Source organism: Pseudoliparis swirei, chromosome 6, assembly GCF_029220125.1.
Source record: "Pseudoliparis swirei isolate HS2019 ecotype Mariana Trench chromosome 6, NWPU_hadal_v1, whole genome shotgun sequence".
Lineage (NCBI taxonomy): Eukaryota > Metazoa > Chordata > Actinopteri > Perciformes > Liparidae > Pseudoliparis > Pseudoliparis swirei.
In genome coordinates, this window is record NC_079393.1 from 22,735,196 (window position 1) to 22,807,284 (window position 72,089).

General features: G+C 44.1%; 1 protein-coding gene and 2 long non-coding RNA genes across 4 annotated transcripts; 1 reads left to right on the top strand and 2 right to left on the bottom strand.

Annotated features, from left to right (window-relative positions):
* The first annotated feature begins 242 nt into the window (after positions 1–242).
* On the top strand, positions 243–1,655 carry LOC130195523 (uncharacterized). The gene is made up of 4 exons (XR_008832077.1): positions 243–302; positions 503–588; positions 735–839; positions 1,418–1,655. It is a non-coding gene; the product is annotated as an uncharacterized LOC130195523 (long non-coding RNA).
* A 5,758-nt stretch (positions 1,656–7,413) lies between these two features.
* n4bp1 (nedd4 binding protein 1) lies at positions 7,414–20,224 on the bottom strand. Its single transcript, XM_056417074.1, has 12 exons — positions 19,546–20,224; positions 17,072–17,299; positions 16,749–16,922; positions 15,533–16,011; positions 14,606–14,981; positions 14,000–14,335; positions 13,119–13,348; positions 10,755–10,885; positions 10,505–10,601; positions 9,940–10,047; positions 9,413–9,514; positions 7,414–9,300 (listed from the first exon to the last, which is right to left on the bottom strand). Exons 1-12 carry the CDS (start codon positions 19,855–19,857, stop codon positions 8,934–8,936), a joined length of 2,940 nt encoding a protein of 979 aa, XP_056273049.1. The 5' UTR covers positions 19,858–20,224; the 3' UTR covers positions 7,414–8,933.
* A 2,258-nt stretch (positions 20,225–22,482) lies between these two features.
* Positions 22,483–25,377, bottom strand: LOC130195522 (uncharacterized). 2 transcript variants are annotated; one of them, XR_008832076.1, is made up of 3 exons: positions 24,132–25,377; positions 23,867–24,022; positions 22,483–23,726 (listed from the first exon to the last, which is right to left on the bottom strand). It is a non-coding gene; the product is annotated as an uncharacterized LOC130195522 (long non-coding RNA). The 2 variants fall into 2 exon arrangements; XR_008832075.1 differs by having other exon boundaries at positions 23,867–25,377.
* Positions 25,378–72,089: the final 46,712 nt, after the last annotated feature.

Sequence of the window (72,089 nt, forward strand, 5' to 3'; positions counted from 1 at the left end):
TGGTTTTCAGACGGAAAACGAAAAAACCACGTGATTTCCGTATTCCGTATATTTGGAATGAAACGAAAAAACAAAATAACATTACGTACACGGACCCGCTTTGAGGCTCGATGGTGTTTTGAGCCCTCACCGCAGCAGCTGCCTGGAAGGTGCCGGAAGGTGGTCCCGCCCCCAAAACTCTGATCCAATCAATGCGCTACCCACTTGGAGCGCATATTCAAACCCACTTGGAGCGCATTTTCTGCCCGAGCGCATATTCAAACCCACTTGATTCAAACCCACTTGGTTCAACATTTTCAAAGGTACGTAGCTAATATATTTATATTTTTTTGGGCCGGCTAATGTTGTGGTAATGTTATTTCAAAAAAAACTCCTGTAAAAGACTTCCCTTTCTTGTTGAAAACATACTTCAATTGTTATTTACACTCTGCAAAGCCAAATCACTATCGCCTTACATATTATTATGATTTCATCGAGCTTACTGTCCTGTTTCCATTCCCAGGTGTGTTATGGTTGAAAGAAATCAAGGCAATCAAGACTGTCTTTCCACATGCATCTGTGTTGCTTTGCTGGTTTCATGTACTTCAGGTATGTCTAATAAACCAAATAAGTTCACAGGGCCAATACTGTTATAAAACCATGAAAAATGCACTTTATAAAAGGCTGATAGGACTTTTAAAAAGATCTGGCCATTCATCAGTACTTCCTCAAATGTTAATGTTGTTGTCATGTAGGCAATCCACCGTTGGGTTGTTAAACAAGATGGAGGCCATGTCCAAGATCCAGCTGTGAGAAACATCATCGTTCAAGGAATATTTTCTCTAAAGCAATGTCGCACAGTTGAGTGCTCTTTTCTGTCTTTTAACACCTTTTCGAAAAACGTTTGACACAGCTGTCATTGCAAATTTCCAAATTCCATTTGGATTACTATCTTGAACAAATGGAAAGCTTCTATTCACAACCCAAAGATATTTTCAACATACAGTTATATATGAATGTTCAAAGTCTGTCTGGAAATCTCCCCCTCCATAATTCTTCAATCCACAACAACTCATTATGCATATAAAATGCCCTTTGCTATTTACAGGCGTGGGTCAAAGAGGCAAACGACATATAGAGTAAATGTGAAAATATCCATGATTTGATGAAAAAGGGTTGTTAAAAAAATTGGGATGTTACTGGGCTGTGTCATTAGTCTGAAATCCCATTGGTCCGACATGCCATTAGTCCGACCATACACGAGACCAGTAACTACACTACACCATTTCCAGACCCTAGCCACTCTAATCACAGGTCTAGTGTATGGTTGGACTAATGGAATGTCAGATTAATGAGGAGCTCTCAACTATATTCTTTCCAATTGCAGAATTGCAATGGCATTTCACTTGACTTTTTACTTAATTTCACTTAGTTGTAGGAGAGAGTATTCCATGAAACTGCTAAGAGAGTCCTTGAACAAATCAAGACAGCAACAGGGGCGACCAGAGTGTCAAAATACCTCAGAGAGACCTGGCTGCAGTGTGGGGCTATGTGGGCCAACTTTGGCCGAATGTTTTTCCACCACCAAAGTGAGACCAACAATGTTGTGGAGAGGTGAGGAAACTTCACTTTTGAAAAGTTATAGATTCATGAGTGAAATTATTACTTATGGATATATGTTTTTTTCTGACACATTTAATTGCATAATTTTAATTTCAAAGCTTTTTCAACGGATTGAAATACAATTTCCTTGGAGGATATTGCAACAAAAGATTGGATGACCTACTACTAATCCTCCATAACCATGTGGTGAAGTACTACAGGAAAGTCTGTGTATTTTCATATTTAGGAATTTATACGCAATATGATTCATGGTTAATCCTAAATGTTAATCTTTAAATTTAATTTAAATTATGCTGACAATGATTACCCTTGCCCTTGTGTTTTGTTCAGCCAACTTGATGAGCTCGTTAATGCTGGTCGAGCCCCCACAAAAGGATCCCAAGAAAGTGTCATATCAGCTGAAAGGATGAGGTCTCATGGGCTCGACCAAAACATCCAGTATTTGTCTGAGGCCCGCTTCAGTGTACCCTCAGAAAGCAAGCCTGATGTGTTTTATGAAGTTGACTTACTGTACAGTGTTTGCCAGTGTCCAGTCAATGGACAAGGTCAGAAATGTAAACACATAGTGGTAGCTCAGATGGTGTCTGATGGTCTGATTGACACAGCTGCACTCAGAGAAGACACAGCAAATATGCTATGTGCAACCAACAGTTTTGTGAGTGATGAGACAACAGTGATGGTGCAAAATGGAGAAAATGTGGGTATTGTGAATCTTGCAAAACAGCAGTGTTCTTGCTTGGCAAGCAGTTATGGGGAAGTATGTGTGTGTCTGTTGGTGACCAACAAAATTAGTGAATCAACACTGTCAACCACTGCCTCACAGCCAACCACAACTGTGGACCAGGAAAATATAGAAACAGAGAGTGAGCCACCAGTTCACCAGGCAAAATACTGCATAAAGGACATGATTTATGATTTGAGGAATTGGTGTGAGTCAGAGGAGTATCAGCCATCACTTGACCTTTATACAGCAGTGAAACATACACACCAGCTCGCCTTTGGCCGCTTCAAAACGGTCTTCAACAAAAGAAAGACTGATCGACTGCACAAATACAGGAAACACATTGAACTTAGCAAAAGACGAATTGCAAACTATTCAAAGACAGACCACAACAAGCGGCAGATACAAACTGTCCATCACGACGGGGCATTTAAGCGCAGGCGAAGACAGCGAACCCGTAACTAGTCTTTCCCCAGTTTTCCAACCTGTCCCACACTCCCCCAATAAAATATTTAGATAATATTTATAGTGTATTAAATTCTGCCATCCTTAGTGCTTAGTAAACTAAGCTGTTTGCGTGTGAAATTTTGTTTTTACCATTTTCACATTATTCTGTACCAACTTGGTTACTGTGTGTACTTGGCCTTTATTTTCAATAAAGAATACGTCACACCCCATCAGTCATGTCTCTCCTCCATCATGTGTGTGTCCTCTGACGATAATTTTTTTTTGAATAATTAATGTAAGTTGGGGTTTCATTAACTTGTAACACTCTACTGTCTACTGGAATAAACCCTTATATGAAGCTGTAGAAATTAGTGTTGACATATTGTGTTACCATGACTATTTGCCTTAATCCACATGCCTAGCATGTCGGATCTGTAATTTACACCATGCGATTTCAGGCCCAGCTAGCTAAATTATCAGACTAGTTAAATCAAGATGCCAAGTTCAATACACTTCCAATTCACGACACATACACAGTGATGTAGAACATGAAGATATTTAATTAATGAACACAACAAACAACAAATTGCTAATTGTTAATATTTTCAATGTGTGTGTCAACACACTTTTTAAAAATATCCACCACCACCTCTACCATTCCTGGCCCCAAGGTGTGCGTGAGGAGGTCAAATTGATCATTTGACCTCACCTGGTTGGCGAGGTGCTGGAGCTGTTGTCTGGAGGAAAAGATAAAAACATAAATTCAGGATAAATAATGTCTATTAACCCTTGTGTTGCCTTCGGGTCATTTTGACCCGATTCAATGTTTCACCCTCCTGTTACCTTTATATTTACTAACATATTTTACCCTTTGGGTTCAATTTGACGCCAGCAATTAAAACCTCCAGAAAATTATTAGAATTAATATTGTTTTCCAAGTTTAAGTGTGAGGCACTTTATGTTTGTTTGTTGACTACCGAAAGAACACCGACATTAAACATTGAATGGGGTCAAATTAATCCTAAGGCGGGGGGAGGGTGTAATATTGATTCGGGTCAAAATGACCCGAAGGCAACACAAGGGTTAAACCTGTCAGAGCCCAGATATAGGATGTGGAATATTGCAAATTACTTGAACTCCGTGGCTCTCCCTGTGGCCACAGTGGGGTCTGATGCCGGCAGCATGGCCACGTCTTTAAATTCGATGCTCCTGGCAGCCAGAGCACCGACGGAGGAGCACAGGTCCTTGGCTTCGCCTTAACAAAAATGGGAAAGACATATCATGACACAAACACAGTATTAAATTCAGATTTGATGCACATACCAATGTGACAATGAAACACTTATTGACACTAGGGTGTAATAGTTTGGAGCTGGCTTTCTGAAGTTCTTTCTTGATATAAATTTATGTAAAAAGTGCCGTTACAAGAATAGTGAGTAGAATTGAACTGTACCCTCTGACAGCTTTGAGCATAGTGAGGTGACTTTGGTCACTGTGCCCGGAGTCACCCCGACCTCCTGCAGCTGCTCCCTGAGGTCCCTCTTCAAATTGTTGTTGGTTCTCAGGAGTGCAGTGAGGGTGTTTATTGACATGCTCTCAGGTGGAGCAGTCCTCCTCCTGATCTCCTCCACCGTTATCTGGTATCTTTGTAAAAATAACTTCTGAGAGTCACACTCAAAGAAGGTTTCAATGTTTCAACAATATTATTCGTAACAATATTAGGATTTCATCTTCTTTACATACAGTACAGTATTGTACACATGTAATGTCTGTACATAGCCCTTCTGTCTTTACTGCCATCCCAACAGATGTTCCTATAACCCAAAACTGTGATGGGCTCTGGGGAAACCAGTCACATGGTGAAAAGGGACATTTTTGAGATTAGAGTGAAAATACTAGTAGGTCGAAACTCAGTCTTTTGGTGAAATTGGGTTTTGATTCAATTATTATTCTATAACATGTTGTCTATCATCCCTAAACATATCTACTTGTTTTTCATTAATTGAATGTGTTAAAATGTGCTTTGTTCAACCAGCCAGTCTATTTAGAACCCCTCTTTTTAAAGTTGTTTTTGTCAAAATTCTATTCCATGAAATCTAACTGATCAGCTGACTTTGGGCAATCATAACATTTGAAACAGACAAATAATGAAAAAATATTTGAAACAAGCTTGAAGTCAGCTTCCAAAAGGTCAAATTTCACCATGTGACTGATTTTCCCAGATCCCATCACAAATGGTCTCAGCACTGTTACTACCACATTACCACTAAAAATATAAACCTGTCTTGAAGAAACCTATGCCTAGCTGTGCACTTCACCTTTTGATCGATCCCAAAATCTAATCAACTGGTCCCCGGATAATAAACAATCATCCCACCAAATTTCATGCGATTCGGTTCAATACTTTTTGAGTTCTGCGAAAGATTTTTGACCTGTTCATGACCTTTGACCTTGACCCGATCGATCCCAAAATCTAATCAACTGGTCCCCGGATAATGAACAATCATCCCACCAAATTTCATGCGATTCGGTTCAATACTTTTTGAGTTTTGCGAATAACACGCATACAAATAAATAAATAAATAAATACACGGCGATCAAAACATAACCTTCCGGCATTTTCAATGCGAAGGTAATAAATAACACAATGAAATGTCATAGTCAGACGAGAAACTTCAAAAGTGAGTTTCTATATTGGGAACATTGTGACTGATTGCTTTCAGTTGATAATCTGATCAGAGAGGCAGTTAATATTATGTCAAGAAAACACACAAACACGGTTAACATTCCGGTGAGACGGTGACTAAAGACAACCGGGGAGCACCGACACACTCGGCCGCTAGCGCAGCGGTTGAGAGGTACCGCCGAGCTCCTCTCGGCATAACAACACGAACACGCGCTCCGCGTCGCAGCGGGCTGCTGGCTCGACGACGCCGTGCACGTGAACGTTGTCACGGGACCTCACCTTCGCCCTTGACACGTCGTCTCTGTTCCCTCGGAGCTGCAGCCATATCTGCCGCGACGTGTTGCCGCCGTGCGGCGGTCCCGTGTGGTCCAGCAGACCGATAATGGTGAACGTTACTTTGAAAACCTGCTCCATTCGAGGCCTCGCGCATTTCAGCTCGGTTTCCTTCTCCTCCAGCACCGTAAACTCGTCCACGGTGGGGTCCTCCAGCTGCTGCCTCCCGGCGGCAGCAGGGAGCCTGCTGGCCGGCTGCTCATTCCGAGGAGGGGCAGCGTTGTTGACATTCCGTCTCTCTGTCTGACCGTCGCTCCCGACACCGACGTCTCAATATTCAGACCTCTCGGCGTCTTTTGATGTGTAGTCCAGAGCAATGAGGCGACGTTTAAAGTGTAACTGATTAGTGTTTTCTGTCAGAGCCTGAATCATGTCTTTGGACACAAACATCTGGAAGTACTCCAGTGGTGTGTGGAGGAAAACAACACCACTGGTCACATCCGGACCAGAGAATTCAGTATTAGGACTGATGAAATCCTTTTTCAGCCAGCGAGACCGGTCCCGGGGCATAGTCAGTTTAGTTGGTTGGCTTGTGTTGGTTCGCTCAATGTCCTTATTGTCATCATCCTCAGTTGGACAATCAGTGGGTCTCTTATTCTCTTTTTCCACTTCCTCATCACTCGAATCACTGGTGTCTGATTCCATCTCAACATCGCTCTCTCCATTTTGGACAGCCTCAATGACATCCTGGATACTGAAGAAAGCTCTCCTTGCTGGTGGCATTCTGAAATGGAAACAATCGTGAGAGAATGTTCAAGTATAACTAATTCCAATGCAAATTAATCCTATTCAGGCAATACACTCCACTGATGGCACACACTACTGTCTGGCTAGCCTAATGTGCTCTCTACTTACATTTACAAAAGGAAAATACACCCCCCCCCAGAACTCTTACATCCCGATATTCCAGAACATTTACACCTCTCCCTGAACATGCATTATAAATGCAACTCCCACATTCCAAAACATTTACACCTCTTTCTGGCTTGTGTACACAAGGAGATATTTGGGCAAACCAACAAAGTCCAGATAAAAAAAACAGTTGACTATATCTCACTGCAAACATAGAAATAACATAGGGTTTGGGTTACCCTAACCCATTTAGAATTATTCAAATCTGGTCTAAACTTAAAATTATAACAAATAACCCTTTTGTAAAGTGTGAATCATCAAATACATTATATTTCTGTAAGTATTTATCCTGTATCTGAACATCCGAGAAGTGGAATGTCTCCATGTAGTGTGCAAGGTGCACATGCTATTTTACCTACCATGTTCACCCAACGTTGTAAAATTACAACAATGACATAAGCTGAAAATCTAATGTGATGCATTAATTCCACAATAACTTAGTATTTACATGAACTACATATTCTAACAATCACCCAAAAAAATATAGTCCTCTAGTGGGGCAATATGGTACTACAAGCTCCTTAAGATGTGATGGTGCATCACCAATCAAGGCTTTGTAGTTCAGGAGAAGAATTTTAAATGTGATTCTTCATATGCATCTTCTTAACTTTTGGTCGTCACAGTCTTGTCACCTGGGAAAAAAGAATTAAAGGAACAATAATTTTGAACATGATCGCCAAGTAAACGAACACCAAAATACGATCACAAAAAATTGTTTTATGGGAACTGCCGTATTTATTTCTTTTGCCCCCCACATACACAAGACCATATGTGCAACGTAGCCAAAAATGCATGTATTTACAAAAGAGAACAGAGATTGATATACACAACAACTATAATACAAAAAGAGAACTCCTTCAGTTATCCTCACAACATGGCAAGTACAAACAGAACTTACTTTGAGACGCCTTGTAAAAGATTTGTGCAGATTCTTCTCCTTACAAGGAGATGAAATGTGTTTATATTACAAAACTCAGATGCGGCGGCCTGTATGCTCTGGGTGCATGAGGGAAAAGAAGAAAACAAAACCACAAGACCCGACGATTTATCGATGAAACCTCATTTCACGACAGTTACTTGCCTTCAGTGCATTCAATTAAGCTATTTAAACACTAATTACAAATGCAACATGGTAAATATGTCATCTTTGCAAGATTTTATTCTGGCGAGCACACGTACGTGTGCAGTTTCAAATTAAAAGTGGATTTAGCTGAACGGATGAATCCAAAGTCTCGTGGTGTGGTCCAACGCCCCCGAACTGAACTTCTGCGGAACAATGACACTTCTATCGGAAAACCTCCTGGACGACTCATCCTGGACACAAGGACGGTACGACGGCGTTCATGAGTTAGCCGTTATCCTTTTTGACATTTGTTCAAGAATGGGCTTCCGTTGGGTAATCTTTTGAGGCGTGGAGGCCAGAGTGAGGGCTAAGGCATAGAGATGGGCGGCTTTAGTACGAGTAGTTATACATCGTGTATAACAGAGGACCTGTCTGTCAGAACTGCCCATCTATAAAGCTTAAAACAACGCAGAGACGTTCTTCCATAATGTGGAAAGTTGGGTCCAACATCCAACTCTGACTTTCGGGGAATTTTTTGTCCAACATTAACTGTCTCTAGTGGTGATTTGTGTGACGCCACAGCTGGTAATCTCCTCTCATCGTCATGCTTCCGAGGAAAACACTTCCAAAAAAAGAAAAGAAACAGCGGCGCTGTTGACTGAAAGCTGTGAGATCACTGCTACAGAACACGGGTAGAAACTAATACGTTGAAAACCTGACTGTCCCAATTTGTGTACATAAGAAGCTCAGAGCCGGTTCATTGAGAATGGTTGGAGTCTGGCGGTAAACGAGGTTCTGGAGAGGAAACCCGTCAAGTACTGAGCTTGACCCGGTGTCACCAGTTCACGGTCGTTGGTCCCAGTGCTGGTTCCACAGCCAAGGAACCTCCGGACTGTTGCGGAGGATGGGCAATGACTCATCGGAACGAAGAAGACTTGGTGCTTGACAAACTGGGCTGTCGGCTTTTATTTTGGTTGCGTCGTCTCCGTAAATCAAATGCAGAGCGAGAAGAACATCGGCCAGTAGCAGCATATTTGAAAAATCAGTCTTGAGGGGATTGATTTTTGGGGGAAATAAATTATGTTTGTGCCGACACGTATGGATTCTTGCATATGTGCTGCAATGTACTGCGTGTGTGTGTGTGTGTGTGTGTGTGTGTGTGCCGATCGTTATCCCAGCAGCAGCCCCGACAGGGCGTTCAGGTCTCTCATGTACGGGTTGTCGCTGAGGATGTGGTCGATCCGCTGCTTCTGGTCGGGGAAGATGTCGTACAGCTTTCTCTTCAGCTCCGAGGTCTCGCCCGGGGCCCGCTGTGGTGGGGGCGAGGGGGAAGGGGAGCGGCGGGGCGGGTGCCATTCGGGGGGACCGGAGTGGGACCAGTGCACACTGGGGTGGGGGAACAGGGAGGGAGGGGGCCAAGGCGTGGGGGCCAGGAGCCGAGGGGCGGACTGGAGGGCCTGGGCGTAAACTGGCTGCTGCTGGGAGGAGAGCCGGAGGTCTGGGGGTCTCAGTGGGGGAGGGGTGACCGGGGCCCTCCTGACGGGGAGAAATGACAACGATTCAACATCTATGTGGTCATCAAAGGATTGACATGACATTGGGATCACAAAATAAAGGATCAATATCACAAAACACAGACGAAACCCACCTGTCGTCTCGGCGCAGGAAGATGTCCAGGTGAGGTCCCTTCTTCCCCAGAGGGTCATCGGGGATCATGAAGTGGTCCTCCACGAAAGTAAACTGAAGCAACCTATCAGTGGCGAAGAAATAAATACGAGTGTTTGGCAAAAGGTTCACGGAGATGATTCTTTTTGTCTGCACCAACAACACATGTGGCCTCGGAGCTCAGGGCATGAAGGCCTCCGTGTGGGGAGGGATCGCCCCTCAAAGAACAACCAAATATCAACTGATGAAGAACGTCTGTGTGCCGCTCACATTTACCACTCTGCAGTTTGAGGGCAGTTCCCCCAGCAACGGTCTACGTACAGCATTTATCTCTCCTACTACTACTGACATGAAACACCCCCCGGCCCCCCGCTCATTTGCCCTTTCGTTTGCTCTTCCTTGTTGAATGTTTGTCAGTTCCACCCGGCGGGCCTCAGTGGACTTTCCCGCCTCTCGTCGGGTAATTGTGACGTAGAAGTGAATGAATGCCCGGGCGTCACACACAATTACCTCCGTTGAATTATCTTGCGCCAGGTGTCCGAGGTGTCCACAAAGTCCCTCAGGTTGTCGTTGGTTACGATGACCCCATCTGTTTTTTCTGCGAGGTGGAGCAGGAACCTAACAGAGAGAGAGCGAGAGAGAGTGTGTGTATGTGTGTGTGTGCAGATTAGACACTCTGGACTTCCCCCTTCGCTCAAAGGGTCAGCAGCTCGTTCAGAGAGGGGGAATCCACCGGGAGAGGATTGCCGTGTCACGCTCCGTCTTCAGTTCATCTTTACAAACCCCAAACACAATATTGCCGATCATATCTGCGAGAACCTATATATTTGATGATCAATTTTAAAAGGTCCAGAGAGATCTGGCTTTCACAACCAGGCTTCAATTATAGAGCAATGGGTGGGGGGGAGTAAGGAGCTCCCTGTCGGACACCTTCAGAGGTTATCATGGAACCGAGAGGGTTTGGGATCTCTCCGCTGGCTGCGTGTCGCTGTTGGGATGTAAAGAACTCTCTCCTCTCACAAGCCGGATCTGATCAAAAGGCTGAAGGAAAGTGTGTGTGTGTGTGTGTGTGTACCTGTCGTCATGTGAACAGATCCTCTGGCCACACACCTCTCTGGAGGGGGTGAAGGAGAGCAGTCTCAGGTCCTCCAGCTGGTTGAGAAAATGTTGCTCTGTAATAAGATAACAATAATTCTATTAATATTACATGATGAAAAAAAAATGAAGGTCCATTTCACTTTTTAAAAACACCAGTCAGCACTCAAAACCTGCTAATCGCCGCTTCATCAGAACAAATGTGGAACGCCCCGTATGAACACGTGTACCTGTTGTGAACCGGTCTCTTTTCTGGCGCCACTGGGGGACAAAGACTGTGATCTCCCGGTGACCGCGCCTCCAAAAGGTCTCCACAGCCAGCGCTATGCCTCGACAGGAGAAGAACTGATGAAGGCCGTGACTGGAGAGAAGAAGAGGAGGAGGAGGAGGAGGAGGAGAGCACAGTGAGATGGACGGGACATGGGGACGCTGACACCATCATGCCGATTGGGAACCTCTGAACATAGGTCACTGTAATACAATGTTGGCTAAAAGGAGGAGCGGCATGGTATTGGCAGTATGCGTTGAGGTGTCGGACGTGTATCAGTCATGGTCCATCCCTACATGCCACTTCAAGTCAATGTTGTCCCGATGCAGACGTGTTGGGGCAAAGAAAGATGGAATCGGATCCTGTCTTATTGTTGCGACTAAGTCAATGAAATTAACAATCGTTAAAATGTTGATAGTCAAACTGGTTTCAATGCTGCAACAGAAATAATGACAAACCTGGCACGTTGTTTGCGTGACGCGCAAAACTAAACAGCAGCCAAACCCACACACACACACACACACACACACGCACACACGTACACACACACGCATGTCAACGGCAACAATCTGGGTCAGCTGACGGTGTCAGGTGCAGTGTGTGTGTGTGTGTGTGTGTGTGTGTGTGTACGTATGTCTGGTCTGTACGCACACGTCAAACAGTTGCAATGCCACAATGGGTTGCTAGGACAGAAAACCACAGAAAACAAAAACGAGATGAGAAACTCCCCGAGAGTCGCCAGCCTCGCCGAGCAGGAAGCCGGCTGCTGCGAAACACGAGTGACGTCTTCTGAAATGATTGGTTTTCAAATCTTCAGATATAGAGTTTTATATTCATGTATTATTTTTGACTGCGTATCAAATCTGAAATAACGGTTGCAGTCCTTGAAGATTGTCACGGAAAAGCAGAAAACCAAGGCCGCCTTAAAAACCTGTTTTCTCCACTGGAGTTTCTCGTGGGATCTCGTGCTGCCGGAGTATTTGGCAAACTGACGTTTTCAGACGAATAATAAATGACCAAAATGTTTCCGAGAGGTCAAACTGGTAAATGGAGCTTCTGTTCACCTTTTTTTCTCTCTTTTCTCTACATGTGCTTCTCTGTCAGGTGTGTCACTCCTGGCAACTTCCCTTTCGCTCTGGGCTACCGACTTGATCATCAATCTGGCCTCGCTCGAGCTGCGGTGAAGCCGAGACGCACTGCACACCGTCTGCGTGGCGGCTCGTGACATTCAGCAGGTCGCCAGCTAAATGACGTCAGTCGAGACCCCACAGAGCCAAAACACACACACAGCACACGAAGCAGTTGTGGCTTTTCGTTTCCAAAACAAATGACAAGAAAACTGAACACAACAAATAACTAGATTCATAAGATTGCACAAAATACTTCCAATATTTGGTGATCTTGGGTGCCGTGTGGTTTCACAGGCTACAAGACATACAACTGTGTCTCTGACTTCGCATTATCTAATAAAAACAATAATAGAAGTTGTTTTTATCTTTGGACTGGAGGGAAGAAGGAGGGAGACGGAACATGAAAATAAGAGAGAAGTCAAGACAAAGTCAACCGGGGTTGAAGACTGTGATGACACATCGGCCACGAAAAGAAAGTAAAGAAAAAGAAGACAGGCTGCACTCAATCCTTCCCGTGTTGCAGTTTCTGGACAATAAAGAAAGAGTTTAACTAGAAATGACCTTTCCTCCCAAAAACACCTCATAGTCCTAAACTCAGCACACATCAAATCATGGTGTTACACTTTTTCACTTTGCCCGGGCTCTCTCTCTCATAGAGATAGAGTGTGTGTGTGTATGTGTGTGTGACCGTAAATGATAAAGGCTTCATGCATGTTCATTCTGAGCTTCAAGATTGTCAAACTAGTTCATATCCATGTCACACAGTGACGTGCAAATACACAAGAACATAACAACTAATAAACTCGGAAGCCGTGTCCGCACCGACCGCTGCTGTATTTATGACCGAGTGAACTCGCCCCACGATGGGCTCACACCCCCCCATGCCTCGACCCCAAAGGCCTGCCGTGCACTGCAGAACACACAACCTCAAACGATGAACAACAAGCATCAACTAGAGGAAAACGCCTGAAAGTGGTTTATAAAGACACATCATGCTAAACACAGGCAGTGTGTGTGTAGTTGTAGTTCCTGCATCGTAGAATCTGCATCAAAAGATGGTTGGGATTCTTTTTTTACTGCCACGGGAAGGTTTCTCGTCGGTATGCAACTTAATACGCTAATAAATACATCACTCATTGCCAGAGCAAAGACGCCAGCACAGCTCATGTGTGTGTGTGTGTGTGGTGCAGACTCACGCCATGGCCACGTTGCTGCCGTCGATGATGATGTGCCTGAGCTCCTGGCGTCCCGGGTCATTGGGCAACTTCAGCGTGTAGGGGGTCCGCAGCGACTGATGGAAACGAGCGAAACCAGTGACCGGGGGAGCCGGGGGGTCGTTGGCAGGAGGAGTCCTGGCTGCGACGCCATGGAACCCCGGGTGGCCAAAGGTCTGATAGGGCGAGGGCCGGGGGATGGGCTCAGCGGACTGAGGGGGCGAATGGAAAAAGATTACTTGTAAAATAACAAAATGAAAGACATGAAGTCGGAACAATTATTCTTTCTATTATTGCGCAAGTCCCCATTTCTAGAAAACATCTGTTACACAACCAGGGATTTCTATCATAACAATTTACACAACTGTGTTTCTGCTGAGCTCAAAAACTAAGTTAGAGGATTGACTCCAACAACCGGCTTCAGGGGGAATGTTCCAGATCTCATTCCTAGCTCTGTAATGAATGCGTGTGGGAAGGAGCGTCATCAAATATACACGGCGACAACAAGTAGACCTTCTCTATTAAGTGTGTATCCAGGTTGGTCAAACCCATTTCAATGGAGTTTAAAAAAAAATCTGTTTTTAGGAGAAATCCATTGATCAATACTTTGAATTGTTTCTGACACAGAAGTCGCATTTAAATCTAAAATGTATTATATAAATCTTATTTCATTATTCACTCAGAAGTAGAACGGGTTCTACATCGAGCCGACACCCAGAAATGATTCATCAGCAGGAATGTAAGCCGAAGAATCGAGAAGTTATCAAACACCATTGTATTTCTCCACGGCGAAGGTCAAACCACCAAGAGAAGGAAGGAAAAGCACGTCACGGCGCTGTGACGACCTTGAAGGCGATACGTACGCTGGGGGTCGACGTCAAGGAGCTGGTGGTGGCCGCCAGCCACTGCGGCGTGCTGCGCAGCGCCGTCACGGTCTCAACTTTCACCGCTCCCCCCAAAGTCTGAGTGCCACCCCTTGACAGGAAGTCCCTCTGTGGGACGCCGCTCCCTCCCCGCGCCAAGTAGTCCGTTATGGATCCGGACCGGGGGTCCAGGGGTGGTACCGTCATCATCCGGGATGTCCGAGTGTCCGCCGTTCTGCCGTTGCTGAGGACGGCGTCTTCGTCGTCGTCGATGGTAATAATGTCGTAGTTTCCCGCTCCTCCTTGAGCACTGGAGCTCCTCTTGATAGTGACGGCCTGAAATGAGATTGGATAGGATTTGGGGGTTTTATCGCTCATTTGGGAGCCAAATGAAGGGTGCATTGTATTATCAAACACGTGAGAGCAGGAACTGAGGTGAAGACCTTTGTGTTAAAGCTGCTGATATGTATCATGCAAATAAGCTAAACTAAACTTTTTACTTAGTCAGGGACTTAAAATAGAGATGGAGCGGAAAAAAGGTTTCATTTTTTGTAGAGAGAGAGAGAGAGAGAGAGAGAGAGAGAGAGAGACAGGGGTGTGTGTTACCTGCTGAGTGCTGGTCTCACTGCCGCTGCACTGCCTCCGGTGGCCCGGACCGTTACTACTGCCTCCATGCTGGTTGGGCTTAATGTTCTCTTTAGACCTGCCCTGGTCGACCAACGCTCTGCTCAGCTCTCTGAATCGAGAGACCATAGCGGAGGAGGAGGAGGTGGAGGATGATGTTGATGAAGAGGAAGAGGAGGAGGAGGAGGGAGTGTCCGTAGAGCGCACAGCGTTCAATCGTCTTTCATTTCCCCCGTTTGACTCCTCTTCACAGCGTTTGGTCTCATTAACAATTTTCTCCAGAATGAGGAAGGTGTCTTCTGTCTGTCCCGTTTCCTTGACGACGCGCTCCACCACTTCCTGCTGGTAACCCATGGTTCTGGAGAAAATTAAGGATGGGTTCAGATGTTTTGAATATACACTTGCATGCCCATAGGCACACTGAAAGAGTTCATGGTCTGTGGTCTTCTTGTGCGTCATGGCTACCTTCCCAACACAACCCCAGATGGGGGCCAGTTCTACAGTAATGGTCGACCCGGGAGTGGAGTTGCCGTGTTTATTCATATCGGAACTGCTAAAGAAATTCAACCAACGATAATATGAAGCGACAGGCGGTACTTTCCAAAGCTGCAGCCTTGCTTTTGTCACCGTCCTACGACTGCAGCTCAGCAAAGGAAATAGAGTTGCTCTGCCCAACTCGGTTTGCTGACCAGTATGGACAGGAGGAACAATTACAGCAACCGTTCAGTCTTTCCATGAACATATGGGATTATGAGCACAGATTTATTATATGATAAGTTATCTAGAATCCTGGATAGACCACAACGTGTCAATGTAAACACAAAGCCAAACTCCCCATGCTATGCCTGACCACAGAGATATCAGGGTGACCCTTAATGGGCGCCATGTAATCAGGATGAATTCCTTTACCTGAAGAAGTTGACCAAGCAGCGGAGGTTGGTTTCTGGGCTTACTGCCTCCCCGTCATCCAGGACTCCGTCACTGGAGTCCAACATGATCGCGCCGTCTACAGTGTTTGCTTTTCCCGAGGAAGAGGAGAAGGAGAGGGAGGATGAAGACGAGGGGGTTTTGGGTCTGCAGCTGCTGCTGCTGCCTCCCCGGCCCACCCTGGTCCTCTCTCGCGCTCTCTCCGGCGACTCGTCCCTCCGCTCGAGGGAGTACTGTCTCTTTGTGTCGCGGGTCTCGCTCCCGGACGAGCGCCGCTTGTGCGATGGCCGAATGCCGTTGAGCAGCAGGACGGCGTCGGGACCCGAGTCCGTCGCCCCGCCTGCCGCGGCGCTCCCCTTCTCCTCAAAGCTGGTGCCCAGGATGCGGTTGGAGAGCTCCGTCACGGGGGTGCTGCTCTGCGAGCGGTCCTGGTCGACCTCTGCCGTGCTGGGATGCAGCGTCTGGTTGAGCGGAATCGGGGAGAGGAAACACGACGTCGCATCAGCGTGGTTAGGGAGGACAGGTCAAAGGTCATGATCCATATCCTACAGCGCTTTCAACTCAAAGAAGCACCAGAGTGCTCGGCTTGATCAAACATGTCTGTGGCAGGCCTGATCCTTGAAAATGTTTGAGATGCACATCAGGAGCAATAGAACAACGGTACCCTGCAGCCACAACACTTTCTCTGCAGTGGTGGACACGAGAATTACCGCCTTGCAGTCATGTTCGTCCAAAATATCTTCACTTCGTAAAAAACCTGTTTAGGAAAGTCAGAGAGTTTTGACCACTAAATTATAATCAGTTCCACCTTGAGACCAAGTGAGTGTTTTTTGCTTTTTGCACATTTCTGGATATTTACTTTGACGTTTACATTATCTAACTTGGTCGCAAACCCAATTTACATGCAACCGTCAAAGAATACCAGGATATTCTACTCTATCCGGTTACATTTTGCAGCATGTGGGCAAAAGTGTCAAAATTCAAGCTGGAATATTATAGGGAAGTATGTCTCAGTTGAATGAATACTGCACGCAACAGTACATACGTGCGTATTAGTATGTCATAAAAGTGTTTTTTTTTTTTTTTAAAGTAAGCAACTTGTAAACCAGCTACAGTTTTCTTACAAGTCAAATGGGAATTTCCACTAGACACAGTGATAATGGCTGCAGTGTAAAAAAATAAAAAGGAATACACTAACCAGGGAGGATGTGTTTGTTGTCGTGGGGCTGTGAGCCAGTCCCAGTAACTCTTCCTTCAGGGCACTGGGCAGCAGGAGGAGCTCCATCGTGTACTTGTCGTCCCTTTCCTCCACAAAGGACTTGAACGCTCGCTTCACTGTGGGCTCTCGGTCACTAGGCAGACTTCGCTTTGCCTGGGTACATCACAAACACAGACTTTATAAACTGGACCATGAAAGTTAATGTAAAGCCTTCTGCAACTACTGGATGAATGGCACATGAACAGAACGATAACTGGACCTCACTACTGCATAGTGAAACCACAGATAATTCGCGCCCCTACCTGGAACAGCGCTACAAACTGCTGAACTCTGCTCTGGGCCATCACTACGGATTCAGCCCGGCCCAACAACCGCAGGCGGCCCGGCTCAGGCACCAGCACTTCGGCACTCGTGTCGCGTACGAGTCTGTCCAGGAAGAGGCCCCGGGCACCGGCAAAGATACAGTGCATGTCCGCTGGGTACCGCTCTTCTTTCTGCAGCTCTGGGTCACAGAGTCCTCGAACATATTCCTGCATGACAAGGAGAGGAGAATACTGTGATGTCACATGACCACAGCTGCTTGTTGCAGCGCCCAAACAAAGCAGGAAAGAAAAGCACATCCTCACTAATAAAGATGAAACCTTGTTGAAACAGAAAACAGAAGCCAGACATGTTTAGTGACACGTGCGCCTAAAAAATATAGAGCTCTTTCGGTTCAAAGCACACAACTCAACTCACTGTAGAGCAACGCACTGACACAAAACACTCGTCAATGATCTCCTGGCTACGGGAAATGTTCGGCTGCAGGTGGGAGCGGTTACTTCCTCACAGATACTGTGTCACATTTATTAGGCATTAATGTGTTAACCAATAAATACATGAATGTAAAATGATTCACCGATGACGTAGTGTGACACAAAAAACGGACGTCAGACTTGAAAGAGAACCAGATAACACATTCTGGTCTGCCATGTTAGTAGTATAGACGGGAAACAGAGTATTTTAGCTTTATTTGGAGATATGCTTTAAGGAGTCAACATTCAAGTTCACACTCAAACCATTGAACCAAAGTGTGTTTATGTGAGGCTATATACTACAAAGCAAATATTGATGTATTCAAGTATCAGCTATTGATTCATTTTCCAGACTCAAGCAGAACGCTTTTTACCGTCAGTGCCGCTAAAGAGAGCCATGACATAAGATGCAGAAGTGTGACACACGGGGATAAATAAATGCCCCAGATGCCGACAGCTATTTTGCATATGCAAGTGCGCTGTATGATCTCTAAATGCGTTGCAGGCCCGGGTGCCTTTAAAAGTGATGTAATCTTGTTGTGAAGTTCACTTTCGTGACAGTTTGTGTGATTCAGTAACACTGAGCCCAAAAAACCTTTTTAAGAACGCTGCCACATCTGATAAAGTGTATCATACACAAAAGGAAGACATACATGAATTGTGTGGATACATGACTACTGTCCTCACAGGCTCATATGCAGCCGTCCTCGATGTCAACTCTACAATAAAACAGCAACAACACTTCCCGTGCGGACATCCCCGGGACCCAACATCCTATATGTTTGTCGTCGGAAAGTATTAATTTTTAAAAGCCCTCACAATAAAGGGAATTCCAACTGAGAAAGGAAACCATGTTGTAATGTCTGCGCACATCTCCCCACACATGGCTAACACACCGTGTGTGACACACCACAGAGTCTGACCTCTTTTCATACGAACACAACTCAACATGTAAACATGTTGTTAAACAGAAAGGACCCCCGCGCTGTAGTCCTTCCTTGTGAACTGATGGCAACTAACACACAACCAAATAACTAACACACAATGTGGATGAACCAAATACAGGGTTCATACACATTGGATTACCAGGACCTTCACATGAATTTAGACCAAATGTCCATGACTAAACATTGTGAAATCTGTGTGTATACATGAATAGATTTGATTTAAAACATAATCATTCTAGAATTTTTTATTCTTTTAATCAAACTGCGTGAATGAACATATGGATATAACAAATCTTAATGACTTTTCCAAAACTTGTGGGATTCCATTTTAGGACTTTTCCCCGGTTTCCCATGACCGTACGAACCCTGCAAATAACTAACAAACAATCAAATAACTAACACAATCAAATAACTAACACACAATCAAAGAACTAACACACAATCAAATAACTAACACAATGAAATGTCATAGTCAGACGAGAAACTTCAAAAGTGAGTTTCTATATTGGGAACATTGTGACTGATTGCTTTCAGTTGATATCTGATCAGAGGCAGTTAATATTATGTCAAGAAAACACACAAACACGGTTAACATTCCGGTGAGACGGTGACTAAAGACTGTTCTCCCTTTTTTAATATTTTGTTCTTCTTTTCATCGTCCCAGTCGTGTTGCTGCAGACATCACCGTATTTTTTATTTTGTGTATTTTATTTCTGTAACAATTTCGTATAGTTTACGACAGAGAGAAAGATGGCCGGAGGCGGGAATAAATGCAACAAGTTATCGCAATAAAATGTGACATCGGAGGGAAATGCGCAAAGTAAAGAGGCATAAAGTAACGTTAAACTACATTAGAGAACAGCGCCAAACGAGTCTGCTCCTACCGGGGAGCACCGACACACTTGGCCGCTAGCGCAGCGGTTGAGAGGTACCGCCGAGCTCCTCTCGGCATAACAACACGAACACGCGCTCCGCGTCGCAGCGGGCTGCTGGCTCGACGACGCCGTGCACGTGAACGTTGTCACGGGACCTCACCTTCGCCCTTGACACGTCGTCTCTGTTCCCTCGGAGCTGCAGCCATATCTGCCGCGACGTGTTGCCGCCGTGCGGCGGTCCCGTGTGGTCCAGCAGACCGATAATGGTGAACGTTACATTGAAAACCTGCTCCATTCGAGGCCTCGCGCATTTCAGCTCGGTTTCCTTCTCCTCCAGCACCGTAAACTCGTCCACGGTGGGGTCCTCCAGCTGCTGCCTCCCGGCGGCAGCAGGGAGCCTGCTGGCCGGCTGCTCGGCGCACGTTAGCTCGGCGACTCGCCTCATTCCGAGGAGGGGCAGCGTTGTTGACATTCCGTCTCTGTGTCTGACCGTCGCTCCCGACACCGACGTCTCAATATTCAGACCTCTCGGCGCCGTTGGGGGCCTTTGGCGTTTTCATGGCGTCTTTTGATGTGTAGTCTAGAGCAATGAGGCGACGTTTAAAGTGTCAAACGACATGGACACAGAGGGAGAGCTAGCTTAATAACTCAGAAGCCCCGAATGACGTATCCGGAAAGTCCCAGGGATGACGTCATCAAAACACGACAGTTGTGCTCCTGACGGCACGCCGGAGATGATTATCTGCAACTGTGAAAGTACGCGGATATTTTAGTGAGGAAAGTCATGCATTTTAATTTTGCAGAATGTAAAAGTACATACGCTTAGTATTGGCATTTACTAAAAGTAATTAATATGAACGTGGAGAGTAAATGAAGTTCCCAGGTGAAAAATAAATATGCTAAGTATTTAATTTTAGTATACTTGAGTATACTTGAAGCCCGCCAAATAATACTTTAAAGTGAATTGTTTTGGAACAACTTATTTTGTATATTATTATTATTATTATTATTATTATATTACTTAATATATTTAAGTTGTGTTAAATAGTATTTAAGTACTATTTGAAGTATATTAAGTAATTGTGTTGTGCTAAATTAACTCCTTAAAGTATAATTAGTACAATGTACACTACCGTTCAAAAGTTTGGGATCACTTAGAAATGTCCTTATTTTTCAAAGAAAAGCATTGCTTTTTTCAATGAAGATAACATTAAATCAATCAGAAATACACTCTATACATTGTTAATGTGGTAAATGACTATTCTAGGTGGAAACGTCTGGTTTCTAATGAAATATCTCCATAGGTGTATAGAGGCCCATTTCCATCAACTATCACTCCAGTGTTATAATGGTACATTGTGTTTGCTAATCGCCTTAGAAGACTAATATCTGATTCGAAAACCCTTGTGCAATTATGTTAGCACAGCTGAAAACTGTTTTGCTGATGAGAGAAGCTATAAAACTGACCTTCCTTTGAGATAGTTGATTATCTGGAGCATCACATTTGTGGATCCATAAGACTCTCAAAATGGCCAGAAAAAAAAGAACTTTCATGTGAAATTCTCCAGTCTATTCTTGTTCTTAGAAATGAAGGCTATTCCATGCGAGAAATTGCAAAGAAACTGAAAATTTCCTACAGCGGTGTGTACTACTCCCTTCAGAGAACAGCACAAACGGGCTCTAACCAGAGCAGAAAGAGAAGTGGGAGGCCCCGGTGCACAACTCAGCAAGAAGACAAGTACATTAGAGTCTCTAGTTTGAGAAATAGACGCCTCACAGGTCCTCAACTGGCAGCTTCTTTAAATGGTACCCGAAAACGCCAGTGTCAACGCCGACAGTGAAGAGGCGACTCGGGATGCTGGCCTTCTAGGCAGAGTGGCAAAGAAAAGCCATATCTGAGACTGGCCAATAAAAGAAAAGATTGGTATGGGCAAAAGAACACAGGCATTGGACAGAGGAAGATTGGAAAAGGTGTTATGGACAGATGAATCCAAGTTTGAGGTGTTTGGATCACACAGAAGAACATTTGTGAGACGAGAACAGGTGAAAAGATGCTGGAAGAGTGCCTGACACCATCTGTCAAGCATGGTGGAGGTAATGTGATGGTCTGGGGCTGCTTTGGTGCTGGTAAAGTGGGAGATTTGTGCCAGGTAAAAGGGATTTTAAATAAGGAAGGCTATCACTCCATTTTGCAACGCCATGCCATACCCTGTGGGCAGCGCTTGATTGGAGCCAATTTCCTCCTCCAACAGGACAATGACCCAAAGCACACCTCCACATTGTGCAAGAACTATTTAGGTAAGAAGCAGGCAGCTGGTCTGCTGTCTGTAATGGAGTGGCCAGCACAGTCACCAGATCTCAACCCCATTGAGCTGTTGTGGGAGCAGCTTGACCGTATGGTCCGCAAGAAGTGCCCATCAAGCCAATCCAACTTGTGGCAGGTGCTTCTAGGCCGTAAGGTGAACACTGTTTTCGTTTCAACCCGCTCCACAGTCGCGCATCTACACAATCGTTAGCTCATAAAAAAGAACGAGTCGTGCTTAGCTACCAAAAAAAAGTTTGTCGCTGAATTTGCCGTCGATTCTCGATGCGACTATGTTTTATGCCGAACTAGTTTCTTCAGAGCGTAATATGATCTTGGCCACGAGTGGTGGAACGGTTCGACACGTGATCGGTCTACACCAATGAGGTAGCTGCTTTTTGTCAACAGAATGGCAAGATGGCGGCTCCCGTGGTTGGATTCAACGTTACCGATAAAGAGAAAAACACCCTTAAAAGTGGGTTAAATTGATTCTAAATAGTGCCGTATACATAGCCGCGTCCAATAAGAAACATGAGGCAAATATACGATCATGTTATGCTTATGTTAAGTCATTTAGATCAAGTTTGACATACCTGGGAATACACCTTACTGACGATCTAACATGGACTGTGAACACCCAGCACACACTGAAAAGACTGTACTTCCTACCTCAGTAGGAAGTACAGTCTTTGGCAGTAAAAGTAGGACGTACAGTCTTTTGGCAGTAATTGTACTTATACCAATGACCATTTGTTCGTTCGTTCATTCATTCTTCCACAAATGAAAACACTGATGAACAATAGAAACAATCTTTATGAAAAATATGACATATATAAAACTGTACAAAACTACAAAAGAAATAACATATTAAGGACGCTCAGTCCTCACTGTCAGTGTCAGGACAGTTGTCTTCCAGTTGCTCGGTGTCTTTGGTGTTGGCACAATTACAGCAACAACATAAGTCTGTGCAACACAATCCTGCAGAAAAACAGGAACATCTTCCTGTCTCACAGGCACCTTTGCAGCCGCAGTGTATGACATGCAAAACACTGTCAGGGGCCGGATTTCTGGTCATCCAGGTGATGTGCAAGGTCCCATCCTCTATTTGCCAACCATATCCAGCAGGTGATGGAGCACTTATTTTTTGTTTGCGACAGGACCTCATTATTGCAGCCTGGTAGTTTGCCCTTTTGCAGTGCTGTTGGAGGGCATCAGTCGTTGGGGGAATGCATATTTCTGGCAAGGCTGATGATGCCATACAGAAAGCCTTGTACCTAGCTTCATTTACATTATCGGCAGCTGGCTGATCATATAACAACGTATATAGTGTCCTTGCATCCTCTTGTGTTGTTTGGCACTCTGTTGTCCCTTTTTCAGTCTCGCTGTCTGTCTGGCTCAACTCACTAGACTGTGTGGTTTCTGCACCTGATGGGTAAGGTAGCATGTCCACGAGTGTACCGGTTGACAGGGTCTCTGCAAAAACCAGCTCGCAGATGTTGCGCTTGGTGGGGGTGTGAAACACCAGCTGGGGGAAATCACGAGCCAGCCTCTTCTTCAACATATCCTGTCTGCAACACAACAAAACAGTGACAATTAAGTCACAGGAGTATCATGAAAAGCAGAGAGTGGTGCAGGTGGTACAAGACATTACAGGCTAGAACCTATCTGCCATACAGCACATTTAACACCAAAGATGCCCAAGAAAGGCACACAACATCACGCACGCACACACACACTTCTCCTTGTTGCCAACTGGTACATGTTTGTGCAAACAGCAAGAATTAAAAACAGTTTCTCAGGCCTGTCACACACATGTTGTGTAAAGCTGGACTTGCACATGACAAATAATAAGACGTGAGAGAAAAATGCATTGCAGTTCCCTGTAGTTTGAAGCATCAAGACCTTCATTTGCTTTCACCAGTTCAATGAAGGCCTTCCTCAGCTGGCCCATTCTCAGCACCTCTTGGTTGACAAGCAGCCTTTGGCGAATGATCCTTTCACAGAATATCTTATCGCTGACATCAAACGTGGGCTCATTCCTAGAACACATATGAATGAGAAGGAAATAAATGAATATGTGTTGTGATTGTGTGCACATACAACAGAATGCGGATTGAATGTTTACTTATGCAATGTTAAGTTAGTAGCTCCTTGAAATGCAATATAATAAATAACTTACTGGTCTTTCTCTGGTTTTTCAGGCCTCATCAAAAACCTGGTGGACTGATTATAACAGCCTTTGTGGTACTGCACCTCCAGAGCCACACAGTCTTTGTCTTTTATATGCAAAAGAATACTTTGGTCCTCCTTCAACTCGCAGCTTTCTGCAATTGGCCTTAACAAAACAAAAAGGATAGCTCAATGAGTTTGTTGACATATCTCACACATAATTGTACCTTTCAGTCACTCAACCACAGTGTGTGTGTGTGTGTGTGTGTGTTTACCTGCTGTTAATGTTTCAGCCTTTGACAGAGGATCCCTTTGTCGTTTGCCTGCTCGGTTGACGAACTTCTCCTTTTTTTGGCAAATTATGCACAGGGCAGGAAGAACGGGGCCAGAGCCTGCGATCGGCAGCCCTGACCTGGATCGCAGTTTCTTTGTTGGACTCGTGCCGCTAGAAGTCGATGGAATGGCCTCGTGGTCTTCCGTCGCTTCTTGTCTCTTACGTGCGAGACGTCTTTCCACCCTTGCCATGGATTTTTTGTCCGTAAATCTACAGTAGCACGTGTGATGGAAGCCAGCATCCTCGGGAATATTGTCAAACTCCACATCAACACAGTGTTTGAAGTTCTCAGCCACGTCCCGAGACTCACCGTCCAACCCGAGCCACGTTTGTAGGCTTGTCCTGTATGTATTCCATCGTGTAGTGGTGAAATAATGTACCTCCTCGTGCTTGACTGAAGTAATATGCATAAAACAATGTTTGTTTATTTATTTATTAATATATTCCGGTGTATTTTCTTCGTCTTCCGAACTGCTCGAGGACGCCATCTTGCCATTCTGTTGACAAAAAGCAGCTACCTCATTGGTGTAGCATGATCACGTGTCGAACCGTGCCACCACTCGTGACCAAGATCATATTACGCTCTGAAGAAACTAGTTCGGCATAAAACATAGTCGCATCGAGAATCGACGGCAAATTCAGCGACGAGCTTTTTTTTGGTAGCTAAGCACGACTCTTTCTTTTTTATGAACTAAATATTGTGTAGATGCGCGACTGTGGAGCGGGATTCATTTTCCAAAGGACTTTTCGATGTTCACCTTGCGGCCTATTCAGGAAGCGTGGGGTGACATTTCAACAGATTACCTCAACAAATTAACAGCTAGAATGCCAAAGGTCTGCAATGCTGTAATTGCTGCAAAAGGAGCATTCTTTGACGAACGCAAAGTTTGAAGAAAAAAATGAATACTTCAAATACAAATCATTATTTCTAACCTTGTCAATGTCTTGACTATATTTTCTATACATTTTGCAACTCATTTGATAAATAATAGTGAGTTTTCATGGAAAACACGAAATTGTCTGGGTGATCCCAAACTTTTGAACGGTAGTGTAAGTCCTGTCTATGTGCTCATATGAATGCCAATAGTTAACTGAAATTACATCTTCATTGTATTTTAAGTATATTTTGAAATGTATTCTTAATATATTTATATTGTGTTAATAATATACCAAAAGTATACTTTGTTTATATTTATAATGTGATTATAATATTAAAAAAGACAAAAGTATACTTTAGTATATTATAATCACATTATACATATTTTAATTATGTGCTATTAATGAACCAAAAGCATAATTTTGGTATGTTATTAGCACAATGTAGTTGTGTAAAACAGATATACTCTTTTCCCCCCAAATTGTGAGTAGAAGTTTAAAGTAGCATAAAATGGAGATGCGTAAAGTAGATTACCTCACAATTAAATACAGTACTTGAGTAAATGTAGCCTACTTAGTTACCTTCCATCACCGTTATCTTCATTATCTGTTAATGTGTTGTGGAAACAAACCATCAAAACAAGACACGTATACAGTCACATATTCCTAATTTTATTATTTGCAACTATTCATTATGAAATTTAAATATCAGCAACAGTGTGTGTATGCATCTAAAGTGTATTTGGTGGCGTTGATGCTTGTGGAAACAGTGTTCACCAAAATCAGCACACAATTACATTTCCATGTGTTTGCTCAAAGTACTGGTTGTACTGGTTGTACTGGTCCTAATGGGAACATGACGGCGACAAGGTACAAGTCATATTGTGCGGAGAGCGGTGGAGCTCATAGGCGCCCATGGAGTTTTGCAGCATTTGCAGGTTTCTCAATCTCTTACAGTATTTCACAACAAAACTCAGTAGTTCCATCATATGGCACTGTGTGGATCCTATTTGGCTAACCATGTGGAGAACCAGACAGCAAACGATGGTGCACAAAGAAAGATCATTTGTGCTTTTTGCAGTATTTTGTCAGTCAAATGTAGCTATTTTTACTGAGGCACAATGTAGTACTTCTCAATGTAATTTTAATAATCAGAAATATAAATAGTGACATTTTGAATATTTTATAAGTCTGCGATTAACTTGACATAAAGAATCACAAGCCAAAGGCAATGCATTAATTACTAGAAGGAAAAGTTGGGACTTTTCACCTTTGGAAAGTGATACCCGTGTTAAATGATGGTTTAGAATACGACAAAATCAAGACTGACATACACACACAAGATACAAAAATGAAATCAGTTCAAGGAACTCATTCACGTGCAAACATGCCGGCAGCAAACACATTGTAAAACCATTTATGAGATTAGAACTGAAACTTGAAACCAAGTGAGACATTATAATTATATTTGAACTGCGGTGCTGCCACAAACAGTTACTAATTCCAATCTGTACCAATCTCAAAATGATTATGTTGCATTTTAGCACTTCTAAAACCTCAGACACCATTTCGGTGCCCGTGAGATGCATATGTGTTGGAGTCATTGAGAGGACCAAGTCGTAAAACACCCAACCAACAGAATCTTCTTTCTTTGGTTATAATGGACCGAATCCCCCTTTACATTGAGACCGAAAAACATTAAGATGGGTTGCGTTGATTTGTTTTATAGCTGCGCAGGCCCCGTGGCCCTGGTCATACACAACCAAATGTGTGCTTGTTAATGGTCTATTCATTCCAGCTCTCCGTCTCGTGATCGAAACCCAAGAGAAGTGTCCATGCTGGCCTTTGTCTGAGGATAAATTCACATTTATTTGCAAGCCTTCCAACACCCTCTCTTGTGAATTGTCACAATACATACCTCCGCAGCTGCCTACCAATATCTAGCACCTTCAAACTTACCATACCTTCTTCACAGTCTAAACAGCGTGATAGTCAGGGCAGTAGAGTAGACCAGTGGTCCCCAACCTTTTTTGAGCCACGGACCGGTTCCGTGTCAGAAATTATTTTCACGGACCGGCAAAATAAATGACGTAATAAATATGACGTCATACAATTATACAAAGGGCATAAAGTGCCAAAACAACAACTCATCATTACGCCGAATTAGTGTGAGCCGTGCGCTTGTTTACCTGCAACGAGCCGCTAATGGAGACGGCGACACAGACGTGTGTTTGGTACGCTGCTCCTAACCGAGTTCTGGTCGCTGTCATTAGAACAGGCAGAGTTGTTGTGTGAAATGTCCCTTAAGGCCACCGTCATTTGCATCTCGAACACATTTTTTTTTTAGCTCGGACGGGCTCGATTCACCGGGTGGGTTTGTTTACAAATGGTTTGCAGGTCTATTCTTTTGCAGTCGGGTCTTTTGTGGTTGGAGTACCGCTCAAACTCTTTTAAAAGCCTCTTCCACCCGGTCAACGTCTGAAACATGTAGAATATTCCGCTGTTCACTCGCCCTGCAGCAGCGACTTTATCAGCCAACTTGAAAACAGTTGTCATTTCCCTGAAGTGACAGAATTCATTGAGCAGGTTGAATATGTTTTAAGATTCTTTGTCACTGAAATGTGCTGCCAGCAGAGGGTTCGACGCGTGAGACTCGCCTGCAGCGATAAACCCGAACTTTAAGACTCCTGAACGCGGCTCAGACGTACACACGGGTGTATCCGGTCCTTTTTCAAAATAAGATATTTTTTCCGACTGATTAAAAAAATAAAAAATAAACTTTATTTATTCACCCCTGGAGTAGACCACCTCATCCTCATCTGGGTTCATTCACACTGCTTCTCACAAACCCCCTCACTCCTCTTTTCAGCACACTGCGTCATTCTCTCCTTCTGACGTCTGACGTTGTTATTGGTTTCATGATGGCAAATCAATTAGTAATCAATTATGTGACTTAAAGAAATCCCTCACTCCTCTTTTCAGCACACTGCGTCATTCTCTCCTTCTGATGTTGTTATTGGTTTCATGATGGCAAATCAATTAGTAATCAATTATGTGACTTAAGAAAGAACATCATCATATATTAATATATGTATGTATATATATTCATTTATATATATTTATATATATACATATATATATATATATATATATATATATATTAGGGCTGTCAATCGATTAAAAAAAAGTAACTAATTAATTGCACATTTTGAAATTCATTAATCGCGATTAAAAGTTGTTTTTTCTTCTAAAGACTACATCTTCTAAATGAACGAGTAATCACTTCAGACAGCGTGTATTTTAGACACTTGTTTAATTGTATTTGTTTTTAAAGACTAAACTTCACACAGAGCTGTGTTTTCAAAGAGGCTCCTACCTATAAAGTGCCAGCGAGGTATTTAATATCGTGGATGATAAATTGTTTCTTCAGTGAAACATCAAATTAGTAAGAAAAGGTGTATTGAGACACCATTGGTCCCGTCATCTTTAACACTGATCAACAGCAGAACCAGTGGCCTTGGTAAACTGACAAATATGTCACGTTAACCCTCTGGTGTCTGGGCTCATTTTCTCGATTTTACAAAACAATGTAAATTCACCTTTTAAAGTCTTTTGCATGTGACACATCCCAGTGTTTCCCCCACCATTCTATCAGGGTGAGGCCCCGCCCCCCTGTAATGTTCTCTATCGCGTCAGATTACAGCAGAAGTAATGTAAGGTTCGTTCCTTAAAGACGTCTTTGTTCTTTTATTAAACTAAACGTCTGTTGTTGGTCGTCTCTACAGCAGCATGTCATTCTGTCTCCACGTGTCGGTCACTCTTCTCTCTCCGTCTCGCTCGCCGCAGAGCTCCATGCCAGCGTGTCTGCGCGCGCATCGAGCGGAGCAACAAAAAAGAAAGTCCCCTGCAATTCCGCCCCGCGTCACCGACACGTCGCCCTCTGCTTCTCTGTGAATATCGAGGATCAGACCGGAGGAAGGAGGCGCACTGCCGCGGCTTGACACTCAGAGGAGTGCAACAACTTCAACGCACACCGGAAGTAAACAAAGTTGCGTTAATTGCATTAAAATATTTTTGTGCGTTAATTGCGGCCAAATTAATCGCATAGATTAACGCGTTAACGCTGACAGCCCTAATATGTATATATACATATATATATATATGTATATATATATCTTTCTTTTTTTAATGATTGAAAAACTTGATGAATCTGTAAAAAGGTTTACAAGAAAAATATAAATGTCCGTAAATACATAATACACACCATTACAACCAACTTCAAAATAGCATCTCAATCAAAAGATGAACCTCACGTTGTGTGTACAAAATGTCAAATAACAAGTTCACAATATTATTTTTCAAATCTCTCCGGTCTTATTGATAAACCAAATTCATTTCCGAGTCGGTCTCCAGTGGACCTCAACACCTTTAAAGCTCATATCCATCCAACCATCCATCCATCTATTATCTCAGGGGCTCTCACACCTTTTGAGGCCAGGGACACCTTACAGCTCATTGGGCCCCTCATAATGATAACACAGATTAGGCATCAGCTACCACTTGAACTCTTATACACTGGAGCTTGTGTTCCAAAACCTTTCATCCTAAATCATTTGTACCTGTTATATAGTAATAAAAAAGAAACCCATTTGGATGAGAATCCTGTTTCATTCAAATTGCATTTGGACTCAACTTGAAAGCATTTATACTTTTCAAGTAATTCATATCAAAAGCTTTAAAAAAATGAACCAACACTAGACCGGCATAGTCCTAATAAATACAGACATGTGAGGTGTAAAGTTCCTCAACTGAACAATGATGAACGTGATTCTTATTATTAAACTCAATGGCAGAAAGCTCTCAACAGTGTTACAGGACACGTAGTAAATAAGTCCATTACTTCTGAAACATTTTACTGGAATATTTGCATTAGAGCGAGTGAAGTGACTAATTTATGACAGATTAACGTGATGTTTCACAGTCAAAAGCTCACATGGGCGGGAGTAATGCACACAGTGTGCATGTTTTATTGGTACAAATAGTGTCCGCCCGAAGATGAGCACATGAATTAATGACACAGCACACGCTTATGATTCATAACAAATGATGTCCTGCACCCCCCTGGCAGAGTGCCCAGATCCCACTCTGAGAATCACTGCATTGTCTGTGACTGCTTGTCCTATTGAGGGTTGAAAGGGGGCCGATCCCAGCTGCCACTGGGCGAAGGGTTAACAGGCTCGCCAGACCATCTCAGGGCTGGACACATGGAAACCATTCACGCTCACGCCGACAAGCAATTTAGAGTCAACAATGAATCCAAACTGCGTGTCTTTGGACAACCCAAAGCCGGCCAGCAGGTTCGAAGCTTCTGGTCCCACCGGACTGTGATGACATCATCCATGACCTGATCCTGACTGGAAAGAACAGGTGGGAGGGCAAGTGAAGCCATGGAGTTGCCAGTGACTGTCGTCCCACGTGTTGTATTCAGTCAGGTATACGCAATATCACAAAAGGCTGAGAAATAAATACATCATACTTTTCCTTGATAAAAACACACATCCTCCACTCAGTACAGCCAGAGCTCTTCCTCTCCACTGCACACTTACAGTAGGCCGACACTCAGAAAGGCTCCCCCACCTCGGTCCGCCCTGGCCACTCGTGAAGCGTTCAGGGGCCACGGGAACATTTGACCCCGCCGCCTCGGAATCCAGCATGCGTTTTTGAGTACATCGTCACACTCGTGGAACAACGTCGAGCCACAAGAAGGTCAAGGACATGAAACGTGGGGAACGGGAGCCGCTGCACATGTACGTCCAACGCAGGTGTACTTCACGATAAAGTCGATTGTGGCGTGGCGACCTTCGTCGGGGCCGATGCTTAGTGAGTCTGTAAAGATAGATCAGCTCCTGCTGCCATTGTTTGCTGCTATTCGGACACATTTGGGGGTAAATGTCCTCAAGGGACTCTCTGCAGGAAGCTGTGAGATGCATCACTGCTGCTCAGGGCCAGGACGCCAGTTGTGCCGGAAGCTTCCTGCATCGCCACTAGATGGCGCTGCAGCCTTCGGAATGCACTGAGCTCTCTCTTTCTCTCCCCTCCTCTCTCTCTCTCTTCTGTCCGTGCTCCCTGACGACAGAGAGTAATATCGACTTAAAGATGTTTCAAATCAATATTTTTCATTATTTGAGGTCCAGACGCATCAACAAAGGAATATTGTCTTTATTAAAGTTCATCGTGATGTATTATGTGGTGAGAGGAGGAGAAAAACAGCAATACCAGCGTTGTATTGTGGTGGTGGCAGTGCTCCTCTGGCTGTGTGTGGAAGACATCACACTCATCACTTACATTTGGTGGACAGGCAGACACATGAATGGAACTGCTCGTGATTTAGTTAGCATGTTGGAAAACACAGCAAACATTTAACCAACATAATAAATGTACACTTCCCATCAAGTTGCTGTCAGTGGGAATATTAAGGAGTCCAAATACAAACATGGCTTCCAGTGAAACACCCTTCCATGCTTCAACAGGGGGCTCCGTACTGCAGTTACAGTGTGTGTGTGTGTGTGTGTGCATGTGTGTGTGTGTGTGTGTGTGTGAGCGTGTGTGAAGAACAGCTGTGACTGCCACCTGTGAGGTGAAACTGAGGCTGACCTGCCACACATGCTCCTCTTTAGTTCCACATGAATGTGTGTAAGTGTGTGTGTGTGTCTGTGTGTGTGTGTGTGTGTGTGCTTTGATAGATGTTGGGACACACAGAGAGAGAGAGAGAGAGAGAGAGAGAGACTCAGGGATGGAGACAGATTAGAGCATCTTGGGGACCACTTAGTTCCAACGGCCTCCAAACCCAGCAAAAGTTGAATTTTGCAGTCGTGGTTTAAATATCCACAGGACAATGCCAGCGGATGCAGGCCTCAGATCTTTATTAATAATGACTTGAAATTAGAAAGCAAATGTAGCCCGAGAGAAGGAAATGAAAGGGAGCCCAGAGGAAACGGATATTATTTATTTGTGCATGATTTCAACCTGGTGTTCCCGAAGCCGTCCGCTTCCGGCGGTTGGTTTCTAGTCCGATACTTTTCCAGTGATGCAAACTGTCCATTGCTTTGCTGACAGTTAACAAGCTTTATATTTAAATGCTCATTTGTGATCTCTGCGGTAGCAAATACATCTTGTGGCCGTGTTTTCTGCGTCGACATGGCAGAAAACACTCACTGAGGCACGCTGTTGAGGTCACGTTACGTTTCACATCCCCTTTGTGCAACGCGGATGTATTTGCTTGTACGACCAATAGAAACGTAGATGGAATGGAAATGAGCTGACGGTGAGTTTCCATGAGGTGACAGGAGATCACTTGTTTTATTCATGCCTCACTAAACCGCTATCGGCAAACAATTAACGTCCAATCATCAGCGCAGCGATCAGCTGTTGCAAAGGAGACTTCTTTTTGTCCACATCATAGCAGGAAAAGCACATTGTTGATAATAAACGGGCTGAATTGTATTTAGCTGACTCAGTTAGTCTTGTCTTGTTGTTGGGACACATTGCTGGTATTGTACATGATTTACTGAGAGACACCGTTAGTGTAATTAATTACACATTTTCGTACTATGATGAAGTTATAACGCCTGCTTGGATTTTTTTGTAAATGTCTATTTGTAACCTGACTCACTATCACTCAGCTTTCCTCCACCCCGTTCAGGAAGTGGTGTTTCACGAAGGAAACCCTGAGAGGCAAAAATGAGAATACAATTATTCCTGTGATCCATTTTCTAAGTCTGATCTGAAATAATTTTCTCTCCTGTGTTTTAGGACTTCAAAACATGTAGAAAAAAAGTTTATTGGGAAAATCTGGGTAACCGTGAAATCTGTAGTACTCATTCCGGCCACAGGAGGCCAAGAGGTTGACACTAGAGCTCAGGTCAAAGCTCAGGTCAAAGCTCAGGTCAAAGCTCAGGTCAAATCTGCTCACCAGAAAAAAGACAAATCGTCTCGTAGAGACTGAAACTGGAGACCAAAGTGGTTAGAAGGGGCGGAGCTAACGGAGTCCAGGCCTCGCCAGCGCGGCTAAAAACAAATCGGTCGATAGTAAAACATTGATCATCTCTACAGCATCTGAATAAAGGAAGAAAGGCGGGACACAGATCAACATGCAGGAATGAGTGATTGTATCAAAACAAAGGCAGATCACACAGAGCACTTTCACTGACTACACAGCACTCATAATTAATCCCCCCCCCTAAAAAGCCACACTGTGTGTGAAGAGGAAGAAAAGCGAAAGAAAACGTAAAATGTGTCATGCAGGACTGCTGTGTTTGGTTTCTCGGCCTCATGGTGGAAGAATTGAAGGTAACACTCACATTAAGAACACACACACACTCACACACACACACACACACACAGAAATATTCAACCACACCCGCCCACTTAACGAATGTATTTATGTACAACTCAGCTAAACCCTCACACCCCCTCCAAACACACTGACTTTCCTCCTCCTCCTCCTCCTGCTCCTCCTCCCTTGTTCTCCTCCCCCTCCCCCCTCTTTCTTTTGCAGGTCATGGGAGATAGTGAAGAGATAAATATCACTGGCAATAAAAGGCCTGCATCATGAATAATATAACAGCCGTAATCTTAACCAATGATTTATACATCTATACAGGCTCTGATGGCCGTGTGTACACACACACACACACACACACACACACACACACACACACACACACACACACTTGCACAGCAGCGAGTCACGCATTGAGCACTGTTAAATTGAGATGAATGGTGATGCAGAATGTGAGACTGGTGTTGGACACACACTCAAACAGTCACTTACCCATTCACACACACACACACACACACACACACACACACACACACACACACACACACACACACACACACACACACACACACACAGAGACACACACACACGTGCTAAAGAAGAACAGGGAGTCATGCTGACAATATGGAGACGTGGAAAAACACACACTCAGTGTGTGAGATGAAGAGAGAAGGAACATTTACAGCCGGCGTTCTCAGTCCGCACCCGGATGGGGGGTGACGGAGAGGAGGATGAATGAAGCCACGAGTGAGAATTTTCTGGGCGCCGTCAGGATGGGGAGGTCACCAAGGAATGAGTTGCGTGTCTGATGTGTGTGAGAAAAACCCCAAATGAATGTGCGATCGCACCTTTTCACTTCTGACCATGCAGCAGAAGCTACACACACCAGAGTCTCCAGCTCGACGTCTGGATGGAGACGCGTGTGTCTGCTTGGCCACGAGGGGGCAGCAGAAACAAGCCGGAGACACACCGCCGACATTCCATCACCTTTTAAATTCACACGGACAACTTTACGCATCCTGCAGGTACAGAGAGTCGCAGTCATGGCCGCCTGGTGACTGCACATCTCATGTCCACTCTCCTTTTAGGAGCGGGTGTGTGTGTGTGTGTGTGTGTGTGTGTGTACCTCCACCAACTCCTGAGGGGAAATATCTGGCTCTGCAGAAGCTAAACACCTCCATGCCGCTAACTTCGTCTGCTGCTTGATGCTCAGCAGGTACTGGACCAGGAAGTCAGTAACAGGCGGGAAAACCAGAACAGCTGAACGTCGCTGTAGAGCTGAGGGGATGAGGGGGTGAGGGGAAGAGGGGAAGAGGGGATGAGGGGATGAGGGGATGAGGTGGTGAGGGGATGAGGGAATGAGGGGACGAGGGGGTGAGTGGACGAGGGGGTGAGGGAGTGAGGGGATGAGGTGGTGAGGGGATGAGGGGGTGAGGTGTTGAGGGGATGAAGAGGTGAGGAGATCAGGGGTGAGGGAGTGAGGAGATGCAGCCAGGTGAGGATCCTCTTTGGGAAAGTAAAGTCTACTGATTATGTAAAATATAGGATGGAAGCAGCTTTGGCGACATCTTTTTTGTGGTGGTTGTTGTTGTTGTTGTTGTTGTTTGTATGTGACCTTCCAAACAAATCTGTCATATATTGCCTTCAATTAGTGGAAACTATATATCGTCTCTTATAAACGATCATCAGGACACATGTGAGACTCTTCACAGATCAAACATCTCACCGAACATGTGAGGAATCCGGAGAATTCTGCGATGTCGTTCTGAATGACTTTTACTTTGAGTATATTTACACCGTGCTCTCATTATTGTTACCTAGACACCAGATTGTAATACCTCCTCCACCACTGGCGGTGCAGCACCACCTCATGCAGCCCACACAGGCGTCTGCTGCCGCGCCGTGTGGACGAGACGACGCTCCTCAGACTTTGCCGTCACAAATAGATTCAGAGATATGAATTGACCGAATTGGGATTTATTCAAATAATAGTATCCAAACACCAGATGGGCCCCGTTGTCCCCGATACCTGACCCAGCTGTCGGAGTCGCTATCGGACCTGCACGTCATCTGAAGAGCACGAGATGACATGAAGCTCCCGCCTCACACGTCACAGACACACGTCCCGGCTTTCCTGTCTAGCTTCTGATATTCAGGTTCATCTTGATTATGACTGAGAGTCATGCAGAGCCCCGATATCGAGCGTTGCTGCTCCGTGTGTCATCTGTGTGTGATTTCCTTCGTCCCAGAGACTCAGGTGTTCCTGATTCCTCTGCACCCATAAACCTGTCAGTCCGTGTTTAACACGAGCTGAACGCTGTGACAACAACGACACATAACGCCCTCCTGAATGTCACTTAATGTATAATATATGTTGCATTATACTGCGTTATGTGTTTACCACAGAGAGAGAGAGGGAGAGAGAGAGAGAGAGGGAGAGGGATGCAGGATCACACACATATTATCATTTGTAATAATTTATTAGGCCTTGACGTCTTCGCCAACACAACACTCAGCCTACACTCAGCCTACCCTCACCACTGGTCTAATATCTATATCACTATTGTTGTGGTTTTAGAAGTGACACACACACACACACACACACACACACACACACACACACACACACACACACACACACGCAGAAGGATGTAACAAAGACAAATCCCTGCGTGTTTAACATGTTTGTTTTAAGACGTGGCGGCAGGGTTGCCAGGTCTGTGTGACAAAACCAGCCCAATGGCCAATCAAAACCAGCCCAAAAACCAGCCCAATATCAGAACTCAAAATATGCCCGTGCCAAACCATATACACTGCTTTTAAAGTCCAACAGCATTGCTATCATTGCCAAATGTATTGTAATATCTACAAAGTAACAACATATGTTTAGTATGCCAGCATTAAAAGCAGTTTTCCCTAAACAGTTATTTCACCTACACTCAAAAAAACGATTGAAGCCCTTCTTAGAGGTGACACATTTAAATATTATTTGATACATTTAAATAAATCAATTACAAAAATAGATATTTATATTTAATGGGTGTGACACAAAATGTATGAATACTTTCATTTATTAGATTTGTTTAGGTTAGATGGTGTGCATATCAACTCAAAATAAATGTGTTTCATTGAGGACTACCCTTTGCGCATGCGCCTTCTGAAAATCAGTTGTTTACAAGGTGAAGACACTTTCAGGGCACAGTGGCTAGCACTGTCGCCTCAAAGCCAGAGGGCTGTGGGTTCAATTCCCAGTCGGGGCATTCCTTCTGTTTGGAGTTTGCATATTTTTTTAGTTAGTTAGTTTATATTTTGAGTTGGACAAACACAAATTAATTTAATTTAATGAATATCGTTATTTTATTTTAGATGTATTTGATACAAATGAGTTGGACTAACTTAATTACATTGTATTGCACTGATGTGCGAAATTTGAGTTGGAGTTGCATATAATTATTGGATGGAAAACCTGCCAACAATTTAATTGAGTTCATCCAATGAGTCATTTCTTTGAGTGTAGGTGCGTGTGTGTATGTGGGCGTGTCCCATGTCCATGTGTGTACGTGCTGATCTGGTAGGATTTGGGTATAAATAAATTATTTCATTTAAAATATGGATTTTTATTTAAAGATATTCATGTAATTTAGATGCAAAATAGGTCTATCCGAACCAGCGGACAAAAAATTCAACCCGCGGCAACACTTCAAAAGTAACCCAATTCCGCGGGAAAACCGCGGACCTGGCAACACTGCGTGGCGGGGAGGTGTAACATGTAGAATGTGAAACACGAGTCACCGGATGCACATCAGCTCGTGTTTTTACCTCACCGTGAATCGTGATTTCCTGGATGTCTCCACCTGTGACTGCCTGATAATCCGACGGTGTTTCAGGGCTCTAGTTTGTGTGGAGGGACACATAATTTAGCCTCAGCTGAAAGGTGAACCGTCAACAAAGAGGGACATTGTAGTTCTGACTGAATGACTCACAGTGAGGGACATGTCACGTGTTATTTATAACATAAGGAGATATAAGGATATTGACTCTTTGTTAAAACCTAAGGACATTTTTTTAAGCATAACTAAATAACTGACAATATAATAATCAGATTAAATGTCTTTCTATGTGACATTGTTGTGAAGTATGTCATAATGTGTTATTTAATCATAAAGTGTTTATTTATCTATAGATTTACCTTTTCATGACTTCTGAGCCGTGACAGACATCTAGGAATGTGAAGCTGCTCCTCTCATCCGCTGTGAACTCATTTAAACATTTGGGTTTCATCATATTCTATTGTGTGACTCAGTGTCGTTCATTAATTGATAGAATATTAATAAACGCTTAAACACATCCTTAAGTTGGTGTTAATAAGTGTGTATTCAGTGTTACCACGTTGGCATCATGCACTCACAAAAACGATTCAAGCCCTTCTTCGAGGTGACACATTTAAATATTGTTTGATACATTTAAATAAATCAATTACAAAAATAGATATTTATATTTAATGGGTGGAACACAAAATGTATGAATTCTTTCATTTGTTAGATTTATTTAGGTTAGATGGTGTGCATATCAACTCAAAATAAATGTGTTTCATTGAGGACTACCCTTTGCGCATGCGCCAGCTGAAAATCAGTTGTTTACAAGGTGAAGACACTTTCAGGGCTGTACGGTGGTGTAGTGGCTAGCACCGTCGCCTCAAAGCCAGAGGGCTGTGGGTTCAATTCCCAGTTGGGGCAATCCTTCTGTGTGGAGTTTGCATATTTTCTTAGTTAGTTAGTTTATATTTTGAGTTGGACAAACACAAATTAATTTAATTTAATGAATATCGTTATTTTATTTTAAATGTATTTGATACAAATGAGTTGGACTAACTTAATTACATTGTATTGCACTGATGTGCTAAATTTGAGTTGGAGTTGCATATAATTATTGGATGGAAAACCTGCCAACAATTTAATTGAGTTCATCCAATGAGTCATTTTTTTGAGTGTGTTAAATTATATGAAGCGTATTTTGTTGAATGTAAATAAACCTGGATGTGTTGTGGCGCTGAAGCGAGCGACGTTCCCGACGCCTCGACTCTCAAAGGAACCGACAGGAACGAGTTCAAGAGCCGGCATTTAAAAACGGAGTCTGAGTGGTAAACGTCTATGGAGGACTTAAAATGACTTAAGTATAAATAAATAAATAAATAAATGCATGAATAAATACAAGAATAAATAAATAAATGCTTAAATAAATGTATAAATAAATAAATAAATACAGGAATAAATAAATGCTTAAATAAATGTATAAATAAATAAATAAATACAAGAATAAATGTATAAATACAGAAATAAATACAGAAATTAATAAATATAAGTTATAACTCAACAGGACATCATTAAATAAATGTATTTCTACATTTCTGTATTTCTTCATTTATTTATATCTCTATTTATGTGTCCACACGTATTTCTTCATTTATTTATGTGTGACATTTACGTGTCCGTATATTCAAATGAGCTGGGCGGTCCGAACCTCATTGTTGAACAGGATTGGTCAAGTCAGGGAGCAAGACAGAAGCAATCGATCCCTAGCACTTGGACCTGTAGACGAACAGCGTTTATTATGCATTCTTGTCTGTACATTCTAAATACTACTGTTGTTGAGTCACGGAATGTAATTTAAGGATGTTTTCAGGCGAGAAGTTAGTAGTTTAAGCATCAAATCTGTGGTCGGTTTTTCGAGATTTAGCCTAATAACGATATGCGACGGAGATTTGAGGTCCTGCTTGCGGGACCACCGAGCTCTGGAGCTCCGGGCGCTCAGCGCGCTGTGTGGCCGCCGAGAGCAGTGTGATCTCGGCAGGACTTTTTAAAATGCTCCACTGGCTCTGACGTCTCCGTAGCGGCTAAACATGAGATATAATTAGGTTTTGGAGGATCTAAAGAGCACAAAGAGTTTATTATTTATTAAAAGATAACGTTACGTCAATTTGACTGAGGGTTAAAAGATTCATAGCTTCATATTGTAGCGACCCTGGGTCAGGAAAGCTACGAGACGTTGTATAGTTATTACCGTTTATTCGTAGCCTACGCCAAACAACAGTGAACACCGCAACACATTCTACTCCACTGTAAAGTATTTTACAGTGAATAATTGGAGGAAATTCATGAGCAAGAACAGTTGATGTGGAGACGTCACAAGACCAGAAAGACCGTCATGCGTCCTCGAGAGTCTGGACTCCCAAGACCAGACTCACAAGACCAGACTCCAAGAAAACACGAGTCTGTACTCAGTGTACTTGGAATTGATAAACGGCTGAAGTCAAAAAGCTGTCTAGGCTAACTTCTGCTAACGGTTAGCTGAGCGAGCCAACTTCAGCTTCATGTGCCAGGCAGAAGTAGTTGAGCACAACACATCAGGTGCATCACACTCCTGTGACCAATCATGCTTCAGACAGAGGTTCGGACCGCCCAGCTCATTTGAATATACGGACACGTAAATGTCACACATAAATAAATGAAGAAATACGTGTGGACACATAAATAGAGAAATAAATAAATGAAGAAATACAGAAATGTAGAGATATATTTATTTAATGATGTCCTGTTGATTTATAACTTATATTTATTCATTCCTATATTTATTTATACATTTATTTAAGCATTTATTTATTTATTTCAGCATTTATTTAAGCATTTATTTATTTATTCCTATATTTATTCATGCATTTATTTATTTATACTTAAGTCATTTTGAGTCCTCCATAAACGTCATCTTGACCTCGTGTTGCTGCGGTGAGACGGAGGGTGTCCAGCAGGGGGCAGCCTGGGCTCCTTGATGTTGGATCTCCTCTGTCTCCTCTGTCCCCTATGTCTCCTCTGTCTACTTTGCCTCCTCTGTCTCCTCTGCCTCCTCTGTCTCCTCTGCCTCCTCTGTCCTCTCTGTCTCCTCCTCCCTTGTATTCTACTCCCCACACACGTTGAAAAGATTCAAGAGGAGAGATGAAAAAAGAGGCATTAGAGCAAAAAGACAAGAGGAAAACATACGGAGAGATTCATATTGTGATCAAGGATGGGAGGAACATGAGGAAGGATACGATGTTGGACACCTGAGAGGAGGGACAACACATCGATGTGTGAAGGTTCAAACATGCGTTAGCGACGCCGTCAAATACTGAACGAACAAAACTGACACGACTTGGCCTCGCTCCTCCTTCTTCTATGCATCCTCGTCTTCGGTTTTTCTTCCCCTCTTCTTGAATTATCTGCTGGCCAGCGGCAGGTGGCACAGTTCTCCTCCTCCTCCTCCTCCTCCTCCTCCTCCTCCTCCGCACTGCTTCTGAATCTTCTCAAGGACCTCCTCTTCTCCTGTCTTGCATTTCCCTCTTGTACCCCCTCTCGTCTTTCTCGGTCTCACCTTCCATTTTTCTTTCTCATCCCCTTTTTTTTTCACTCTTCATTTTCTCTGCAGCACGGCATTCTCTCCTCCTCCTCCTCCTCCTCCTCCTCCTCCATCTCCATCTTTTCCTTCTCTTCTTCATCTTCCTCCTCCTCCTCATCTCCTCCTCCTCTTCTTCCTCCTCCTCCTCCTCCTCCTCCTCCTCCTCCTCCCCTTCCACTGGGCAATCCGTTGCAGACATGCTTGTTTGGTGCTACATTTAGGGCCCTGTCGGCGGAGCCACCAGGTAATTGGAGCTGGAGCCAGGACAGACATCACATGAGACAGGGAGGTCATACATATGTGTGTGTGTGTCTGTGTGTGTGTGTTTCACCACGTGTGTGTCTGAGCATGTCAAGGCCACCACGGTGCTTTTCACACCAACTGCAGAGAGGCAGAAAGCGTCACACATGCTGCTGTCTGGGGAGGAGGAGCAACACGGAGGTTACACATTAGAATTAACACAATGTAACAAACATCTGTTTTCAAACGACTGTTTGATTCACTATCAGTTGGAAACCCCTTCTCTTATTATATAACTAATATTTCATAACAACAATTCTTATGTTAATTGATATTGTTTACAAAAGAATAATAACATTTAAGTTTTTCAATATTAGATAATTTTCAATTAAATTAAATTTATTTTGTACAGCCCATTATCACACATTACAAATGTGCCTCAGAGGCCTTTACAATCTGTACACATAGACATCCCTGTCGCTTATAATTAAGACGTTATAAAATAAATAACAGACAAAACATACATGGCTAAATACATTTTAATATTAATTTAATTGATTCATCCTGTTTATTTTGTTGCAGCATTAATAACCGGTAATAAAACAAATTATAAAAGCATTTCCAGGTGGTTTTCTTTCAAAATATCCTTTTTCTAAATAAATAAATAAGGCCTGTTTGAAATCAACGTGAGTTTCTTGGTTACATTATAACCTTTGTCAGTATTTATGGTTATCTATAATGTCTTCTTTTTGTATCTCATACTGAATCCGTTGGGCCTATATCATAATAACGCAGGTTTTAAATGATTTATCCAATAGCTATAATACATATATAATTATTTTCCATTATCTTGAGATAACTTGAAAATAACAAGTTGTTTTCTTGTGATAAAAAAGAAGAAGATTCTTTTCTCGCAAGTTACAATAAAATTAAGTTATATAAAAAAGAAGAAGCACGTTTTCCCAATATAACTTGACAACCTTTGGTTTTCTTGTGAAACTAAATTGTTTATTACAATTGAAGGTTTTGCTCTACTTGTATACATCAAATGATATCCAAATATTTTGTTCGTAAAGTCACAATGTTTGAATACATCCATAAACATCTGACTGCATTCAGCATTTTTTAAGTTATAAAACGTTAATATGTAATGGCCACCGTTTCTGCAGTAATATAACATATGTGATATTTTATACAAATTGATGACAACAGACGTGATTTGAGAGGAACTTTGCAACATATATTAATGCTAAAGAAAATTAAAGTTGAAAAATAAAGTGCAAGGACGCAGTAGTGCTGTCACGGTGGAGGTTTGAGAAGAGATGGAAAGACTTTTAGTTCAATTTCACTGAAAAACAAAATCAATCAATCCCATAAACGTGAGTTAAAATGAGCTCTGTCGGTTAAAGTGTCACCGGTCTTATACGCACTAAGGAATTAAGACAGTTTATCTCTCCTGTCACTTCCTCTCGCTGCTCAAAGCCAAAACTATTGTAATATGGCTGCATTTGCACATTTAGATAAACACACATTTATTTAAAAAACAAAACAAATTAGGAATCGATGGTGCATCTCCACCTGGATTTGAACAAATTGGGAAATGGCTGTTTTTTCTACAAAAATGACCTGAACTCTAGTACATGTGGTACTTTCCTTTCACATACTTTGTTGTTGTTGTGTAAATTATTCAGTCAATCATTGCAATACAATACAATATTATTTTATATAATATACAAAACAGAAAGACTGAAAAGGTATAGGTAGAAGCAAAAATGCTTATATATACCTATCCTAAATTATTATTATCAAATAAATCAGATAATTAATAAAGAATGAATAATATATATATATATATGTATATATATATATTTCACTGAGTCGTTAAAATTTCACTTGAAAACACAAGACCAACAAACATTCAAACAACAGACAATTCAGACTCTCTTTTCTCCTTTCATTTACCTCATCCACACCTTTTCCTCCCCCCATCCCCCCATCTCCACTTCTCCTCCTCCCTCATCTCCTCTCTAATGCGTCCATCGTTCTCCTCCTATTCCGCGCAGTAGGGGAGAGCTGCATGAAGCTCATTAAGTAAAGACCTACAGAGCGCAATGCTGTGTGTGTGTGTGTGTGTGTGTGTGTGTGTGTGTGAGAGTGTGTGTGTTGTGACTGTCTGGCTTCTCCTTACAGCATAAAGCATGTATGACATATCGCTCCTTGTATTATGTGTCGGCTGCAGGACGTTCGAATAGATAACAGGTGAAATCTATTTCATGTTTCTGACATTTAAAAATAGTCAATTTCAGATTAATGCTGAAAGCTCTGATAAGACAAATAAGTATATATTTCACAAAGCATCTGTTTGGCTCTTTTGGAATGAAAGCAGAACGTTTATTTTGGTAAGTCTTGGCATATTAACATATCTACCTCTTTACAAAATGTGTTGAATCCGTGAAAAAAAGGAGTCTGTATAGCCGAGATCAGACGACACAATATGAGCTATAGATAACGTCCGGATCCGACAGACTTTGATGAGCATCAGGTGTGACGTCTTTCTTTGTTCCTACGATGCCTCGCAATGTTTACAACAAACAACCCTCGTTTGTAGACAAATAGCAGGAAAATCCTCAGAAACCTGAGACTCGGTGACATCGTGCATGGCAACTATAGTTTATGGCAAAGCATTCATGTTGTATTGCACTTTACAGATGTTTCTATACAACAGTCTATTGTTTGATGTTCTGTTGTGTGTTCGGCGATGCATTTTCCAGTAGATACAACAATGGATCTAACCTCAGAAGGAAACCGTTGTCCCGGAGACGTCGGCAAACAAGCCCTCGACTGTCTGGAGCTCTGAGGCGCTGCTCATCTCCGCTGCATCATCATGTGACATCAGTTCTAACTTCAGCATCAAATCGTGAATTCTTGTTTCTGGCTTTTATGTTAGGGACATATCATGGTTGTGGTTATTGACAGTATGACACAACACACAACGGTGAGGTGATCTCATTGGTGTATTTACTGTACATATATATTATATGTAACAACTGGGGGGTGGGGTGTTTAATGATAACCATTATAAAGATTATGCATATTACACTTTGGAGCTGATGCAATATCAGATTTTCACTACATGAATATTGCAGCCAGGAGAATTCACAAGAATGATATTATTGCGATATCTGTAGAAACTTTGAGAAGTATTAATGCTATTGGTCAAATTCATCTTTAACTTTGTTTATTGTGCATCTTTTTCTTTTTTTCTGTTCAGGCAAATGGATTACACTCAAACCCCGAGTGTCGGGAGTTGGAGAGAGACTGTAAGATAGAGGCGCTCGGTTATATGCACAATATATCATATGTGTATTATCAACATATTATCAACATCTGAATACATCAATACTTTTACCAGGCACATGAACAATACACCTCATAAACAATGACACGGTCAAGCATTGAGCTTATACAGAGCAATACACACAAGTGTTAGTGGTATATCAAGTTTCCCATCTCTTCAAAATTGTGAGTTTAGATGTAGGTAACAAAAACACTACAGTGGAGAAAAAGCCGATAATAACATTTTCGACAGATGCCTGCAAAAATATAGAAGACAAATAAAACCCAACATCTTCTGGCACTGAAGTACAAACGTCTGGGTGTAATGAGCAGTTAGACGTCTGCAGCCAGAACGAGCCCCGCAGCATCTGTCCCTTCACATAACCTCCTTCACTTTACCCAGCGTCCTCATACGAAGGCCTCGTGTCTTTGCAGTGTGTGTGTGTGTGTGTGTGTGTGTGTGCGTGTGCAGCTTGGGGTGGGGGAGGGTACAGGTGAGAAGCTAAGCTGACAGAGATGGACCACTTCACTTACCTGAGAGGACGGTTCCATCGTTAATGATGTTACGCACATCCGGGGGGGGCAGTCACACACACACACACACACACACACACACACACACACACACACACACACACACACACACACACACACACACACACACACACACACACACACACACACACACACACACACACATGCACGCAAACGCACACACGCACGGTGCATGTTCACCAACACTGCAGATGGCAGGACAGATAAAGACAAATGTATGCACACACCAATGACACCAAGATTACGGTCTGTTATTAATAACTTAAAGCAACAAGCGACGCTCCACATCAGAGGGATGATTTACACCGTAATCACACCTCCATTAGAGACACACACACACACACACACATCACCATGCCTGCAGCTACCAGCTGTGCGTACATGAGAGAGAGAGAGAGAGAGCGCGCAGCGTGTCTTAACCACATGCTATGCTATGTGTTAGCAGGTTTGTTCAGGAACATCTGATGCAGGGGTCTAAATGGGTCTAAATGGGTCTTTTTGGGTCCACTAAACCAGAACTTAATTACTGGCAGAAAAAAAAGAGCCACGGTTGTGTGCCGGCGTCTTTACTAAGACCTGCAACAACAGAATCAGTATGAGACTTATTCCGCCCTCCTTACGTGCATGAGAGCAGGGCCGCTCTGACAGTCGTCTAGAGCCATAAAGACGACCGCATTTATTATTAATGGAAACAAAGTCAAATAAAGAAGTAAAGCTTGTCGATCCTAATTCTACATTTGTCAAATTCAAAATTGTGTTGTGTGACCGGTGCTATCGAGCTGCAGACTGTCCAGTAGTTAAATGGTCATTAACTTATTGCATTTACCAAATAACAAATAACTTAGAGCAGGGGTCAGGAACCTTTTTGACTGGGAGAGCCATAAAAGCCAAATATTTCTAAAGGTATTTCATTGAGAGCCATATAGTATTTTTCACGTATAATTCTAATGCGACTTCTGGTACTGCATGATGCTACGGGGGGGAGGAGGGGGGGGGGGTGCAGGTGACTTTTTCTTTGCTCTGCCCCGATGCGCGCACACGCCGGCATCGGAGCTCTGCGGCGCGAGACGGAGAGCCGAGAAGTGTTAACGCGACACGTAGAGACAGAGTGACATGCTGCTGGTTAGAGACGATCAACAACAGACGGCTGTTTGGTTTAAGAAAAGAACAAAGACGGGTTCTTTAAGAAAAGGGACCTTACATTACTTCTGCTGAAATCTGGCGCGATAGAGAATTTTTTTTTTTTAAACTCAAAATTGTCTGGGAGCCATATGCCGTCACCGGAAGAGCCATCTATGGCTCGCGAGCCATAGGTTCCCGACCCCTGACATAGAGGAACATTGTGCAATAGTTCAGTCTCTGACTCTCCAAAAGAAGCCCAAAGTCAACATGACTGGAGGAAGTGGACGTAGTCACCATGGCGTCCCCCGTTAGTTTGAGGACTGCTGTTTTGCAGCCTTGAGTTCGACTTTTTGGTCGTCGCCATCTTGTTTTTTATGCAACCACAAGTGACAAAAGGGGCGGAGCTTAGCACAACTGCGACCAAAAAGATGACAATGTACTTTCATGAACTGGAAACACGAGCTGTGAAGGGGTTAAAGTTCAAAAACCAAAACACAAACAACTTTCAGACAGGACGACGCCACGGTAACCGTCAATCACATGGTAGCCACGCCCCCAGAAATATCTTGCTTTTGACCTATTTAACTCTCAATGAGACCCTCAGCATTGAAGAAGACTTGAAACGAGGATCGGTACCTAACTAGTTGAGCCGTTATCTGCGGAGCAGGTTAGGTTACCATTCAAGATTCAAGATTCAAGATGTTTTATTTGTCACATACACACACAGGGTGTGCAGTGAAATGAAAGTGGCAATGCTCAGCAGGAATGTGCAAGGGCAACAAGTACACACTATTTACAATAAAAAACAACACAATATTTACAGTACAATATTTACACTAAGTGTGTGTGTGTGTGTGTGTGTGTGCCTAAGAGGGGCAGTTGTGTGGGTCTATGTGGGGGTCCTGGTGAGGTCGGAGTTCACAGTCCTGATGGCCTGAGGAAAGAAACTCCGTCTCAGTCTCTCTGTTCTTGCAGCGTGACTACGGAGGCGCCTGCCTGACCGCAGCAGCTGAAACAGTCTGTTGTTGGGGTGGTGAGGATCCTTCATGATCCTGCCGGCTCTGGTTCTGCACCTCCTGGTGTACAAGTCCTGCAGGGTGGAAGTGTAGTTCCAATAGTGCGTTCAGCCGAACGCACTACTCTCTGCAGAGCCTTCCTGTCCTGAGCGGAGCAGTTGCCAAACCAGGCTGTGATGCTTCCTGTCAGGACGCCTCTACAGCTCCAGAGTAGAAGGACTGAAGGATCCTCTGGGAAACTTTAAATTTCCTCAGCTGCCTGAGGTGGTAGAGGCGCTGCCTTGCCTTTCTCACCAGAGTGTCTGTGTTTGTTGACCATGTCAGATCCTCGGTGATGTGGACTCCCAGGTATTTATACCGCTCACCCTCTCCACAGTAGTCCCGTTAATCCCCAGTGGTGAGTACGTCCTCTGTTGTTGTGCCCTCCTAAAGTCCACAATCAGCTCCTTAGTTTTGGTGACATTCATGATGAGGCTGTTGTCCTGGCACCAGAGTGACAGATCAGCAACTTCCTCCAGGTAGGCCTTCTCGTCGTTGTCGGAGATCAGGCCCACCACCACTGTGTCATCCGCAAACTTGATGATGGTGTTGGAGCTGAACCTGGCCACACAGTCATGTGTGTACAGGGAGTACAGTAGGGGGCTGAGGACGCAACCCTGGGGGGATCCTGTGTTCAGGGTGAGGGATTTGGAGGTGTGTCTGCCCACCCTGACCACCTGTGGCCTGGCGGTCAGGAAGTCCAGGATCCAAGCACACAGGGGGGTGTTCAGTCCCAGCTCAATCAGCTTGCCGGCCAGTCTGGAGGTGATCTATTGGTAAGAAGTGAACCCAGGGTTAAACCCAAAGTAAGCTTGCTAACCCCAAATCCTGCTTCGTAGCACAGGCCTCAGGAAGTGTGTGTATCTTAACCTCTGACCCCGGGGGATGGAGAGCGACCTCTCTCACGCCGCCTCCCCTCAGATTGCGCCTCACCTGTTTTGTTCCAGCGTCTTTTCTCCTCTTCCCATCGCTCACCATTTCCCTCCTCGCCCTTCTGCTCTTTGATCTGCTGCCATTCCCGTGTTTCTTTTCTCTCCCACAATGTTCTAACGTTCGGCTGCCATCATTACCTTCTCTGTTTGTTTAACTTTTCTTTCTTTTTTGTCACCCCGTTCACCTCCACCTCTTTCCCTCTCGCCTGCCTCCGCCACGTCGTTGTTTCCATCACCTTTACTCTTTCTCCTCTTCACACATCAGTGTGTTCACACCCCTCCTTCTCAATCTTTCCTTTCCGCCCCTCCCCCTCTTCCTCCACAGCCGTATCCCCGTGTTCCTCACGGATTTCATATTTTCAAAGTCAAATAGCAGTCGCCGGGATGCCAAATAGGACCGCGCGGGTCGCCTCTCACAGGTTGTCATCTCACTTCAAATAAAGATCAAATAAAAGGAGGCCTGAGATGCAGACGAGAGAGAGAGGGGAAATACAGACTGGATATCAAATTGATCTCTCTCCTCCTCTACCTGCCTCCCTACAGTGGGAGACCAGGTGTTGGAGCGGGGGGTAGGGGGGGGGAGGGGCTTCAGTTGTGTAGTGGGGAGATGAGAAGGGAATTGGGGATGGGAGGGTGGGTTTCTGTGTGACCTTGTGTGTGTGTGTGTGTGTGTGTGTACTTTTGAGAGCCGGCAGTGGCAGATAATTGGAGAGGCACACCTGGACGGTGGTCACCTCTCAACTCTGCCCCTCTGCCCTTCAAACCGGCACTAGCGCTTTGGGTCCATGCAATGTGTGTGTGTGTGTGTGTGTGGGGTGAACTCTCATTGCCCATCCAACCCAGGGCTGTGAGTGTGGGTAACAGCAGGCTACTGTATGTGTACGGCCATCCACATTGACTGCCCCTCTCCAGTCAATGTGTGTGTTTGTGTGTGTGTGTGAGCAATGGATCTTTCAGCTGTGCTATAAAAGATTCAGGGCTGACTGATGACCTCGGCCAACTAAAAAGCTTTCACTTTTTCAAACAGTCTTCTGTGGAAGACTTTGTTTAGTTTTTTCATTTAACCTTTGCTTTGACAAAGAAAACCCCAAAATAATCCCCCCCCCCCCCCACGTGTGGAACCATCAGTGCATAAAGCTCATCTCCATAATGGGAAATCTCTCTGTAACAAACCAAAACGAGCGGATGGAAAGTTTCTGTTGCCGTGTTTTCTTTGAGAATAAATACGTTTTCAATCATTTAAATGCAACTTTGATGCAACAATTGTTACAGGAATCTTTTTTTCTTTTCATTTTTATATAATTATATATAGATATTTTTTGAATGGATACAAAAATAGGATTAGCTCTTCAAAAATAGGATTAGCTTTTCACTTTGGGAAGGACTTTTGCAGAGTTGAGATTGATACCATCATCTGCTCATCACTAAGATGTTGCCAGGCAACCATGATCTGATTCTAGTCTGCCTCTGCACTGTGAACTGCGTAATGAAGCGACTGTGGGTCAGTGGTTAGCAGGGCCATCTTACAATCAGGGGTTTGGCGGTTCAATCCCCGCCCTAGTCGGTGTGTCCTTGAGCAAGACACTTGACCTTGAATTGCTCCCTGTGTCTGTGGTGTATGTAACATGCAAACTGTCTTTGAGTACCTTAAAAAGCACTAAATATATTAAATGGTTTATTATAAAAATTACAACAACTCGTGCCACTTTTTTATTTTTTTATTTACAAATGAAACCCCAGAGGTGTGATACACGTGTTAAATAATGATCCTGAAAAGTCGGGGCGACTATGGCTCAGTGGGTAGCAGGTCCGTCTTTCAATCAGGGGGTTGGAGGTTCAATCCCCGCCCTAGTCGATGTGTCCTTGAGCAAGACACTTAACCCTGAGTTGCTCCCTGTAGCTGCATCTACAGTGAATGAATGTAACAGTATTGTAAGTCGCTTTGGATAAAAGCGTCAGCCAAAATGACATGTAAAAAAAAAAAAAAGACCAGATGACTGATGACACAGATGTCGTTATTAATCTGTTCAATGGAGACAATAGTTTTCAAGTAGATAAAAGGACTGGAGACAGGAGGATGTTGTTTCTTTCTTCCATTCAGCACAATGAGGCTTCATAATGAGGCTTTATAGTCCCAGAGTTACACGTGAGAGCTCAGAGAGTCACTCAGGGCCTTGAGCCTTCATTGAAGATACACGTTCACAACATAAATACAGCCTGAGGTCTGATCATGGTTCTAGATGTCAATCACAGCTCACATCTCAGAAAGAGTTGACCACTCAGACATCAGTAGGCAGGGTTAAGATCGGGGACACCGTAAAAAAAAACAGCAACATAAAAATGTCAAATAGCGGGAGATTGACGCAGCAATAGTTGTCGTTTTTTTAATCATTATGACGTTAAGCAACCACCACCACATTGTCCGCGTCAACCGAAAAATATGCATTGAATTACAAATACATCATATATTTCATTACCTTCAAGAAATCTCTTTTTAATTTGTTCTTATTTCATCAATTGTCTGTGAACTGAATGCAGTGTGGGATTGAGTGTGTGTGGTCATTACATTCCTGCAAATGACTTCATCGCCTCCACTCCACTCCCGCCTCCGTGTCTCCTCATCCTGCCATGCGCCCCTAACTTTAACCTTATTACCCTGAACACCCGGGGGACATGTAATGGAGCACTTCCCTCATTCAGGAGGTCAATTTGCTCGCCTTCCTTTATGAAGTCTAAAGTCTCCTTCATCCCATCGGCATACCTGCCTGTCTAATCCTCCATCCCCTTAATTAGCCCATGTCCTTGTGTATACGTGCAGGAGCGTAATACAGAGAGTGAGTTCCTGTCTCGCGCTGCTGCCTTCATTGATTCCAGGTTTGATCTATCAGTTGCGATATTCTCTTTTTAAAAAAAAAACAACCCCCTGGCCTTGATGGGTTGACTGTTTGCCGCTCTGGCTTTCTGCCTCTCAAACAGGAAAATGAAGCGTTACCAATGACAGACGACACACACAGAGCATCGCAGGCCCCGAGCTGTCATCGGAGTCAATCCAACTGTCAGGGAATCAAAACAGATCAAATGCAGCAACGCAAAGAAAATAGCTTGCACTCGCTCGGCAGCGAGAAACTATTTGTTCCTCGGCAGCCGTCTATGAAATCACGATTGCAATCTGTTACATCACAATACACTTTTTTATTTTCTTCCTTCAGATAACCCATCAGTCACGCTGTGATTGAATAAGTGAAATACAGTGTATTCACTCTGGTTATCTGAAATGTCATCCGAAAAAGCAACAACACCTGTCTTATTATTTGATAAGCAAACATGAAGAAACAGCATCTAATTCCTTTGGAGAGGTACAGGGTTGAAACAGGTCGCTCACATTTGGGACGACCTTTTAGATTTCAGATAGTCGAGCAACAATTCATGACTTTAAGTGCTCCAATATAACACAACAATGCAAACTTTATTAAAAATAATAATATTAATGTTGCCTTTTGGTATTATTAAATTGTAAGTAAAAAAAGGATTAGAGTCCAGAGATACACTCTGTTAGCCTTTAGTTGGGCACTATTTGCTGATGTCATCATTTATGTCACACTCCAAGAACAGTACCGATGTTTCGCCGCTGTAATGTTTACCATGGTTACCATCTGGGTTTAGTACGTTAGCATGCTAACGTTGATGAGCACAGAACAGAGAGAACATGCTGGTGCTGATGGGAGTGATGCTATTTTTGCAAAGTATCATTCCAGCGGGGTCAGAGGTCATTCGTTGGAGACACTGAGGTTTGGACAATTGGTGCTGAGGAGGAGTTTGGGAGGAATCACAGAAGTTCTCCGATCCAGTTGACGGTATAATAGTAATAATATCGTCGTGTAACTTTACAATTACTTTTTTTTAAACACAGTTTAAAACCTGTTTAGAGTCCCCAGCTGTTTACACACTTGTGATGATACTAAGCAGTATTTAAGGTGTCATTTAAAAGTAATTAATGAAACAATCTGTATCTAATGTCCACGTCCTGTTCTTTTGATAGACAAGAGAACAAGAAACAACTGAAACCTCTCGTCCATAAAACATAATCGCTTTGTCTCTATCTCAGCGGAACCAACTTACTCTGCAGGAATTAGGGTAAAAAAAACACACGGAACAACGGCTCGCGATGTGTGAACGTGGTGACACAACACGAGCGCTTCAGAGTGTGTTGATTGGTGAGTTCAATATGCCAACGAAGGACAGTCGCGTCCTTAATCACCGGAGCATCAATGAGACATGTAATCAATGCAGAGGGGGAGGAGTTTGGGTAAAGAACAAATGAGCTTTTAATGATCCTGTGGAGCCCTCAGAGAGAGTGCAGGAGTACATTACAATCATCAAACACCTGTTCTTTCCGATGTCTGATGCTCTCGCGTCCGTCTGCCTCCCTCTCTGCGTCTCCACCTGCATCCTGTTCCTGTTGTTTTGTCTCCTTCTCCTTTTTTTGTAATCTCTCTTCCATGTTTCTTTCCTCCTTTATTTTGTGTGCTTCCTCCTCTTATTCCGTATCTTGTCCTCTCTGTGTGAAGAACAAAGGAGCACGTTGTCTGGCGGGCGATGCAGAGGGCTGCTGAGGGTCAGCGTGATATTTGGGCTTGATGTTTCCATCGCCGGCCTGAATGTCTAGTGTCAACCAATTTATTACGCGGTAACTAGAGCGAGAGAAAGATTCCACGTTTTACACGGACTACAAAGGATGGGCCATGAAGGAGGATGAAGGAGGGGAGAAAAGGAGATTTTCTTTTTTCCTAAGTTAGGTTTGAATTCAATTCTCCTGAAGCAATCACAACAGAACAACTACAATATATTCAGACACATGTGACACACCCACCACAGAAAATAATTGCAGCTTCTGGATTGAGTGAACTGACGTTAGCTCCAGGGCTCGATTGAAAACTCCGACTCCGACTGAGTTTCCTTGGGACAACAGAGCTTAAATACTCAAACTGTGTGTTTTAATTCTAACATTACAGCAGGAAAAGTTCATGAACTGATTGTTGGAAATGTGACAGTTTGCAGAAAGCACGGGGAACATTGAACCTGAGACAAATACAACGGAAACTCTAAACACAACGTACAAAGAAACGCATACTTGAGTTTTGAGGGGCGCAATCAGACCTTAATCTAGTGTAACAGACTGCCTCATGCGTCTGGCATGGGAGATGATATGTCCCCTTCGGGGTTGCCGTGGAGATGAAAAGTAACTGGACTTATGTCTTATGTCTAAAAACAACATGACAAACCCCTTGAAGAGGGGGGAGGACGAACTGAACAGGAGCGTCTGCTCCACTCTCGTTCCATCTCATCGAGATGGACGAGCTGCACTTTGATCTGTTCAGGTAAACTTCTCAGGTACAATTTACCCAGACTCAGTATGACATCTAAATGCCAGAGAGGTGGCTGGCAGACAGAGAAGTGGGAGGGATCTCATTGGTTTTTAATAAAAACCCTTCATCCTGCACCAGTAATCAGCCTTCCTCATTCCCCTCCCTTCACTTTTTACCACCATCTCTCAATGTTCGGTAAGCAGTGAAGATGCACAGCGGCTCATATATATTCAAGCTGTTTATGAGGAGACTAAAGCCTTGAAGGATACATAAACACAACGTTCACTGACATACTGCCATGTTTCTCAACTCTACCAATACCCTCTGCGTGTTGACACCTGATGAATAAACAATGTACCCATAAGCTGTTGTATATATATTGTGATGTCGAGAGAAGTCGGGATCGGCTGGTGAGGCGTGGGTGCACAAATCAGGACGACAAGCAGTGATTTCTAACTCTGTATTGAACAAAAGATAAACTTAACTCCGGCAGAAAAGCCGCTACGCAAAACAAACATAAGTATTCTTCAGTTTTCTTCTGGTTCATTGTCTTTAACGTCACATAAAACACCCTCTTCGTCCATCTCCTCTGTTCTCCCTCACGCCAGTTCTTCCTGAGGGTAATCAGCCAGCTCTCTTTCAGCTGGGCAGCAGCCTTCGCCCCTGCTGCCCAGCTGACGATGGGAATTGGAGTTCATTTCCCAGCTGCCATGATGGGTTGTAGTTTCTGGGAGGGGATGTATCTCCCATTTATGTAAATTCCTCTCATGATATCACCTGAAAAGTGTAAGCAAAGGTCCTAAACCAAAGGTCAGACTTTGCTACACGGTATGCACTTGATCAGGTTAGTTTGGGTGTCACATTGCAGTTGTGTGAGCTCACTAAGGAACTCATGATATACATGTATCCGTCCTGGTCATCACCTACCTGAGCTGCATCTGCCGATGCTTATGATTCATTGGTTTGTATAAAAACGTCCCGCCCTCTCGCATCCTCTTTCTCATCCTCTCACAAAGAAGTATTCTCCAACTTTTCTTTTTTTAAAGGAGCTCCGGACGCGACCACCCTTCTTTGGTCTGAGGGAGGTTTCACACCTTTCATTTTGAAGTGGATCAAACAAAAAAGTCAGGAGTGTTTATCAGTGACCAAAGTACCACGGATGACTACTACAATCAAGCTGACTTAAATCTAAAGGACCCTCGTGTTTTTTTTAAATATGGGTTTTATTACACAGCAAACGTGTAACATCCCTGTGTGCCCTTTACTAACCGGCTTTTCATAACTTCACTTAAATCCAGCTAGTTTGGATCGAAAATGTAATGCGAGTATGCAGTGGTGGACTTAAGATGCATTCACACCAAAAGCTAAACTATTTTTTCGTGCGACTGAATCCCATGAAAAGTCAACGTACAGACGCATGTCGCTGCGATAGACGCAATATTTTCCTGGGCGGCGCGTTTGGGGCGACGCGTTTACAGCGGCGCGTTTTCAGCGGTGCAATTTTCGCCCTGAGTTGAAATATTTCAACTTTGAGGCGGTCATCTCGCAACTCGGGCCAATCAGCTCTTGTGTTCCGCTCTCGTAGCGCTGGAAGCGGAAGTCTTTCAGACGTAACAGTAACTTCATCGGTGAAAGTGACTGAGCTGTGTGAGCCTACGGGTGATGTCATCAACCCAAACACGAGGGCGTTAGTGTGTGGGACGTCCACAACAAATATAAAGCAGAATTAGCGGTTAGTTCTTCATGGTCGATGAAGGAGATGATAACGGTCTTTACGGAGACGAGACACGGAGATAAGCCCCGCCCCTCGTGGAGTGTCTCGACCCTCATGGTGAGAACACGGCGAATGGTCGAGCGAGTAAACTCCCGCATTTTGGTGTGAACGCATCTTAAGGGTTTGACCAGCGTGTAGGATTTAGTGTCATCTAGTGGTGAGGTTACAGATTGCATCTAACACCACTGGGCTCAACATTCAAAATGGCTTTGAGGTAACGAAAAACAAACAAATGCCCTATCTATAGCCGGTGTTTGGTTTGTCCATTTTGGGCTACTGTAGAAACGTTGTGGTGGCAACATGGCGGAGTCGGTGAGGAGGGATGGCTCCGTGTGTCGATAGAAACGCAGACATAACGGCATCAATCTAAGTTAACGCAAACACAACGATTCTTAGTTTCAGGCAATTATACGCTAATGAAAACGTGGTTCTGAATATTTTATTCCATTTCTGCCAATATTAAGAACAATTTGGCATTAAGACTTTAGCGCACTGCTTTTCAATTTAGGGACTACTTTAGTTGCTTTAACCCCATCACAGTTTCCAGTCAGTTGCTCATGCACATCTACAATGTTTAGCTCCGTGCTCAGCAGGGTGACGTGGATTCACAACAAAACTACAACCAAGACTGTAAATACAATGTTGGAGTGCTCGTGGCAAACTGCTGCGCCTTGCCTCACTCACCTGCACCTCCTCATCCTCTCCTCTCCTGCTACCCTCGGCCCTCTCTGTCACTGCCTCTCTCCACTCGCTCTGCGTCTCTCCTGCGGTATGAAAACTTTATTGGATGCCGGCAGAGCCCTCAAGGGGAAACACTTTGAATGTCTCCGCAATTATACTTCTAATAATGACTTCACACACTCACACACTCACACACACACACACACACACACACACACACACACACACACACACACACACACACACACACACACACACACACACACACACACACACACACACACACACACACACACACACGCATGCAGCCGAGGGCCGACAGGGACACAAAGGAAGTGGAAGTTACTCTGTCAGTCAGTGAGGCTATTAATCCCTGTCACCTGAAGCTGTGAATGTGAGTGTGTATGTGTGTGTGTGTATTTATGTGCCAACAGTTGGCAGGAAACAGCTGTGTGTGTTTGTGTGTGTGTGTGTGTGTGTGTGTGTGTTTATATCCTGACCTAGACAATCTGTAGCTGGAAAACAGGAGGGAGCGGTTTAGTCAGCACGCCACCTTGGATTCAACTTCCACCCGTTGTGTGTTTGTGTGTGAGAGAGACTGTCCATCCACCCATCCACCCATCACCCATCCATCCATCCATCCACCCATCCACCCACCCACCCATCCATCCATCCATCCATCCATCCATCCATCCACCCATCCACCCATCCACCCACCCATCCATCCACCCATCCATCTATCTATCTATCTATCTATCTATCTATCTATCTATCTATCTAACAAAGGCTAAAGTGAGGCTGATCACGTCTCTTTGGCCGCAGCTGCCTCTTCACAAACAGAAATGCAGCCTCTTCATCACCTCGGCATTGATTCCTCACTCAGTGGGCTGTTACTGCCACGAGGCACCGCAGTCACAGGCTGATGTGAGGAGAGTCGGAGCTTCTAGAAGAGTGTTTGTGCGACTGCAGCGTCTTTGAAGCGGCTCTAATGAACGTACACATTTCTTCTCCCACTCTAAAGAGGCCTAAATAAATGTGCTGCCTCGTCAAAAAAACGTTGAAAAAAATCGCTCTTCAAATCTGGAAATTGTTGTCCTCTTTAACCACGAGTCGTCCCGTGTGGGTGTGTGTGGGAAAAGGTAAACCTCCTGCACAGTCACAGTGTAATGCATTGTGGTGACCAGAGGGGGCGCTAAGTACTATATTCACTCCAATGACGTTAACAGTGCTGAGCTGTGTTTGATGAGGGGGAAGTGATCTGTTCAAGACCTCAAGACCTCGACTGATGTTTGGAATCTGGATCAGAAAGGGAAGAGAAAACTCAGTGAACTCAAATTATTTTATTATATAGAGTCCCACGCCTCTTCCTCTTGTAGCCTCAGCTCCTCTTCCTCTTGCTTGCCTCAGTTCCTCTTGGAGCCTCAGCTCCTCTTCCTCTTGCTTGCCTCAGTTCCTCTTGGAGCCTCAGCTCCTCTTCCTCTTGCTTGCCTCAGTTCCTCTTGGAGCCTCAGCTCCTTTTTCTCTTGCTAGCCTCAGCTCCTCATCCTTTTGCTAGCCTCAGCTCCTCTTCCTCTTGAAGCCTCAGCCCCTCTTCATCCTGCTATCCTCAGTTCCTCTTCTTCTTGTAGCCTCAGCTCCTCTTCCTAGCCTCATTTACTCTTCTTCTTGTAGCCATAGCTCGTCTTCCATTTTTGACATAAATGAGTGAGACAAGAGGGCCGCTCTCGAATTGGAACCAGAGGCTAGTTAGCTTAGCATAAATCCAAAGGCAGAACAATCTGTTTATGCAAAGCTAACCAGATGTTTACCTTCGCATTGAAAATGCGGAAGGTAATGTTTTGATCACCGTGTATTTATTTATTTGTATGCGTGTTATTTGCATAAGTAAAAAAGTATTAAACCGAATCGCATGAAATTTGGTGGGATGATTGGTTATTATCCGGGGACCATTTGATTAGATTTTGGGATCGATTGGGTCAAAGGTCATGGTCAAGGTCATGAAAAGGTCAACATCTTCTTTTTACCATAGCGCGGCCAATTTATATCCAATTGGCATGCAAATAATGCCAAAATGTTCATAATTCAATGCCCAATCTTGTGATATGCGAAGGTATGCGCTCTACCGAGTGCCCATTCTAGTTATACATGTTAACAGACCTGAGTGGTAGCCTATCAATCTTCTTTGACTACTGTAGCTGCCCTGTATATAGGCCTAAGTATTTTTATATATAAAAATCAGAAATGGATGCATTGCTTGTTTACATTATTCACATAATGACTTTTACACAAGGATATTTCCAAGATTTTGGACAAGTAATAAGGAAGCTCTTCTTGAGTTTAATCTGTATGTTTCTTCCATCCTGATGGACATAAAGGAAGAGACGCTCTCTCCCACTTTGTCTCAGTTTTCTCTCACTGTCTTTCCTCAACTCGCTCTTCACCTTCCATATTTCTCCCTGCCAGACCTTCGATCTTTTCCTTCCCATCTTTCTTCATCGCTCCTCTGCTACCCTCTCCGGGTTTTTTGGATCATCATTAAGCTGACCTTCTGCCTCCCCCTTCTCTCTCTCTGTTTGATGAGAAGAATGAGAGGAAAGAAAGAGATTGCACCCTGACGCGAAAGATGCCAAATGTCTGGGTCACTCCCATACTGAGAGTCTACCGCTGTGTGCGCGGGTCTATGTGTGTGTGTGTGCGTGAGTGTGTGTGTCTGTCTATGTGTATCACTGTGTGTGTGAGTGTGTGTGTGACAGTGGAACAGCAGGGAACTCAAATGAGGGAGTTGAAGTGTTTTTGTTAAAGCCTCAAAAGCATGCCTACACACACGGGCACAGAGTTGTATAACGGTCTTAAAGCAGGGCCGGCACCATGCCGCCGGCATCGTGGGTTCTGAGAGATGTGATGTTTCTCAAGTCTCTGTTTCACTTTGGTTTACAGAAGCGCTTCAGTATCGAATGCTCAAATGCACCCAGACAGCGCTGTTTGTTCCTGAGGCGGTTCTGTGTCGGCCCCACATGTTGTTTATCCTCCCGGAGGCTGTAACATACCACCAAGTGCTCTGTGGCTCTGTTAAGAACTATTATTTCCAATTCAGTCATTGTGTGTGCATCTGTCCGTCTGTCCATCCACAACTTATTTAGACCTCTACTGGACGCATCAACCTAATATTTGTTGTGCTCACTTGTGAATGTTCAGAGATCTCTCGTCGTTGGGGTGGTCCCACTTTCACTGAGCTACCGCATCACTGACAGCGACTCCCCACTCCCGGGCCGCGAGGGATCAAGAGCTTCTTCAGTCTGGAATCTTGTTTACACAAGGGTTTCGGAGGTGTTACTGTCCAGAATTGCGCGCCAGAAAACGTCAACCCAGTATATTCCTGATCTATTTTACCCTTCAAACTAATGCATTCGATTGAGACGCATGGTGTGTGTGTGTGTGTGTGTGTGTGAGAGTGTGTGTGTGTGTGTGGTTCAGAGAAAGACTGAGTTGGCTATCTGAGCAGAGGGAGCGTTAGCAGTGAAGTTGTCTCATGGCAGGATGTTTATTTTACAGTTTAAGAATGAATAAACGCTGCAGCGCGATCCTCAATACCCGAGAAGTGGTTGTGTCTTGTTTCTCAGCTGCTGAAAGGAAAAAGGTGACAGGAGAAAGGAGAAAGGTGAAAGGAAAAAGGAATCCGTGGGATTACAAAGTGGTCTCTGCTCCGCCTCAGGTGTCCACAGTTCCTCACGTTGATCCTGAACATGTCTTCTTCTTTTCTGGTGGCAATGGGCTGGTTTACTTCAACTCGAGGAACATCGGACATTGTTGAAATGTCTATGTGTTTTCCATGATGTTAATTGGTGTAAACGGTTTTCCAGGTTTTCCGGGATGCGCATTAAGCCTGAATATTGTCATTGTGAGAATGCTCAATGTCCACGTGTGTGTGTGATATCTTGTGAAAAGTTATTCCATAATTAGCTTTCATTCGACCATGAATGTCTGTGGACACACCTCCTCAAACTCCTCCTCGGCAGCGTTTTGTCGTTCTTTATAATTCCAAATTCACATTGTGTGGATTACGTGAGGCTGTTTTCATTCGGCGTTCGGAGCTCTCCGTATAGTGCTGTAGATCGTCGATCAATGTAATACACATAATCAGAAACAATGTGAACATTGTTATTCAGTCACATGACCGCGTCCCGTAACACCACTTCCATCAGGACGTAAACCCAAAACAGGATCCTCTCTGAATCTAACGAAGTGGTTGTGTTGGTCCGTCTAAGCCTCACCAAGTATTGGATGATTTGTTTGATTACTTTACTGTCTTTGCAAATGCAACACGCAGACACCGGTTGCTTGACTCACAGCGCACTCACAAACAAACAGAAAATGAGGACTTCATATTGTTGTATATATGTGGATTACATACTACTCAGATATATATATCCAGTGGGTACGGAGAGTACTCAGACCCCTTTAAATGTTTCACTCTTTGTTTCATTGCAGCCATTTGCTCAAATCAAAAGAGTTCATTTTATTTCTCATTAATGTTCACTCAGCACCCCATCTTGGCCCTGAATATTGTTCACCCTGAATCCTTATGACCATGTGCTATAGGCTAACAGGCTGCTGGGGGACGTTTAGGATACACTGAGCACCTCTCTCCTCTTTTCTCCCTCCTTGTGGATGAATTTTCATCTCTCTATTGCCCATTACTAACTCTGCTTTCTCTCCGGAGTCCTTGTGACTTCACGTCTCATGGGGTCATCGGACCCGATGAGACGTCATAGATCCTATCTGCCTGATGGAGCATCGAGGTCTGGATCGGGGGATGCCTCCTACCACCTATGCCAGGCCTATTCAACTAGCGGCCCGCGGGCCGGATGCGGCCCGTTTGAGTTTAACTCTGGCCCGCAAGACTGCCTGCAAATCACTATAGCTTGGTAAGAAAAAATAAAACTGACGGACACGCCTCTTTTATACATTGAGACCCCGTCAACAATCCTTCTCGGCTCGCGCGCGACTCTCACTAGCACCCCCCCGTCAACAACTCTTCTCGGCTTGATGCCGGCGCGCGCAACGCTCAGCTGTGATGCATCGGGTGCTGATTTGATCAATATTCTGTGCGGCCCTCACACCCCCCGTGATTTTCTTATTCGGCCCACTTGCTACTGAAGTTGAATAGCCCTGACCTATGCCATGGCCCAGCTGAGACTCCGCCCACTCTAGAGACCCCGCCCACTCCTCCTCTCTACCTCCATCTGCCTGATGGATCGTGGAGGTCTTCATCGTGGAATAAGCCTACTATGAACTATTCATACACTCTGTCATATTCATTGAATGTATTTTAACTCTAAATCTGTCCTTCTGTACACATTACATCTATTGTTCTGTCCATCCTGGAGAGGGATCCTCCTCTGTTGCTCTCCTGAAGGTTTCTTCCCTTTTTTCCCCCTGAAGGGTTATTTGGGAGTTTTTCCTGGTCCGATGTGAGGTTTTGGGGCAGGGATGTCTATGTGTACAGATTGTAAAGCACTCTGAGACAAATTTGTAATTTGTGAAATTGGGCTATAAAAATAAACTGAATTGAATGAGATATATCAGTTTTTCTTTTTTAATAAATTTGCCAAACTTTCTACATTTCAGTTTTTTTCTGTCAAGATGAGGTTTCAACTTCTTTGATTTGAGCAAATGGCTGCAATGAAACAAAGAGTGAAACATTTAAAGGTGTCTGAATTCTTTCCGTAACCACTGTATATATATATATATATATATATATATATATATATAATACTAATGACAGATTCCGAGAGGCCATTCCTGATAAGAGCCAATGGACTTCTTAATTCCCGCGATAAACATGTGCTGGTGACATCAGTCACAGGAAGCGTTGTTGTTTCTTCCTCGCTCTTTGGACGCCCCCCCCCGCCACCCCCCGCTGTAAGCTTCCTCTTACTGTCTGCAGCGCTAAGTGAGTGATCGCCAAGACATCGTTGTCTGTGGAGGACCAGAAACGGCTTCCACACAAACAGCAATTACTCACACACTGACCACTAATCGTCGGCGAGTGCCGGGCGGTGTGGGTGCAAGTGCAACGTACACTTTCCATTGCCAACCTATTAACAGACAAACACATTGAAGGACATATACAAATGTCAATATGCTCTAATTGGCTGCTTTCCTGACATGAATACGCGTTGGATGGGCTGACGACGGAGGAGACAGGACCCCGGCGCGGCTCTGCTGCTGTGGCCTTGCATACAAAGCAAAGGGCTGCGAGATGAATGTTGTTCTCCCCACAGCGTGCTCCCCTCATATATCTCTGTTAGTCCACAGCAGCCATGACGGCACCAGACAAGGCCGAGCTCTCAGTCCGTGTGCCAAGCACTATTAGTGTGTGTGTGTGTGTGTGTGTGTGTGCACGCTACATGCAAATGTTTATGAGAATGGATGGGGCGGGGTGTGTTTTCTGCCTCCGAGCGTTTGTGGGTAACAGATAACTGGCGTCTGTGCGCGTCGAGGGTGTTTGTGTGTTGTTGTTGTTTGGTTTTTTATTTTGTCAGATTGCATGAAGTGCTGTTCAACCCGCAGACGCCCTTCACGCCGAGCGCTTCTAAGATTACACCAAAGTGCTGCTACAGCTGCAGACACTGATTTATAAAATGTAGATGTTGATTCACATCGAAGGTTCCTTCGTGCGCCTGGTCGGTGCCGATGGTGACAGCGACTAAATATGAATTATGTATCTTACTCCGTGTTTTATTTGATTTGAAGTCAGATTACACCGGTCCGCAAAGCCTTCCGTCACATAACACCTGGATCTCATGTTAGCGTGTCGCAGTTTCTGACTCGAGCCGTGACTGAAGCGTGTTCCTCTGAAATATGCAGGAAGACTTCAGATGAACCGTCTCTAATGTCATATCCTCAAAACATGTCGAGTGCTCCACAGACACTCTGAGGTTCTCTGGTCTCATCGAAGGCATCCTGTGTGTGTGTGTGTGTGTGTGTGTGTGTGTGTGCAGCCAGCCTATTAAATTTAAACACAGTCTTTATGACGGGCTTTGTAAAAACAGAACACTAGCGGGGCCACAATTCACTCCTTCCACTTAGCACTATCCCGCTATCGCTTTATTTCCCCGCACTCATCCCTCTCTCTTCGTAAATCTATCTCTCGTTCTCTCCACTCAAAAGTCCATTATAGCCTCCTGCCTGCAGCTTTCTCTGTTTGTTATCCGTCCCACTCACATTATCTCTGTCTCTCCCTTCGACTCTCTTCTCGCTCTTCATTAAATTGGTAAAATCAGACCTGATGTTCTTTCTCCATCTCCTCTTTTTTTCTGGCTCGTCCTTTGCTCACTGCTCGTGTGTCACCGCGAGTCCAGCCACTTCTCTTGCCAACCTATTGTTGTTCCAGACAGTCTAAGATGCAGCTCTTCCCTGTAAAAGAAAACTTCAACCCCCCCTCTCTGAGTCTCCTCCTTTGCGCTGCATGCACTTTATCACTTTTGGCAGCGGCAACTTAAAAAAGAGGAGAATTTATGCAAATGCAGGCCTGAAAAATGAGTGTTCACATCCGTCGCCGTGTGCAAAGGAAAGCAGCGGAGCCTCATTACAATATTTTCTCTTTGTTGTGGATCCGCGGGATAATGATTAAGAATGATTTGGGAAGTTGGAACCGAGTCCACCTCCCAGAAATTCACCTGATACTTGTGTTACTGTACGTGGAGACAGAGTCACAACCAGCAGTCTGATCAGAAACAAGGCTGGACCACCGAGCGGCGCCGGGTGAGGAAATAATCACTCTGAGACCGGATGTAAGATCATTAAAATATAGATTTCTTTGATCAGTAGAATGTTTGCATGAAGACTTTTACACTGGTTTTGGTTGGTAGAGCCATCGTTCACCCTTCTGCTCCTTGTGAACATGTCTCTCTCCTCTCCTCTCTTCCCTTCTCTCCTCTCCTCTCCTGGCAACACTTTTCAAGTTCTTGTGGACAGCCTCTCCCCGCTTCTCTTCCTCTCCTCTGTGGGAATGCTGTCATCCCTCCATTTGCTCTTTGTGACTTCCGAAACTGACGCAGCACTGCTGAGGGTGAGATCTGAAATTGTCAAGGGTCAAACGGGCAGAGGTCAACGTGAGGACGCGTTCCCTTGACACGCATGTAGATATTGTGTGTTTGCACACAGCCGACACAAGTACGGGTGATATATTATCAGGATAAACATTCAGGAAATAGAAGGAACGCAGCTTCTTCCATACAGGTTGCATTAATAGGATGGATGGATGAAAATAATATTAATCGTATGCTGTGGCTTTAATCCTAATCCCGCTGGATTTCGGACCATTACCATGTCCGTGTGCAGTGTGTTTGTGTGCAGTGTGTTTGTGTGCAGTGTGTGTGTGTGTGTGTTTGCGTCCGCACTCACATGTAAACAATCGGTCAATGTAATATATAAAGTCTCTCAGGGATATTTGTGTTTTAGTAAAACAGCGCCTCAGTATTAGTTCAGGCGGAGAGTGGTACTGCAGCTCTGGGACCGCGAGAGGCTGCTGAAACAAAAACTCACACAAAGATCAACAGTCCGTGGGAGCTCTGTGGGGAGTGAAGCTACAATGAGGAAGACACCACCGTGTCTGTAAAAGACACGGTGATGTCTCAAAGTTGTGTTTGTGAAGCCTTTATTATTAAAATAATAGTTCTCCTCTGCTACGATGGATTCAGTTTTTTTGCCGAATTACAAGAGATGATTGCACAGATTCAGAAAAGATGAATTTCATTGGTACATTTGGTTATAACTAGAGGAAAAATGTTACCTTGCTTTTTTAAATTTGCCATAGTTCTGCTGATATAGACACCAGAGCAGAGCAGGACCACGCGGCCAGCAAGCGGCTGCATGACCCGCTTCAATCGACCTTTAAACTACATCCTTCTGGATAGCGCTATCGCTAAATGCCAGGACACGCAGTTTATCTGTATATACAGACTGCATACATATATATTTCTCACTCAAATGATGAGAGAAAATATGAGTTAATGTGAGGAATGTAAGTCTCCTCATCGCTCCACACTGCTCGGGTGTTTTTGTCTGCTCGGCATATTTCATGTCCGTCATGATTTATTAATTTCTGTTCACAGAAGTCTTATTTATTTATTTATTAATTAATGTGTACTTCTGCTCAGGCATAACATAGAACTTTAACTTTAATTGTGATATCAGGTTTTTCTCGTGTTTCTCAAAATGTGCACACAACAAACTTGCTAACAACAAATGACGGAATATAAACACCGTCGAGAGCTGTTCATGTTGTTTATATATACGTAACACTTGTTGTACGACATGTTTCTCACTTGTTAATCCAGCTTCAATAAATACTTCTCAAAAATCTTACATTACTTTGACACACAAGCCCCACTGAGCCCTGTTAGTCATTTCTGGCAGGTTTGGTAGAAACTCCCCTTTGTGTTGATGTTTATGTTGATGTTAGTGTTGATGTTTGTGTTCCTGTTTGTTGATGTTAGTGTTGATGTTTGTGTTGATGTTTGTATTGATATTTATGTTGATGTTTGTGTTGATGTTTATGTTGATATTAGTGTTGATGTTTGTGTTGATATTAGTGTTGATGTTTGTGTTGATGTTTATGTTGATGTTAGTGTTGATGTTTGTGTTGATGTTTGCATTGATGTTTGTGTTGATGTTTGCGTTGATGTTAGTGTTGATGTTTATGTTGATGTTATTGTTGATGTTAGTGTTGATGTTTGTGTTGATGTTAGTGTTGATGTTTGTGTTGATGTTTGTGTTGATGTTAGTGTTGATGTTTATGTTGATGTTTGTGTTGTTTCCCATAACTTGTTACCCATCTGTGTCTCTTGACAATAAGGTAACGTGATATTTGAAATCTTTCCTCTTTACATTTCTTGAAAAACCTTTTGTCGTTACCCAGTATCTTTATCCTATTCAAACATATTCCAGCAAGATGGAGGGAGCTACACCTGCATTTAACTGAGCCTAAAAAGAGACCGACTCCGTTTGGTCTGTGTCTCGTGTTTTCTGACTCTACTTTTCACCGTTTTCAAGGTTAGTTTTCAGCTGCATTAAGACAGCCTCCGAACAGCCAATGATTAAGATGTAAAGTTTGAGCGTACACACACACACTCACACAGAGATATGTGTGGCTGCCTGCATTCATTAATAAAGAGAATGACCGGGAGCACGGCAGCAGCTATAGAGGGACAGACAGGACAGGACAGCACAGACGGGAAGGAGAAATAATAGCCAATTTAGCCTTGTCGTCTTCAAGCTACACCTTGGCATTTAGAATTTTGTCTGGTTATTTTTCTTCAGCAGACACTTGTCATCGACAAAGTTTTCACTCTCGCAAAAAAAAAGGCTTGTTAGCATCAGTAGAATGCCACATTCGACCAAAGCGATCCCTTTAAAATTCCTTAAAACAAATAAAGGGAGAGAGAGAAGGAGGTAGAATATAAGAGGCGGGATGGGAGGAGGCAGAGACGGATGAAGAGGAGAGGAGGGTCACTGAGTGTGTCCACGCTCCTCGGTGTCTGCTGTGGCACAGGAGGATAATGAGGAGAGAGGAAGGGAGGTGGTCGGTAAAAAAAGAAGAAAAATTCTCATTTTTATCTGAATCAGGAGAAACATTTGTTCGGAAATGTGAGGAAAGTGTACGTCAGGAAAATATGAGAATTAAAAAGTGACTTTACAGGTCAAGGAGGGCAGAAGGAGGCTCAAGGAAATGAAATACTGGCAGTGATGGTTCCTCACAATGGCATGTGTGTATGTGTGTGCCATGTCTGCAAGGTACATCTTGGTGTCCTCATCTGTGTGCGTGTGTACGTGTGATAATGAATACAATATTTCCTGAATGTGCGCCCACTGAATGTCTGTTGAATGCTGTTTGTATGTTGGAACACATTGTGTGTGTGTGCGCGTGTGTGTGTGTGTGACCTTTTCTACGCACCTCAACATTTCAATTCAAGGCTGAAAGCAGCTCTTTGTTTGGCGTGCTGTTGAGGAGGGAGAAAGAAAGTGCAAAGAGTATTCCTCTTCAAACATTCAGTGGCAACAAAAGGAGAGATTTGTTTTTCGTGTCTGCCCGCCTCGCATGAAGGACACAGTCTTTTCAATGGTGTTTGGAGGACACACACACACACACACACACACACACACACACACACACACACACACACACACACACACACACACACACACACACACACACACACACACACACACACACACACACACACACAGTGTGCCTCCGGTGATGATGTTGAATATGAAGCAGGGTCTTCTCTCTGCGGCTCACCTCATCACCGCGGCTGCAAACTCCATTTGATTGAAATAAGTATTGTGACTACATCATGAAAGACTTGACACATTTGTACCCTCACGTCCAACTGAAGAGTTCAATGTGCCGCCGCACTCGGAGCCCTGGCCCCGTCACGACATCTTGCACACAGTATCTGTAGGATAAAAAAAGTCAGGCTGCATCGTGTGGGGACCATGTGAGCCACAATGTGAGAGACATCTCTCAAAGCTGAGCTTCCAGCTCTGGATTATTAAAGCATCATTGGTGTAAAAACATCCGTTTGCTCCTTTTCATGAACTCATAAGGAAAACATAAACATGTGATCGTCATTTGATGTGGAGCGACGCGTGGACCGACACGTCAACACCGGCGTACGTCAGATGTCTTCTGGTTCCACTCACCGCCGGCTGTGTGATGCCGGGACACGGGCAGACGTGGAATCTCTCTCCTGACAGCTGGAAGCTTGTGTTGCTGATGATCGTAAAACGTTTCTGGTACTTGTGTAACTGCCGTGGCGTCAACACACAATCTACAGTGTCGAAGTAGTCATTTAACAGGAACGCTGTTTTCATGCTGGTGTCGTCACGACCCCTTTTAGCGGATGAATGTGTCTCCGGTGAGCGGCAGCCGGGCCCCGGCGTCCTCGCGTGGGCGTCTGTTTGTTCGTTTTCATCCGTCTCTGTGATCCCGAGGTGTCAGTCACGCTTCTTGGCTTCGTTTAACGCCGTCATCGGTCTCACTCTTCTTGGAGCAGGGACGGACGGCGTGGGCGTGGGAGCAGGAAGACGACGAATATGTCTAAATCCCCGGGTCACGTGGAATGTGAGGCGGTGGCGTCACACAGAGCCAGGACGAGGTGGCGGCAGAACTTGGTTTTCCAAAACTAATTCCAGTCACATGATGCCTCCCGGTCCCCGGAGCACCGGCCGGTCGGCCAGACCTCCAAACACGGGACAGTACAGTTACAAATCTCTGGAACGGCTTTGTTCACTTATTTGTCTCTTCTAATTTCAAAAACGCAGAGGATGAAATGTTTGTAGAAAACTGAATAGGCTTTTTTTTAATTTTTGCCATCACATCAGGCGGTTGCTAATTTAAATGATGTTGATTATGCTTATTGTTGGTATGCCACATTATAAAATAATAGTATTTCTACCAAACAAGTTATTTATGGAAGCTGGATTAGTGAGAAATATGTAGTGCGAAAAAAAAGTGACAAGTAGGTATTAAGGCGAGGATGAGTTTTAAGACTTACTCTTCATCGTCGTTTTGTGAGCTTCTATTTTTAAAAGTGCTGCGGCTTTTTTAAATGACGGGTTGGTGGATCACCAAAGTCACACTGGTGACTCTTATCCGTGTCCAGTGAGGGATCGGCAGGGTTAACTACAACTTCTGGTACCCGCTCAGTTCCTTGAGAACCTCTAACCGAGGGGGAGGGGGACTACAAATGGACCTTCCACAATTTTTGCAAATAAAAAAGTGGAAAAATAAACCGTTCTATTGTTTATTAAACTGAACCGAGCCGTGCTTCCACAGACCCGGCTGCACAGAGTAAACTAGTCTCTGCCTGCGGTGCTGTTTTCAAGAGCCGCCGGACAACTCTTGCACACAAATGTAATATGATTTTCATTTAAATGACCCAGCTCACCCCCTCTTCCCCCCCTGGGCATTGTGGGTAAACAACCACCGAGTGTTGGTCAGACGGTGGTAAACCAAGGTGAGGGCGCTTGTGCGGTTTGTTACTGCCAGAGAGTTGCGATTGTTGTTATGAATCACAAGGAGTGCGGTAATTATGTGTACACTCCAGAAGCTGGGGCAGAAAGCATGATGAATGCTTTACAATAAGACTGGAATAACTCTGGGCTGGAACAATGCGCTCTGCAAATGTGAGCGGCGAGAACGCCGAATGAAACCAACCCGGGGGGACGCTCGGAGGACACACGCGCTCTGTGTTCAAATGCATCTCATCGGCCTGCTGCATATTCAACGTTAACCTTACGTCTGCAGACGGGCAGATTAATGAGCTTCCAAAGGTTTGAATCCCTCTTTTTCTTATTTTTTATATTGATCGAAGAAATTTCAACTCAGTTACAGTCACAATCTGTCTAATATCGGCGAATAAACCAACTGCATTCACTGTCTGTTGTCAGAAAACAATAGATAAACAGTGAGACAACACTACAACACAAATAGATGAGATGAGATAGAGATATATACTTTATTAATCCCCAAGGAGAAATTAGTTCTCTGCATTTAACCCATCCTTAGTTTTTAAGGAGCAGTGGGCTGCAGTGATGCACCCGGGAAGCAACTGGGGGTTCAGTGCCTTGCTCAAGGACACTTCGACTTGCTACTAATGGGTAGAGCGGGGATCGAACCGACAACCTTGGGGTTGCAGGACGACCCCCTTACCCCACTGAGCTACAGCCGCCCAAAATATGATAATGAGAGAGTCGTGTCACTCTTTCTTGCTTTGTTTTTCACAATTTATGTGAGAATATAATTAAATCTGGGAGGCTGTGATACTCACAGCAGCTTGACAAAGCAGAGACAGACTCTAAAAGCCCAGGGAGGAAGAGTCACGTCAGTCCAGAGAAACCTCTGCGGTGCATTGATGGGATGTGCGAATAGACCATAATGGAAAGATTGAATTCCTCACAGACTAGAAGCTATTAATGTTCTCAGATTCCATTTTAAATGGTCCAAAGTGTCTTTTTGTACTGTGCGCGGTGACTTTGTCGGCCTGGAGTATCACACAGGACGACATCGTCCAGAGAAGGCGCCACCGCACCGTCCATTAACATTCCAGGAGCTCCATACAAGCAAAACTCTTAGCGCAGGTGAGCAACTTGAAATGCACCACAACCCGTTTCTGAGAATATCTGACTGAAAATATTTGTGCGATGTCTTTAAAGTCTGATTTAGTTCAGAACTATTTACGACTTTAAAAGTCTCAGGATAGACGACGCACAGTCGTATCAGAGGGCCGATGTTGAGTGTGACGTGTCTGTGTCTGTGCTTTGATAAAGCTCACGTCCACAGGACAGTTATATTTAAAAATGCACCGTTTTTCTTTTTTTCTTTGTATCTGGCTCAGTGGTCGTCCTTCAATCTGAGGATCGGTGGTTCGATCCCCGGCTCCGCTATAGTCCAAGACACTTAACCCCAGATTGCTCCTAGGCTGTTCCTGTGGTGTATGAATGGGGATGAATGATGAGGTGGAGCCCCGATGGGCAGCTGCGGAGGCTCCACCAGCCCGTTATCAGCCTGTGGATGGGAGGATGAGGACAGTCATAAGAGAAAAGCGCTACACGTACATTTACCATTTATCCGTCTACATTACAGTTTTTTGCAGTGGTTAAAAGACAATCTATTATTCTTCTGTCAAAGTTTAACAAACTCTGCTCCATGCTTTTTTGTTTCTAATGCCTCTGGTTTGCCCAATCTCAGTCTCCAGCAGAGGCAATTCAAAGAGTAACAGGAGTATGGATGTTTGATTTGGTCTACATTTTTAATGATGAGCGGTTCGATTTCATGCAACCGCACATTATTATAAAAAATAAAAGACCTTCAACTCAGACGAGGATGGTGAATTAAGTGTTGAATGGGCATGTTTACAGTGGAATCGAGACGGGGGGGCGGGGAGACTCCCAGTAGCTGGGAGTTGGCTGGGAACTGGCTGGCAGCTGGAAGGGAGGGGAATTTCTAGGTGGCTGCATCTGTAGCCTAAAGGCACCTTAAAATGTATTTGTGTTTACTGTCCTCTCCTCTTAGAATTAGTCAGAAGCACGTCTGTAGATTTAATGTGGACTGAGAACATGATGGCTGGCTGCTACATTTACACACTGATGAATATGAGGAGACACAGGAAGTGAAAACTGCGTCGAGAACATGAATCAGATGAAGGGGAGAGAAAAGGGACTACAAGAGAAGTCCATTGGAATGAGAAACGTACAGTATGTGTGTGAGTAGTGAACAGCTGGTTTTGCCTGGATACGCTAACCATAAAAATACTGATCGTCATCCTCACACCCACCTGTCAGGATGTCGTAGCCAGAGAGCGACTGGACCCGAATGCAAACAACGTTTCCACTGAAACTGTTTTCCTTTACAGAAAACAGACATGACATAAACGGTACGACGCCACACTGGGGAATGAGACACACAGGGTTTACATACACAGGCAGGCGGAGGTGATTGGACAACGGGGAACGAGACACAGGTGGACACAATGAGGGCGTGGCTAGCAATCACCCAGGAGGAAACAATCAGGACCAGGGCAGACAATCACAGGGACAGGAAGTGCAGGGAAACGGAGGACACAAGAGACGGGGACTTCAAAATGAGACACAAAATAAGAGACAAAAACTCCGGATCATGACACTAGCAGCTGAAATCATCAGTGTTGAATCTTCAGAGCGGGAGCGTAACGTATGTGTTGCGCTCCTGAAGAGACGGAGCCTCTGCAGGAGGCTGGTCAGCTAATGAAACGACTGCGCGGCCTCGGCGCCATGACGCCGTTCAATTATGAATGAGAGAGGTCGGGGGAGGAGGGTAGCTCCATCGATGGGAGGGAGGCGTGTTGGGGCGGATGGAGGGATGGTGCAAAGACGGGAGGAGAGGGATAAACGCAAGACGGGAGGAAGAAAGGAGATGGGGAAGAGGGGGAAATATAGGAGAGGGGCAAATAAAAGAAGAGGGGGAAATAAAGGAGAGGGGCAAATAAAAGAAGAGGGGGAAATAAAGGAGAGGGGGAAATAAAGGAGAGGGGAAAATAAAGGAGAGATGGAAATAAAAGGAGAGGAGGGAATAAAGGAGAGGGGCAAATAAAAGAAGAGGGGGAAATAAAGGATAGGGGAAAGATGGGGAAATAAAGGAGAGG

Excerpts from the sequence above, each read along its gene's own strand:
- n4bp1 (XM_056417074.1), bottom strand. The coding sequence starts at position 19,857 with ATGTCAACAACGCTGCCCCTCCTCGGAATGAGGCGAGTCGCCGAGCTA. Across the intron at positions 16,012-16,748 it reads CAACAAACACATCCTCCCTG|ACGCTGCATCCCAGCACGGC; the intron begins GTTAGTGTATTC and ends CCGCTCAACCAG. Across the intron at positions 13,349-13,999 it reads CCTTGACGTCGACCCCCAGC|TCCGCTGAGCCCATCCCCCG; the intron begins GTACGTATCGCC and ends TCGCCCCCTCAG.